This window comes from Dermacentor silvarum, chromosome 9 (assembly GCF_013339745.2).
Source record: "Dermacentor silvarum isolate Dsil-2018 chromosome 9, BIME_Dsil_1.4, whole genome shotgun sequence".
Lineage (NCBI taxonomy): Eukaryota > Metazoa > Arthropoda > Arachnida > Ixodida > Ixodidae > Dermacentor > Dermacentor silvarum.
In genome coordinates this window covers 119,997,628-120,067,885 of record NC_051162.1, presented here as the reverse complement: position 1 = coordinate 120,067,885, position 70,258 = coordinate 119,997,628, and the positions used below count along the sequence as shown (strand labels likewise).

General features: G+C 47.3%; 6 protein-coding genes across 6 annotated transcripts in view; 2 read left to right on the top strand and 4 right to left on the bottom strand.

Moving 5' to 3' along the window:
* The window catches only part of LOC119463857 (uncharacterized), a 16,999-nt gene extending 10,354 nt beyond the window's left edge, over positions 1-6,645 (top strand). Inside the window, exons 6-9 of the mRNA XM_049655416.1 lie at positions 869-943; positions 2,368-2,475; positions 4,875-4,948; positions 6,531-6,645. Of these exons, the coding sequence (XP_049511373.1) occupies positions 869-943; positions 2,368-2,475; positions 4,875-4,948; positions 6,531-6,645 (372 nt within the window). The remainder of the gene's footprint in view (positions 1-868; positions 944-2,367; positions 2,476-4,874; positions 4,949-6,530) is intronic.
* A 3,769-nt stretch (positions 6,646-10,414) lies between these two features.
* Positions 10,415-21,093, bottom strand: LOC119463856 (histone-lysine N-methyltransferase 2D). Its single transcript, XM_049655816.1, has 4 exons — positions 20,970-21,093; positions 16,950-17,264; positions 13,712-13,994; positions 10,415-11,520 (listed from the first exon to the last, which is right to left on the bottom strand). Exons 1-4 carry the CDS (start codon positions 21,000-21,002, stop codon positions 10,985-10,987), a joined length of 1,167 nt encoding a protein of 388 aa, XP_049511773.1. The 5' UTR covers positions 21,003-21,093; the 3' UTR covers positions 10,415-10,984.
* A 3,833-nt stretch (positions 21,094-24,926) lies between these two features.
* Positions 24,927-27,349, bottom strand: LOC125940224 (uncharacterized). The gene is made up of 2 exons (XM_049656051.1): positions 25,974-27,349; positions 24,927-25,120 (listed from the first exon to the last, which is right to left on the bottom strand). Exons 1-2 carry the CDS (start codon positions 27,210-27,212, stop codon positions 25,049-25,051), a joined length of 1,311 nt encoding a protein of 436 aa, XP_049512008.1. The 5' UTR covers positions 27,213-27,349; the 3' UTR covers positions 24,927-25,048.
* A 3,038-nt stretch (positions 27,350-30,387) lies between these two features.
* LOC119464959 (uncharacterized) lies at positions 30,388-37,677 on the bottom strand. The gene is made up of 4 exons (XM_037725818.2): positions 37,186-37,677; positions 35,437-35,711; positions 33,238-33,416; positions 30,388-31,611 (listed from the first exon to the last, which is right to left on the bottom strand). The coding sequence occupies exons 1-4, from the start codon at positions 37,492-37,494 to the stop codon at positions 31,298-31,300; spliced, it is 1,077 nt and encodes a 358-aa protein (XP_037581746.2). The 5' UTR covers positions 37,495-37,677; the 3' UTR covers positions 30,388-31,297.
* Positions 37,678-39,808: 2,131 nt separating this feature from the next.
* LOC119464958 (uncharacterized) lies at positions 39,809-46,165 on the bottom strand. Its single transcript, XM_037725817.2, has 3 exons — positions 45,880-46,165; positions 42,434-42,624; positions 39,809-41,167 (listed from the first exon to the last, which is right to left on the bottom strand). Exons 1-3 carry the CDS (start codon positions 46,158-46,160, stop codon positions 40,917-40,919), a joined length of 723 nt encoding a protein of 240 aa, XP_037581745.1. The 5' UTR covers positions 46,161-46,165; the 3' UTR covers positions 39,809-40,916.
* Positions 46,166-56,910: 10,745 nt separating this feature from the next.
* Positions 56,911-66,727, top strand: LOC119464957 (uncharacterized). Its single transcript, XM_049655849.1, has 4 exons — positions 56,911-57,182; positions 60,264-60,538; positions 64,588-64,788; positions 66,157-66,727. The coding sequence occupies exons 1-4, from the start codon at positions 56,964-56,966 to the stop codon at positions 66,194-66,196; spliced, it is 735 nt and encodes a 244-aa protein (XP_049511806.1). The 5' UTR covers positions 56,911-56,963; the 3' UTR covers positions 66,197-66,727.
* The last annotated feature ends 3,531 nt before the right edge of the window (positions 66,728-70,258 follow it).

The following is a 70,258-nucleotide window of genomic DNA, read 5'->3' as shown; positions in this document are numbered from 1 at the left end:
AGGCATATTCCGTCTTTCCCTCTTCAGTCCCATAGTGAAAACAGTTATTTAATTACTTTGCTTATACACGCGCAAACTCCGCGTTGTCATTTTCATCTCCACTTCACACTTGCCTTACACTGCCACAACACATGCCAATTTAGGCTCTCGACCGACATCAAAGTGAACTAAACGCTAGGCCCCAGAGTACAGTGAATTCAAAAAACTTATAGCGCTTCTTTAAGAATACTACTCACTTTACTGAGTCATATGCGTGATGATCATTTGATTCTTGTGACAAACTACCATAAATGATTTCACGCTAACGAGTCAACAGGCTGCTGTATTGGCGGCACACAAATCAAAGAATTAAGCGCTTCATGCTACTGTACCTATGTACCGAAGGTGTCTTCAGTTATGAGTATGTTATCGCATCCTCGCCTACGAAGTAACACATTTCGGAGGAGAACTGCAGCGCAAAGAATCCCGGTCTTCTCCAAACGTTCACGTTCCGTCAGCAAAGCGACTATCTTAGTGACCGCCATGCTGGGTGTACAGTCCCGCCACCAATAGGCGGCAAAAGTCGCAAATTCAGTGTACTGTGAAGACAGTATGGGGAACGTTTGTTCTTGGCACCTCAGTACTTTTGTCACTTGTAAGATACATTCAAGGAGTTCCCGCACAACATGGAATGAAAAAGAAAACAATTTAATTTCACACGACTTTATTTACGTTAGCATTTTTCGCTATGTCATGTTCAATTCTTTCTCTCTCAGTGTGTCTCTCTCTCTTTTCACTTGTGTGTGGGCAAATTACTATGCCGTTCGTCTTCTAAACACCACTATACCACCTGTCATTGGTGTTTTCGTTTCCCTTCCGTTTGTTTCAGGTTTTGAAATCCAATTTTCCTTGGGTTCTTGCCGAGTTTGTCGGAGCAAGATTGGCCCTCGATCTTTATCTCGAGGTACGTTATCTGTGTGAATATACGCTTCGCTTAACTCCTCCCGTATTTGTGTCTACGTGTGGCGTCTTACCTCTGGCTGTTCCGGGAAATCAAAATATCACAAGATATGCGGAGGTAGCTTGACGTGCGAGTGTCGTGCACGCTAGCGGTGCAGAGAATAATACCAAGTACTCTTGTTTGATAGCAAAATGTGCAATTGAAGTGATCAATAGAATGACGAAAACGGAAACTCTTAGCATAGAGCAATCGCTTCGGCCAGGAAAATTGTCTTCGTCAGAACCGATACCAAGTCTTCCTTATTGTATCAGAAGACCTTCAACTCAATGCTAACTGGTGCGTCTACTTTCAACAAATACCTCGTTTTCTTTTGTTTTTTTTTTTTTTCGTTGAAAAGTAATTCATGTGTTACAGTGAAATCTTCGGACTGGAATACTTTTTGTTATGACGACAAGTCTTCAATATTAACGAAAAGTTTCTCGCTTTAGGCAAGGTTTCTTTCACTGGTAAGAAAAGTAAACGATTAAGGCAGGCCTAACACTTAACAGCGGGTCTTACTGTATAACTCATAAAGTTAACAGGGCGGCTTGTGCTTCATACGAGGTTACCGGTGCGCATAAATATTTGGCAGTGCTTTTTTCGTTCTATTCATTTTTACGTAGAAATTTTGAAAGTACCCTGTCAGGCCAGTTTCTTTGAGCGAGCGCCCCGGTAAGGCGGCGTCGAGTTCTATCCCGGGTACAGGACTAAATTTTTCCTCAGCTGGGAAGCATTCTTCCCGAGAAGGCGATATGGCCTTCCTTGGTATAGCTACGTCCTATACTCTGGTGGAGGACTGTTTTTTTTTTTCATTCACGTACCTATTTGTTCTCCGGTATTCGGGGTCGTATTGCTTATTAATGAATACAAATTCGACCAGTTATTTATCCATCCTGCTGGCTTGAAGAGTCGTTTCCCTAGTTTCGTAGGTCGTTCAGGGTTTCCTTTACCACGCACTGCCTCTTTCAGCACTAGTTAAACACGTTGCAAATACTATTAACCACTCATTTTTGTAAAAGCACTTACCATTAGGGTAGTTGCTATCCTTTTAATTGATCTTCTACTTGTGGTAACTGTTTTATCATCAGCATACCATTGGGATGCGTATGTTTGGCTATTGGATCTACTTTACGCGAGAAAAATCTGGACAATACCATTTGCGCATTCATGTGCGAATACGAAGGGTTCATATGCATAATTCTTCTACGCTGAACAAAGTGGCATTCATTGTTATCTGTGGAATTAAATAGCAGCAGCAAAAGGCTGCTTCACCTGCTTTTTGGAGATGCTAAGACCACCAAAATGGGAAAAAAGAGGCATACGTTTTTAATACCCGTAAATTTATTTCACCAATATGGGACATGTCGCAATTACCTTAATACTCGCAGCTTTACAAGAAGATCACGGCAAAAGCGACCCCGAATGACTCTGGAATTTTTGTACGTGGCTTCAACCCCTTCAGAGCAGACCAGATGGCCTTCATCTTTTACGCTGAGGTACGCGTTTTTGTACGTGGACGTTATTTCTTTCTTTTTTTTTTCTTCCGTTGTAGGAACGCTGTGTTTTTGCCAATCTTTGTACAGCAAAATCGTCTTGCTAAATTTTCAATATAATTGAATCATGGGTGTACTTGAAAACAGCGTCTGAGCACCCATTGAACTTGTATACTTTCTGCGCCGAGGTACACAAGGTGTTACCTTTGAAAGAAGCAACGCAAAACAGGGGACACGGCGAGCGGCGAACAGACACACAGAGCACTGACTTCCGAGTGGTGTTACTGAAACCTGGTGTGCCGTTTTTAAGCATTCGTAACCAATAGTTCAAACCACTACGCAGGCATACAATGCTATCTATTGCTGTAACTCTTTTGTTGTTGACAATTACTCATCAAGGATGATAATTAGGATTGGTGAACAAGTGAACAGATTCAAGAGAAACTCGTACCGTCTTTTTCACTGTTTCGTTCGAAAGTGCTCCCTTACCGCCTAGCTCAGATTCATACCTTAGTGCGAGCAATGTGCGGTAATCAGTCAAACCTGATGAACCCTACATACCATAAAGCTACGTACACATACGTCGACGGGAATATATAGCGCTCTTACAAGTCGCACAGGCAGGCACCTCATGGAAGCGACAGACGGGCTGGCATACGAGCGTTCAACATTGGCCAAATGGCATGACAAATGAAACAGCGTTTGCAAAGGATAGTCGTCAGTCTTGCTCTATACAGTCGAACACCTCTATGACAAAAATTCCCTAGTATACAGAAGGACTAATTAGGTCCCAGCCGGATTCCTATGTATGGATAGTTCCTCTACAACGAATACCACTATACAACGAATTCGTCGGTGCAACGAATGAATTTAGGCGTTCTCGACGGCTGAATTGTTGCTTTACAACGAATAGCGGTGGCCCCACGTCCTCCCGCACGCACCACTGAGTTGCGCTCTACGCTAGCACCGGAGGCAGCGCCAGGATCGCTCTTGAAGAGCTGGCGGATGTCCCGCTGCACGGCTACAAGCAGCAATCAACTCGCCCGCTACTCGTTGTAACACAACAGCGGGTTGCCATGGCTGACGAATACGTCGCAGTTTATGACGACGTGAGAACGTCATCGTAACTGATGACCGACGGCGTCTTCGAAGTCATCTGTAAGATGGGAGGGGATGGGAATGGCGACGGAGGCTACAGTGGTGAAGAGTCTACAAACAAGATAGAATTTTTACTCCGAGGGGGTCGACAGCGGCATTTAACGATCTGCAGTTTTAACTTTGCCTAGATTCCGCGTTTCGCCGTTGAGCGTGCCTTGAACTTCAGCGCAACGAGGTCGGTTGCAGTCGCACACTCCATCAGACGAAGGGTGCACAAAGAATAATTAGTTAGTTATTTCACTGAGTTTCTTGAATACATGTTAAATAAAGATAATATCTTGTTGAACATACTAAGGGGGGGGGGGGGATGTTCTATTGTGAGCGCTGCGGGGCTCGAGCTTTACAACGGCGTCACCTGTATAACGAAGAATTTCGGAGGTCCTAATTAGCACTTTGTTATAAAGGCGTTCGACTGTAATTACCAGCTAAACTTCTCTGTTGACGCCACTCACTTGGTTCCTTAATGCACTGGTGGGCGTTACTGAATCCATGCCAGCTCGAGAAAAACAAAATAAAGCTTTGGGAAGAGCGACGTAATTACGCTATAACATCGCGCTGACGCGTGATGCCACAACTAGGAATGAATTCCTCTACACCCTTTACACCATTCGATATATATGGAAGTTAATTAATAAGCATAACAACGTGTTAAAGCTAGCACTGGTATTAAACGCGACACTAAAGAGAAAAAGAATTTGAAGCGTACTAGCAAGTTAACGTTCTGCAATGGCAAAAGAGCCACTCAAGCCGTGAAAAGACGGTCAATAACCTAGAAAATGTGCGAAAACGAAAAGGCTCTAGGCGACGTCAGCTTGACCTTCCCGAACCATCGCACCGTGACGCCACGTATTTACTTTAAAATGCAAGTTTAACTTTTTTCCCCCTTTTCTGGTAATATCCCTCTCGTCCCAAAATAACCGAAATATTTCTCTGAAATAATACTTGATATGTGTAAACATGTTTAGCATTTCTTTTTGGTGCACATTTAACGATAATATTAAAGCCAATAACACAATTCATAAATTTTATACAAAATATTGAAAAGGTGCGCCTTTGTAAAGTTTACCGCGGTGGCAGCACGTACTTACCTGCTGTAGGGGAGAGAAACCTTCGGACCAGTAGTCGACATATTGAATTATGTGGCGCCACCTATCGACAACACATGTAAACTTCAGTGAGCTGTTCTTTTGTCGTTTTCTAACTGCCATGTTTCCCCCCCTCTCCGCCTCTCCTGCTGCTCGCAGAATACTTGTGAGCCGCTGCCAACTCTGAATGCCACTCACCGCTTCTTGACGCACGGTATTTCGCCCCGCGACAAGTAAGGTTCCTATAATTAGACATTATTGTTTGCCTGTATCGCGGACAATCCCATAGTCATGCGTCAAACAGCGTGTTCTTGTGACAACTGATTTCATCATCATCCTCATCATCATAAGATTATTTTTGTCCACTGCAGGACGAAGGCCTCGTCCCTGCGATGTCCGATTACCCCTGTCTTGCGCTAGCTGATTCCAATTTCCACCTGCAATTTTCCTAATTTCATCATCCCACCCATAGTGTTCTACAATGCTACTACAAATGCGGGAACTGGAGACGAAATAATACATTTTACTGACCGAACCTGATAGCATCCGCTGACATCATAATTATCGCGGCAATCTTCAATGCGTATAATATGGGGCGATTTTCATTATTCAATTTCCTTAACTATTTTAAAGGTCATGATGCGACTGCTGAGTTTGCAGTCAATCACTCAACACTGTGATTTTCAGTATCTCTGAGAAATACTCAATATACATTGTTGCAAATCGATGTATAAATCCACTGTTGTTCACGTTATCAGTTTCCTGCAAAGGAAGGACACTGTGTGAAAAGAGTTAAATGGAACTTTGTGGATTCCACGGCAGATTTTGTGGCTGAGCTTATCGAAACTGGGGACATGCACAGAGGCAGGCATTGTCACTGTTTCTTTGAACGCATTTCTTAAGGATAACGTGGTTTCATATTGCTTTCATCATTTTCTCTCTCTCTCAAAGTGATTAAAATTTGAAATGTACGCCATGGAGTGGCGCACCTTCCGGAACCAATACATTCAATTCGGACGCCTCAGAACTCAAATTTAAGCGCAATAAGCCTGACGCGAAAGGTCAGAAAAAGAATAATGAATAATTTATTATTGTACTTACTATTTCCTTTCACTCAAACACTATTGATTGCTGTTCTTTATTTCTGTGTGTGTGTGTGTGTGTGTGTGTGTGTGTGTGTGTGTGTGTGTGTGTGTGTGTGTGCGCGCGCGCGCGCGCAAGCAAATGTACTCGCTCTCTGTGGTCACAAATACAGGTGAAGAATTATTAATTTTCCTTGCTGTGGAATACTGTTCGGGTTTTCAGGGCTTATTAGCTTATAGTCTAGAGCATATATCTAATAAATGGTGAAGTAACGGTAATCTACAACGCCGTTTTCTAATCCGTCGCGGCAGCATTGGGGCTTTGGCGTTGCGATATCCAGTTCGAGGTTGTGGGTCCGACCCCGGCCTCAGTAGCCCCGCGTTCCGACAAGGACAAAATGGAAAAAATTGTCGTGCACTTAGATTTAGGTGCATTTTAAAGAACCAAAGGTGGTAAAGGTTAAATCGCAGTCCTACACTACGGCTTGCTCCATAATCAAAACGTAGTTTTGACATATAAAATCATAGCAGTATGTTGCAAATTCTGGTTCTATGACACAAAAAAAACACTAAGAGCAGTGACAACAACTGCTTAGATAACGGTACGCAGATTGTTCTCGCAAGCTGCTTAGTCCTCTTGAGTTTTGGTGCCTGCCTTAAAATGAGATCATGGTTTCAGCACGTAAAACCCCACAATTCGATTTCTAACTCAGTTCTCACTCTTATCGTCCAGGACAAGGGTGTCCCTCGCCAGCCTGCAAGACTTCACCGCCAGTTTCCGTTGCCTGGCCGGCATGGCTATGCGATCGGCCGTGCCTGCAACCTGCAGGCCATGGCGTAACGGCTAGGCGTGTCCCCCCCAGTTGCCGCCGTACACAAGCAGTTTCCAGGGCGGCGACAGCATCTGCGCTAGAAAGCACCACGTGACGATGGCCATTTTTTTCATTTTCCCCGTCCGGCCAAGCATATAAACTGTCCAAACGACCTCGGTCGTTCGGCCCGTCTCTTCGCGGTCGTGAATCAACGGCCGATGTTGACAAAGACCGTCTGCGCGTAGTCGTCAACCCGCCCCGCCTGCTGTCAGTCGCCAATACTCCCTTGTGTATGCGCGTTTCGCCGCCATATTGGACGCATTGTTTAATCAGCCTATACCTTTCGTGGCATTGGCGTGGTGTCACCCGTTGCCGGACAGCGAGGGAGCATATCTGAAGAGAGGGCCATTGGCTCGCGTCGGCCATTGGCTTGTTGGTCTCATTTTGCGAGATTGCTTCTCTCGCGACAATTACTGCCTTTGCGCTAATGAATAAAGCTCCTAACTGAACATATCGAAGAGGTGTCGAAGTGGCGAGTCTTTGCGACGCGGAGCTGATTCTTCGGCCAGATACCGCTGCGAACGCTGAATAATTGAAAGCTCCGAAGTAGGTCAAATCTCGAACGCTGCAATGTGGTCGGTAGAGAAGAATAGCGTATAGGAATTTGACGAAGACGGAGAGCCACAGAGAAGAACCCTATGTCAGATTCTTGCACTGTTCCCATTCAACAGTGAACAACCAACAAAAAACGAAACGCGGCATTGCACTCGTTAGTTCTAGATGTTTTTGAGCCACCTTTTAAAATTGCTTTTCGAACCCGAGGCTAGAACTTCGAGTTACTCATACTATCCTTCAATGCCTTGTTACTGGGTACGAATAGCGATCTAGGCGAGTACGTTTAAGTTCACCGCGTGATTTTTGGAGCGCGAAGCGCTGAATTTCGGAAGGAAAATGAAAAAAGAACGAAGGGTTATCGAGAGTAAGATATACATGAGCGCGGTACACAATGTATGCAAAAGGTGATACGGTTATCAAACACTTCATCAAAGACACTAGACCCATCGGTAAGTCAATAAACGAGCAGTATTAACTTGTAAAACTTCATGCATGGCAATTCAATTTTCGAAAGGTTTGTGAAACCTACATGTATATCCTCCTCCTCCTGCTGGCTATAGGTTAGGTTGCATGGAAGGAAGCTTGCTCGCGGGCTTTTGCCTTTTTGCTATTGCTCGCTTACTTGCTCGCTGCAAGTGGCGACAAGGGCCGCCATCATCGTCGCTTTACGAACAGCTTGCTCAAAGCACACCGTCATATAATGAATCGGACTATATGCTTATATTAGCCATCTGTTTTACTACCTTTACAGATTTACCGCTTACCGGCTCCGTTCTCAAAGGAATTTCGGAATGATGTGCCTGCAAGCGCGCAATTCCTCTATTAAAGCGAAGCTTGTTACGCCTCCTCCTCTTGTCTTTGGTGCGTATTCTCGGCAGCGATTTCGCCGAATTAGTTTGGCCGACCATGGAGACAGTCTACTTCACGGGCACGTGGGTCGCGTCGTGCGGTTGAGCGCGAATTATCGACTTGCCTGACAGACACCTGATAGATACGCTACAAAACGCGGTACAGAAGATGAACAGTCTTGTAGCATTTGCGGCTTCATGAAAGCTTGGTTTCACACAGATTCCAGCATATACTTTGTATACACACTTTCTTCTTTTTTTTTTGCCAGAGTAGTATCGATGCCGATAAAAGTGGCAGCTTGACTAAGCTCGCAGATATAAACCTTCCTGTGATGGAAAAATTCGGTACTAGTGACGAGGGGTTTTCTGTTTAGATAATCAGCCTGACAGGTTCCCTTATCACTCTAGGCTGATTTAGCGATTCTGTTCTGTGTCTTTTTGGGGAACTCGCCTCACAGTCTGTATACATGCTCTGCTTATTACCTTAAAAGCTTCATCATATTTTGCTCATGCCCAGCGTACGCGCGATAACGGCAGAGCCTCATTTCTACTATTCAGCGAGTGACTAAGAGACCAATATCTGACGAGATTGCATTAGGTCCTTGGCCTGACGCCAACAGCGCAGCTGTGGTCATCGAAGCGACTATAGCCTTCCTTCAAGCCACTGGACTCGATGCACAACTCTAATATGACCTCAACGTGATGGAGATGCATGTACGCACCTCCTTATCATATCATTCATCGCTTTTTTATCCCCCCCCCTCCCCCAGTGTAGAGTAGCAGGCCAGAGCAAACTAACGCTCAAGCCGACCCTCTCTCTCTCTCTCTCTCCATCACGATTTATTCGCCTGCCTGTTTAGATGGCTTAGATGGTTTATTCACCTGTCTGTTTAGATGCTGTTTAGATGGTTTATATGCACACACACGAAATATAAAACGGAAGATGGATGCCAAAAAAATGTCGATGAAGGCTTAAAAGGTAAGGGTGAAAAAAAATTCGCCAGCCCTGCCACTCCGTCAAGATGCGGACAACTCGACTTCGTGGAAGATGGTTAACCAGCCGAAACGTGCAGCCTTGGTGTTTATCACTGGGTTAATCCCGACGGTTCATCAAAGTTTTTCTCAATTATGAGGTTACACGTCCGGCTGCGACGGAGAGAGCGACGTCACTGACGGTATGCCCGCAGTCCATCGCTGTCGCTTGCGTTCGATGTCTCGAGTTGGCTCGGCGGCGTGGTTAGCAGCATTCGCCCGCCATTGCTGATTGCGATTCTCCGAAATTCTCCGATTCTCCGCTTTAAAATTAAATCTGTCCGTTACGTAAGACAATGAACGGCTCATACTTCCTTAAGCAATGACTCATACCCCCGTAAACGCGGCCTCCTCATTACAACGTCAGAAGAGAAGTGAAATTCTACGCTGTAATGATAAGCGGCAACGCAGCCTGCTGTGGAAGATGATGACGAATGCGGGAGCAGTGGCACGAGCGCAACCCGAGGGGCGCCAATGAGCCAGCTGCGGAAGAAGTCAACGACGCTCGAGCTAATGCTGCTGACGATACTTTTCTGTACACGTGCGATTTCACCTAGCCACATACGATTTCGCCTAGACATATAAAGCTTCACTTCAAAGATCGCCGCCCATGCACCCCATACAGATGGTAAACCAGCGAAGCTGAGATGTGGGGCCCCATGCAGTACTAGCCACACGTCACTTCTTTATCTTTCCTTCTGTCCTTTCCTTCTTGTTCCTGGCTCATACTCGCATATCCAATGCAGGGTATGCGCCACATCTGATTTTATTAAAGCGAAAGCCTTATATGTCACATCGTTCAGTCGCCCTTCAACGTCCTTGAGCGAAAACAGTGTCGAAGCGAAATCGTACACTTATTTATTACTTCACTATTCACTTACTACACCGTCCCCGACATTGTGTCTTACCTATATACAAAGGCTCACACAACAATTCTGGATGGGGCGCAGGTCAAGCAAGCAATGCAAACAAGCAAGCTCCGAGAACAAGCAACGCAAGCAAGCAAGCAGTTTTTTTTTTTTTTTACGATTCAAAACGCCGCCATGCCGACGTTTTCATACGACGCTACACGGTCTGAAATCGGGATCTACTTCCGGTTGTGACCGGACGTGATCTCCTAGAATCTAGCCTATAACAACTTGGCTGTAAAAAAAAAAAACACATTTTCTACTGTTGACCAGACAGATCCTCCATAAACGAGATAAGGTGGCGAAGTTGAGATAGGAGTGCTGAACAAGGAGTGATGATTCCCATTAGTATTTCTGCTTGAAATACCGTAAAACATTGCATAAACCACTGGTCGTCTTTTCTGTATGTCACATCTGAAGCCCACGTCCTAATTAGAGCAAACCTGCTCGTGTAATACTTCCTTCAATGGAGAGCTGACTTTGACGAAAATGTATTTAAGGGAGTGACGGCAATACACGTGCGAGAAGCAAACTTTGTGCGTTTGAAGCGGCCCAGTCGCTCAGTGTTCAAACTCGCTGTCTCGGCGACCTTGCACGAAGCATTTTACCAGTGGGTAAATGTATCCAGTAGAAGGAACGTTCGCATAAGCCACAGTATGGTGCTGCTAAGTAAATTGTCGAGTGGTCAAGGAGTGGCACTATGACAGAGATCGTTCTTATCTCGTCACTCGACAGCTTATCGGTGCAGCAACTTACTGCGACTTACGCGAAGCCATGGTGTGCCCATGGTGTGTCAATTGCCCACGGTGCGTCAAGCTTCAGCAAGCGGCCCCAGGAGTTTCGCTCGTCAGGCGCGGACGACGGGCAGTCAACAGACTGACCAATTTCAGCTGTAAACCGTAACTGTCCGTATGCCACGGCGGGGTTGCGTAGCATTCCACGGAAGCGTAGGGGTATCGGGCGATTTCTTCGTCAGTCCAGCGGCAACTGTTCGTACTCCAGATCCGCTGCGTTCCTTCCGCGACCTTGGCTGGAACCTGTGACGTCATCGCCTTGGCTGCTGCGGTCCTGGCCCGTCGTTTGTTCTTTCTCAGCGTCGGGGTTTTCGTTGGTGGGTGCAGATGCAGCTCGCACGGACACTGACCCCTCCTGGCGGCGCAGGCGTGGGTAGCGGAAGATGCTGCGTTGATGCTGCAGTAGTAACTGCTGCTGCCGCTGTTGATGCTGTTGTTGTTGTTGCTGTTGCTGCTGTTGTTGTTGTTGCAGCTGTCGTGGTAGCTGCTGCTGTTGCTGTCGCTGTCGCCCTACCTGCTGGTCTTCTTGCTGGAGCTGTAGTTGCTGCTGTTGGCGCTCCCGCTGCTGGCGTTGGCGATGTGCGTCGAGCAACTGGAAGCGCTGTGAACGGGCCGGTGGGTTGTCACCTAGGGCCTCCGCGGCTCCTCCAAGGGACAGGAGGGAGGACAAAGCGCTGTAACCTTCGACGAAACTCTCCATGGGCGAGGAAGCACCTGCGCAGAAGCGTAAAAGATGAGAAGTATTTATCAACAGGTAGCACGCCTAACCATAAGAGTTGAGAAGCATGTTGTCCAGAGACGTGTCTATGCCCTTATAGCAAGGCGTCTTAAACAAATGTAATTCATTTTCAAATGTTAAACAATGTAAAGTAACCCACTCTAGGATCGAAGTGGTGTAGTTGCTTGCCCATTGAGTGAACTCTGTTATACTGCCGAAAAGTTTCTCAGCGAGGTCTTCCGCAAACTTTCGGTATCAGAATGCAGCGAGAAGTACGTCACCGTTTGACATAGCGGCATCCAAGCAGCCCAATTAAAGCCAAACGAGTAACCATTCATGACTCGTTTGTCGTCCCCGTGTAGTAACTACCAAAAAGAAAGGTCTTACCGTTATATAAGAAATGCGACATTTTCACTCTCTCTAACCCCTTCACCGACAGTGAATGGTGGTGTAGAATTCCACTATACCTTTCTACCCTCGGCAGCCAACTTAAGCGGTTATTTCAATGGTTTTCAGGTTAGTTCCTGTTGCCGAGAGATGGAGGTCTATAATTTGGTAACTTGCAGGTGGCCAGCTATATCATTGGCTTGGGTTGGCTTGGCTGCAAGCAGCATGCGTCGCCGTTCACTTCGTGACAGCTCACTCCTTCAAGCGGTTCACGTGCTCATTGATGTACACGAAAGCGTGAAGACGCTTAGTTATATTAGACGCAATGGTTCGAAATAAACGAATTCATAAAGACATCTTCATTGTTCGACGCGCTTTCTGCAAAATGGACAGCGTTTGTTGTAGAGTGCCAGAGGCGCTTGTGGTGACCTTGAGTTTTTGTTGATTTTTAGCCGCTGCATATGTTACGAATATGTTGCCAACCACTGCAACCAAAGCTGCAGAACAATTTCAAATCGTTTAAATACGTGTACCTAAACCGGGTGAACAATGCCGACTCATTCGGCTCTCTTTTTGCTCGCGGGATCTTGCGACTTGAAGCTATGTACTTGCTCAGTGAGGTTTACAAACGCATGAATGCGTCAGAATATGGCTACACGTCTTTCTCGACTCCCAAACGAACCCTTGGCGATGGCTATGGCTACGTAAGGGTACGAAGAATCTCACTTTAGATTTCATCATTCCTAAGCCACAAGGTGGCACATGGTTTAGCAGTGTTTCATAATGACCAACAACTAATCTATTGCGAGAAAACATTTAATAAACGGCAAATAGGTGCACGGACAGACCTAGGTAGTACCTGAAAAGGAAACCTCATGCGGAGAGCCTAGGAGACGAGCAAGGAACGCCGTGCAAGCCATATTTTCGGGAGTTCTCGTACGCCCCTATGAAGTACGTGTATTGCGACGAGTTGCAATGTGGGCTTGTTGGTATGACATAGTCAAGGCGTTCTACTGGCGTAAGACAGAAGAAGAGCGGACGCAAAAGGACACAGATAGCACCGCTTGTGTATGCGTTTTTTCTTGGTTGCGCTGTTAAAATGTCTTACCAAGTAGTACGTTCACTCAGAATTGCGCGTTGTTGGGCGACATGGTACACATTTAGACGGTGGAAACGAGCAGAAAAATAACAGGAGCGAGATAGGACGCAAAACAGACACTGTCGTGGGTCCTGCCTTACAGCAGCTGTCCTGTGCCATCTCTCGTCCCCGGCATTTTTATGGCCCTGTGTCGCAGAAAATCCGGCGTCGTTGGCGAAAAATAATCATAATCATACCCAACCACATTCCCGAACCACTCCGACAGGGCAGGCCCTTCGCGTGGCGCATGGCGTTAGTGAACAAAAATTTTATTTCTCAAAGTAAAATCTGTCAGAAAAATCGTAAAGTGCTACTTAACCACCAGCTACAGACGTGATAGCGTCGGATTGTAATTGGAATATACGAGAAGCCTGATAAGCAGCCAGCGATCTTTGAATGCTATCGTGTTCCACTCTTAAAGGCGAAGCTTAAGCGTCGTCCAAATTTTTTATGCTTGGTTCCGCCGTCTAAATAGTACGTGGCCTCCGATTGTGCGAAAGGCGTGGCCTATGAAATGACAACACCTGTGCCCCTGCCGGATCTCTGAGGCTATAAGTACACTGGAGCGCAGTCAGTGTTTTGCCCGATGCGCGGCGCCACTTTCCCTCCAGCGTTTCGATGGGAGGCCAACTCGTTTCCGAGATACGTGGGATCGGACTCACGGTAGGTGAAGTAGTGCTGCAGGTCTTCCTCGAAGTCTTCGAAGTCCAGGATGTCGTTCTCGTTCACGTTCCACGGCATAAGGATCGGAAGGAAAGACGAGGCCTGACGCCCCCCGGGTGCGTTGACGAAGTCGTCCACGTTGAGTGGCGGCGGCGGGTGCGCCGAATGGGCACCGTACTGGGAGTGGGCGACTGGTTGCAGGGACGGCCGTATCTGCGGCCGTGGGGGCGACATACCGCGCGGCCTCTTTCGTTCCCCCATTGCCTTCCAGAGGATCTCCGTCTGTAAGGCCGCATACGGACAGCATGGAAGGATTTTTGGACGCTCCAAATATTCCGCTCGCGGAGGAGCCAGGTGTACTGAGGAAAGTGTGATACAGTCCAGAGCCTCTACGACAAACGCCTCTACTACGAAATAATCCGTGTGACCAAGGAATAATTCTGGCTCTGTTCTATTGTGAGCTGTGTAGTGCGCGATCTTTACAACGAAATGACCAATATAACGAATGATTTTGCACCCCAAGCACTTCGTTATAAAGGCTTTCGACTGTGTACGGCTAGTTGGTAGTTCACGGTAACAAAACAATTTAATAGTGCTAGCGAGGGAAGTGGACAATAAACGACAGGACCAGTGCTAAAGTTCTTCAAACTGCAGAAATTTTTTTCGGATTGACGTTATATATAGCCACAAAAGAAGCGGCGAAAAATTCAAATACGAGGCTTTTCTTCCCCAGTCTGTTCATCAAGAGAGGATATATATATATATATATATATATATATATATATATATATAGTTTCTTGTCAATTGCCGCGCGCAGTATAAAACATTTGCCACATCGCTGTACCATTTGCTATGTCATCAACGGGACAATGTTTGGTTGCCCGACTTTGTGTGAACAAGAGCGCTTATTGTATTTTCTTTTTCTTGTCTTTTTTCTGTGACATCATCTATAATTAGGTCTGAAAAAACAAATGGTGTTGGAAGCCATCGCTATCTTGCTGCCGTTTGCTCTTCTATAATAGTTTGCCGACATTAAGAACCATTGAATCATTTTAAATTGATGAGGTATTCTTTAAAAACACAATTTTGTTGTGTTAATATGCTGGTGATTAGAAGATGAAGTGAAGGTCAAACTTTCATTTTTTTTTAATTTCGTGAGAAAACCTTTAAGCTGGTACGTCAGTTTGACCGTTACGGATTGCAAAGTATTTTCTCGCATTTCGTCTGTTGTGGAACAGATTTTCGCTTCGAACACCCTTTTTTTTTTTCTTCTTTGAAAGCTCACAAAAGTTACTCGAATCACGTCACTACAGATTAATTATGTGTCCAGGTGAACACCATTTACGAAAGAAATGAAAGCAATCAATCCAGTAAATAAACTAATTACAATAATTAACTTCTTGGTCATAAGCCTTACGGCCCATGTTTGCACTCGAAAGTTGAAGGAAATCGTCATAAAAGTCTAGTTCCGTGTCTCTGCATTTCTAACCGGCCATGCAAACCGAAATAACTTGCATCGAATGATTTGTCGACTTAACCCGATATCGCAACACCACTGCGAAGCCCAGCTAAACATCTGCGCAACCGTCTTTTGACCAAACAGGGGCGGCGTAAAATCGAACTGGAGTGCACTAGCACGATAAACCGGTACTTATCGCCCCTGCTACCGAAGAGACTAAGCATCCAATCGGGACTTTCCCACAGCTCCAATCGGAATAAGATCACGGTTAGAGGGAAGCACGACGGCAGCTTCATTTTTACGCCGCCCTGCAACGTCACAGAAGGGCTTCACCGTGAGTCACGCTTCGCAGTTCTGCGTGCGTAATCAGGTAAATTAAATATCTTTACACGGCGGTTTTGAAACATAGAAACACGGAACGAGACTTTTTATGACGACTGCCTTCAACTTGCCAATATAAACATGTAGCTTCAAGTTTTGTAATAAGAAGTTACTTAACGTAATTGGTTTATTTAGTGACCTGATTGCATTGGTTTATCTCGCAACTGATGTATTTCTGGGCATATAATTAATCTGTAGTGAAGTGTTCGAATAACTTTCGTATGATATTTAAGAATAATGTCTTCGAAGTGAAAAAAGAAAACACTATTTCAGTTCATCCTTGAACTATAGGCGCAAGAAGATGCCGGGAAACTCTGTCAAGTCACGGCGAACTGGTACCGGAACTTTAGGTGGCACCGCCCCCTGTCTAAAATTTTTGCAACTTTTCTAGCCTACTATGTTTTTCTGGCGATGAGAGTGGCTTTTCATTTTCTGGAACGGTAACATACTGTTACAGCTAAAATAAGTTTTTCTTTTTATTCCCTTTAATTTGACCACCACGACATAGTCGCATGCATAAGTGGCTCTTCGCACTAAACCATTGCCGCTCGGTAGTGGTCAAATTTCCCCCTGAAATATCATGATGTCGCTTTTTTCAATAGCGTAGCAATCTACGGTTGGTAGAAGGTTTTCAGCGGGTTGCGTATTTCAACGAGTTTTCCCCGGCAGCCGTTACGCCGAGAGTAGCAAATAGGCGAGGCAACGGAAACTTCCCGGAGGAGACGTGCGGACGTGATTGGGTGAAGCGAGTGCTGACGTCACCACCGGAAACAGATAGAAGTGGAAAGGGCACGCAGTATTGTTGAGAGAGGGTGACGGAGTAAACAGGAATAGTAATGCAGGGGAAGGTGGGTAGCGCCGCCGCTATTTCCGCGAGACTTTCAAGCGAGACCTTCAAGCGATCCGGAGCTTGACAAGTGTATTTTACAATAGGTGTTGGAAGTCTTTTTACGATAACGTGAAACAACTCAACATTATGTGTGAACCGCATGCGAAGCTAAGGGCGTGTGGGTAAACTACGGCTCCAGTTCAAATTTCTTTAGTGAAGCGCTCAAAAGCGTAACATGCTGGCTCCGCATTAAAGTGCTTGGTTCAATTACAGACACCTGAAATTCTCAATGCTACGCCTCGGAAGAAAGTTTCACGGGAAATTGGGATGTGATTCCGCAAACTCGCACAAGTTGGCTGTACTTTGCGTGTGCGTGTGCGTGTGTGTGTGTGTGTGTGTGTGTGTGTGTGTGTGTGTGTGTGTGTGTGTGTGTGTGTGTGTGTGTGTGTGTGTGTGTGTGTGCGTGTGTGTGTGTGCGTGTGTGTGTGTGTGTGCGTGCGTGCGTGCGTGCTTGCATGCGTGCGTGCGCGCGTGCGTGTGTGTGTGTGTGTGTGAACAAGAATTGCACCTTTCTACGCTCCCTGTTGAGCGCAAGTTGCAGCTGCGCGTTCTCGTCTTGAAGTGTGAGAATCTCGTTCTTGAGGTTGCGACGTCGGACCTGCAAGTCAGCCACCTGCTGCACTAAGTCGCGCAGTCGAGCCAGCTGGGACACGAAATGGGAGAGTCGCTCGAGGCCATTGCCGGCGTAGCCACGGAGGGCCTGCTGGCGGCACGAAGAAGGCTTAGCCCCGACGTGGACGTCTCCTGCAGGCCGTCGGTTATTCCGCTTGCCCCCAGACCCCGCGGAGTCACCTTTGCCGGACTCGCCATCCCGCGCCGAATTCTGTGAAGGCGATAGCGCGCGTTCAAGAACTATCACAAAAAAAAAATGGTGTAGCTTGCACTAGTGGCGCAAGGCTAAAGACACAGGGGCGCTGATCGGCTCCTAGCTGGTCCTGGCTATACGAAGTGATGCTAAGTTATACGAAGTAATGCCAGGTGAAGCTAAGTTGATATGCTAAGTCGTTTTGCAGCGGCTTCTTCGGCTAACCGTGCTGGGTCAAATCGGCGTCGACGCTGGCAGTCTCGCTTAGCAGCGCGCCGCGATTCTTGGTAAGCGGCTTCATCCTCGGCAGTGCGAACCTTCCTTGGTCTCCCATGTCTACGTCTGTCGCGCCGCCGCCGCGCAGTGGCTTTCATACGGAGTGAAGGAGCGCATGGACAGTTGGCCGTGACGTCACGTCTGACGCATGCGCAGTAGTGCGCAGCTGGTGGCGAAGTCGTAGGGGAAGTGGGGCGAAAGCTATGCAGATTGTACAGGCGGCGAGCGCAGACGCGCCGGGATGATGTCACGGTGCATGCGCACTACCGTGCAGCTGGCGGCAGCTTGGCGGAGCCGTGTCTCTGTCGGGCGAAACGAGCGCGCACCTGCACCGGCGGTTACTAGGCAACGCGAGGTGACGTCATCGCTCCGCGTAGTTTTTTCTGTCTACGCTGTTAAAATCAACAAGAACATTTGTGAAATACAGTGCTAGCTGTTTATAATCCACTGGAATTCTACCGAGTGGCATTTTACTTGAACCACATAAAGAACGAAGCAAGGGCAAGCGCGCTCCAGATCCGTGAGCAGCGTTACGTGATCGCAGTGAAACCACCACACGACCCCATCACGTGACACCGGCGGCCACGGATTAGTGACTCCTGGATCGGTCCAGTTTACTATTACACTATTTCCGTGATCGGTCCAATTTACTCGGCAAAAAACTGACGGACCGGATACGTTGTGTTCCGAAGATGACCGAACATTCATTAGATTAACCCGCAGCGTACAGATGGCACTTTCTGCTCTGGAAGCGGCAGCGTTGAAACCTGAGGGCTTTTAACCCTTTTTGGCCGCTCTGGCGCACGGCAACAGTCAAGTGGTGTTGCACGTGACTGGCGACTTAGAACGCTCCGGTTTAAATTTTAGTGTGCAAAACATCCAAGCTTCCCTTTTCACCATTATTTATTCGTATGGCTAAGAATTTTACACGCTAATTGCAGTGCTTAGTAGCACTTGGGTCAGATTAGGCTTAGGGTACGTGGAGAGGTGGTGATGAATGAGCTACAAAAAAGGCCGCGAACATATCTTCAAACGCAAAAGCTGGGGAGTTGCGTCGTGCAAGTAGCCTCCTCGGCGTATACAAGCACAACGTCTTATGTAACAGACTAACGCAATAAGTTCAACAGCACCTAACGTTGTAAAATGTGAATCTGAGAAGCGTCACGGCGGCAAACCAGTGCTGTCACCTATATATGCTGTTCGTGAATTATCTAACCTCACGAAGGGAACTAGGAGGGCTTGTGGCTCTGTGCTTTGACATCAGGAGGCGTCTGCCAAAGAGCCCAGGCCACGTTGCATGCGGCATGTTTGGTCAAAAGTATCGTCTGTTACTGCACACAACAAGAGTTGGTGTGATAACCGTTTCCTTGAAGCCGAAAGGTCCAACAATTACGAATAGTGACGAAAACGATTGCTGAAGCCGAGTTCCCTGATGCCAACGCCTTCAAACGTGAGCAACAGCACGACCCTCCTAATCGAGCTATTCTTGACGCCGCTCGGTCACCTGCACGCGGCTCACCTTTCATTATTTTTGAAGATTTATTGTATAAGAAGAATTATTGTGCTGAAGGTCCTCCACTTCTGCTCGTGGTTCCCCAGACGTTGAGGCCTATGATACTTCACGCCATGCACGATGACAATATGACTGATTTTTCCTATGTTATCATTACAAAATTACGGCACATTCACGCACATGTTGGAAGAAATGTTAGGCCCCGAAGCTTTCTCTAAACATTTCACTTAGATGCCAAGGAAAGAGACGCACATTACATGAAACGTTATCTTATGTTGAAAGTACGTGCACGGCGCTTTTCACGTGCCTTTCCCATCGCAGAAGGTTTTGTGGCTTGGCTTCACGGTAACACACATGTTCGTCCCACGATTTGCAGACTAGCGATTACTTTACAAAAAAAAAAGTCGCAGTTTTACCCGAAAGGCGGAGCATCGATTTGGATATCAAATTAGTGGACAGCTATGCTAAGTAAGGATAGTAGATTTATCGGCCGCTTAAACTTGCAAACGTAGGCATACTAACTAAATTAACAAGCATGGTATCATGCGCGCACAAGCAAACATGAACGCCTCTCATTCGATAACCGCAGAAACTCGCTGTCAAAACGCTGCAGTGAGTAAGCGCGGCAGCAGCGAGCGAATTGGCCTTCATGCTGCCACGCAGCCGCGAAAACATAGCGCATGGCAGACTCTGTCCCCGGCGCAGATGGCTTTCAAGATACAGCGGCCCGGGCGAGCGCGCGTAGGGTGCCTCGATGCCAGCGCCGGCATCGAGGCACCCTAAGCGCGCGGCGTAGAACGCGCCCCACCCTCCCTGTCCTCCCTCCGGGGCCTTGGGGCCCCGGCTGGCGCGTGCGGCCGCCCGGAGTAGAGCGCGCCTCCTCCCCTTTCCTACCCTCCCTCCGGAGCGTTGCGCGCGACTGGAATACTGCGTGCTTTCGTCCCGCTTCCCTCCCTTGCGTGCGCGAGGTTGAGCCGCGTTCGCCCGCTCACCCTCGCTCTCTTTCACTCTCACATGCAGCATACGGCGCGCGGCGACGATTTTATCGCCCTTGGACTTTATACGGCACCTCACGGCGACGGTGATGGCGGAAGTTCGCCTAGAGTGTCCATATAATTGCTCTCGCAATTACATTAAAATTAAATTATGGGGTCTTATGTGCCAAAACCAAGATCTGCTTATGAGGCACGCCGCAGTGGGTGACTCCCGAATACTTTGGAACACCTGGGTTTCTTTAACGTTCCCCTAAATATAAGTACACGGTTGTTTTCGCATCTCACCCCATCGAAATGCGCCTAACCCCTGGGACGAAAGACATAAAAAGCTTGGCCTAAAAAAAAAAAGACATTCTACGCTTGAAGGCGTACATTTGTTGTAGTCAGGACGTTTATGTACCGCTAGTTGTTTCGTTCTGTAATTCAGAAAAAACAAAACAGCTTTTCAACGGCAAATATATGTAGGCGTAGTACAAATGGGTATAAAGCGGATTCGTTATATGTGCCCTACCCTGTGTGGGAACTGCCCAGAAAGACAGCTTCACTTTAAAAGCCTCGCATGTGGCGCAAGAACATGAACGCAAACGCACAGAGCGTTTGTTTCATTGAGTCGGCTATAATAATAAAGAAAGCACAGATATAACAGTTGCGCTGAAGGTGTCATCCAGACATTCTCCCCGGAAGCAACGTGCTTCGCGCAGATGCGGCCGTCATTTAGTCTTGCTTATACTGTATCGCGGTGCCGTCTTAGTAATATGCCGAAATAACGCTTAGCTTCGACGCAGAGACAGCGAGGATTTCTTCAAAGCCAGTGTCAGTCGTGATCGATGACAATCTCGCCGCCAAATTTACCGCAGTCAAGCTGAGGGATCCAAGCCCCCATCCGACGGCTCGCGTGAGAAGCCGCCAAGCGAGACTGCAAGCCGCTGTCCAGCTTACCTTGGAAGATGTCGTGTTCTTGCGGCGCTCCATTGCGGGGCAGGAAATCAAACCGCCAAAAACTAAAGGGGTTTCACCAAAAACATGACAACCGCGCCTCGCGCGGGAGCCACGCAGCGCGTTCTGATCTCGCGAATTGCGTCATTTTTCTCTTCTTTCGAGGCCCTCCAGCGGCATTTGATAGCACTTCTCTTGCAAGATCGTTACGGTAGCTTGTCGACGGGCTTCGCTTTTTTTTTATTTTTTGCAAGAGCCTACGGCATGGTGGACACTGCCTCGTGCGACTTTTGTCATTGCGACGAGACTATAGTACAAACACTCCCCTACTGCCCCTTCTTTCGAAGATGAAAGAACGACTTTGCGCGCCCCTGTAAGTCGACTGGACGACAGAGTGTTCACGGAAGAAAAGAAATTGGAACCGCGGATTCGACCGGGGCCGCAATCCGCGGAAGGACAGACCGGAGCACTTCTTCAAGCACGGTTGGGCTCTGCGACGGCCTTTCACTGCGCGGTTATTGCTGTAGCGTGTGTGCATGCATCGTTTCTCATCTCTTACATTTCCCTTTCTCTTTCCTTCTTTCTTTTCTTCCCACTTACCGCCGTCCACAGTGTGTGGGGTAGCAAACCAGCTGCAGCCTGTTTAACTGCCCAGCCTTCCTGAGCATGTATATATATATATATATATATATATATATATATATTATATATATATATATATATAGATATATATATATATAGGTTCATTGAAAGAGGTTCATTCAAGATTGGAACATGGCCGTTTGTAGAATGTACTGAATGAACCCAGACGAATTTCTGGTTAACATCCCTGCCTTCTCTCTTTCCCTCCTCCTCCTCCTACTGTACGAAGCTCTATGACGTCAACTTGAGTTAGCGGGTATGTGCCACGGGCCATGTGCCGCTAGTCATAATTATCAACACCAATTCAACACACATGATGACATTGGTTGCTAATAAATTTTAGAAATTGCATAACGTGTACATGTAACAAAAAACGCCGGTTCAGTGTAAAATTAATTTATTTTCATCTCAAAAGTATGCAAAACCAACACCGCGATAGTCGTCGGGGATGAGTCCTGCCGAACTTTGTTATTCCTTCTCTCTCCCTTTCTTCATAGAAAGGGAAAGGTATCACCTATGCATAAACCTATGTATGCTTAATCCATGTATCGTGTACATTATCTCCCGTTCTCATGCTAGGCACGTGATAACGCACACTTCTATGTGGATTGATGGTTTTGCCCTGGCTTAGCAACCGAGGCATAATGGAATCCCATACGGCACCTAATGGAAATTAAGTGAGAGAGAAATAGAAATATTATTGCGCTCAAATGATGGCTCGATGTTTAACTGGGAGAGCGGGAGAGAGAAATAAGTACGCAGCTTACGGTTGGATCAGATGGGGAGTTTTATTGAGCAACTGTATCAGCACATAGACGGCCACCTAATGATGGTAACGTTGTTGATGATGATGATCGTTAGGATTATGATAGTTTTCCTAGTTTCTGGGCGCGTACCCACTAAGGGGAATATGGGAAGAATGAGGCGTCATGAGGTAGCTTAAAAGAATGCTCATTTGAAGAGGAGAAACGCCAATTAAAATGAAAAAAGAAAAGGAAATTACGGAAAAGCTCGAATGGTGTGCGAGTGAGCAGTCCGTTGAACAGAAGGGAAATTAGCAGTTCCAGTGGTGCTGGGATTGACGATGATGAATATCATGAAGATGATTATACTACTTGCTTTACAGAAATGGTTAGACACTACTCATGGCTGATGTTGTACATCAGTTTCAATACGCCCGCGGAGGTATTTGTGGAAAGGCACATAAAACTGCATCTTTCTTCATGAATAAGAGCGGGAAGTCAAGAAATGGCGTAAAAAATAAAACTCCCCATCCCTTCCCTGCGAAAGCAGATGTCGAGCGAAGATGTTGAAAACCACCACTACAACTGCTGAGGGGGGTACGTAATGCTTTATGGGTTTAGAGTAATGGTTTGGATGTATAGGTAATTTTGGCGGCACGGTCGCCGCCCATAGTGGTGCTGCAACAACATTTAAATCAATTGCTAGGCTGGTTCCACTTCGCAAGCTGCCGTCGCTGGGGCAGCTTGTGCAACAGTAATCTTTACCTGGAAACGTATGCAGGACCAACGTGCTCGCATTGGCAGGAGCGCCTCATCATCTTATGGCGTTCGGATGCTTGTTTTTTTCAGCTTGTTCTTTATTGAAACGTATGCTGTTCTGTATGCTGTATGCGTGATTCTAAAGAATGTATGCACTGTTCGCTTCCCTTTGCTGAGTGCTTGTGGCGTTTGCCTTACGGGGGTCTGAGCCATTGCATTTTTAGCTTGCTTACGGGGATGTGAGTGCTTACGAGGATATGAGCCATTGATGATGATAGTTCTCTGTCGATGAACACGAAAAAAATCCCGATGTCCTAGCTGTAAAACGGTATCAAAAGAGATTTACGTTGGAATACTTCTGTTAATTCCCTCTAGCGAGAGCGACTGCCGGCGAATCCTAAAGTTGATTCGATGGCTGCAGGATAGATGATTAAATCTACTTCGTTCGTGAAGACGGTGCACTTTTGTAACAGCAGTATCGTTTACGCTTTATCTCTGTAGCACTGTGTATTTACATCAAATACGAGCAATGACCATGCTTAGCGCTTTACAACAACTCGGGAAATACAGAAACGCCCTCGTTCCCAACAACGCTCACATTGTCACGCCAGGTTTATACCGACTCCACGCGGTGTCATTACTTATACTCTACCCCAGCAAAACTGCAGTCCGCCATTAGAAGTCGCTTCCAGTAGTGCTAGCTGTTCGTCCTCCTGCCGATACCCCAATGACTCCATACTTTCGTTGATGTTTGCGAATAGCGCGTGACGAGAGATGAAAACGGACAAGGAGAAGAGAACGTACGTTTTTGTCTTCAGTAACGGCCTAGTTGGCAAAGTTCACAACCGACTTGCCCAAAGCTACACCTCACTGACATTTGACGATACTTCTTCTGTTGACAAACAACCGCCTGCTCTACGCTCCACCTTCTAGCGAGAAAATTTTGGCGAAGTGAGGGGCACGACACATTTTTTGTAACAGCCAAATGGAGCCATAAGACATCGAAGCCGGGGAAATTGTAGCGAAATTAGGCGGCTTTTTTTCTGTCTATTTATTTTAATGCCAGAATGGGAATGAACCCCTTGTTTGCTCTTTATTGTATCGGCAGCCCTAGCTTTTCGATTCCTTGAGGTAGCAGGCAAGGGTCGATTGATCTCAAGTGGCCTTTATTCTTCGCCACTTCTCCACATACGAAGCAGAAATGGGAGTGCGAAAATGACCGCCAGCGCTCTTGAATTTTCTTACCGCTTAAGCTGTCAAGTGGTGCTGTTCATAGTCGTTGAATGAAGCCTAGTGAGAGAGTGACTGTGGTAGTGTTTCTTGTTGCATGTAATCAATGAGCCATGTTGAGCATTACAGGCGAGTGCAGCAGCGGTGCGCCTCGAGGCAAGAATTAAGTACAACTCCAAAGTTAAGCGCCAAAGTGTGCCTCTTACCCTACGCTAACATATATTGGTGACAGCTTAGAAGTATTGCCGTAGTTTTAAGTATGCTACGCAAGCATTAAAATAGAAACGAAAGCATTGATAGAAACGCAAATGTTAATGTTGGTGTAAACGGACCACGTAAAAGAGAAGCTTTTTTTTTTTTCTAGTTGTCCAATGATGCGGCAGTACTCCATCCATTTGCACGGCTGTATAATTGTCCTTGAAAAAAATGTGCCTTCGTCATCATACGCGCACTATGAACTCCCCCCCCTTTGGGACGATGAAGAGAGCATCATGTAATGCGGAGGCGTGTTATTCGATCTTTAGTTTATTTCCAATTTCAGACACATCGCAAGGACAGCCGTTTGTGCAACTGAAAGGGAAGAATTTTTACGTCGGCTACCAGTCATTTCTGAGATCACCAGTCTGGTAATGGGAATCCGTGAGGTGCCGGTTCCAGCTGACTTCACGTGCTCTTGAGCAGAGGGCGCCCTCATCATGGAACGCTTTCCTACTCTCGCAGTGACGGACTTCGGCCGCGCCTGTACGGTTGCTTCTTCTGAGTGTCCAGGGCACGTTCCAACTGGAACAAAGGCCGTTTCAAACACGTAAAATGAGCACAGGTGCTTACGGATACCCGTTAAAGACAATATATTCCCCAGAGCCATCCCTTTTCCCAGGCAATCGCGTCCACCGGGCAGCGGTGGACGATATTAAACTACATAGGACGATGTACAACTATGTGCAAGGCTATGCAAGCGTATGCAGCGCTAAACACTCACTGCTAAACAAATAACGACACTGAATGAAAAAATTGCGTGATGTGGCCGGCTGAAACACGGGAGCAGGCGTCCGTTCTTTTTTTCTTTTGTTCTCTTCGACTGCCTCTCACAAGCCCTGTGCGACGTGCGAAAGCGAGGGACTGCGCCGAGACATAACGCCCCCTGAATGCAACGATGCGAAACTGCCATCCACAGCTGCAGCTGTCACCGTCCCCTCTCCAAGGTGCTTTGGCCAATACCAGAGTCAGTGCATTACCCGCACGACTCGCATTACTGGGACGGCCCGCATTCCCTAATTCTTTTGTACGGTCTGCTGGTTCTTTCTGTGTGTGCGTGTGCTTCTGTGTGTGTGTGTGTTCTCCATGCGCTATAACAAGCACTAACAAGCTTCCTTCCGCACATCATGCTGCCTTATGAAACAAAATTCCATGTTACACTTCCGAACAGCCTTCCGGTTCCTACGCTGTATTATCCCGACATAGTGAAATAAGAACTGAATGAACCAAAGTAGAGTATTCTTATGCTTAATTACTATAACTGCAATATCAGGTCATTTCATAGCCTGCTGACAACTGTTTTTCCGGGAAGGCTAACGAACTTTTGAGATGTCGTTACGGGACGTCTCCAAGAAAAGCAAGAAGTTTCGAAATGCACCTGTAAGACGGCCGCCTTGAAACGCTCCACTTCCCGTGGCCCCATCCTTTGCCGGAAGTCTTCCCTGGTGTCCATCTGCTCCCTCACTGTGGCCAGTATGCCCTGGGCTTCGTCCAGGGCTTCTCTGGCCATGGCCTGTTCATGAACACTGCCGCGACGGGGGGCCCTTCCACGGCTACGAGCGGAGACGACGCTTCGCCGGGACGTCGGACTACGACTGAGTCCTGCCACGGGCGCAGTTTCGTCGCCCGGCACGGGAGACGGACTACGCTCCCGTGGTGGAGGCGAAGGTGAAACGCACCGACGGCTGCGCGCCGCTGGCGCTCCACGACTCAGCCTGCGTGCGCCCATGGTTCGCCGAGGCACGCCTCTGACGCTGACATTGTACTGCGTGGGAGAGCCGTCGCTTCCTGGCCGCTGTTCCACGCCGGTGTCGACGACGGGTACGGGTGGACCGTCGTAAGGCTGCGTGTAAGGCGTACCACCTGTGACAGGCCTCACAATAACCCGGCCATCAAACTGCCCGTACATGGAGTAGTCGGGCGCGGCGTTTAGCTCTCGCTGGCTTCTCGGAAACCGGCTGTAGCCGTCCGAGCTGCGCCCGGAGCTGCCGTAAGCCTCGGCGTAACCGGCGGGCGAGGAGGAATCGCGTCGGTACTGCGGCGCGACCGCGACAGCACCGTCGTCGCGACAGGACGCGTAGCCGTAGCCACCGCACGTGGAATTGGCGCTGGCGCCGTACTGAGACGTCAGGCCACCGGCAGTCCACGGCGCCGCGGTGCCGTACCGCTGAGCTGGGGCGGCCATGACGTCACGTCCGGATTGTGTGGAGTTCCCGGCAAACCCTGCGTTGTCGTAGCCTGTAGCAGCAGGTGCGTGAGCAGCGATGTCGCATCCTGGTGCAGACGGTCCGCAACAGTTGGCAATCGGAGGCACAGCATTGTCACCGGGCGCTGGCCTCAGGCTCAGGAAAGTGATGGGCACAGTTCCTCCTCCGGATTGGTTTAACAGGCCGCACTGGTGCAGCACGGTCGCGATGTCGGTTCCAGTCAGAGCCAGCACGTCGTTACCGGAGATGGGGGTGGTGGTGTAGCCGACTCCTGGCGTTGGAATGAGGTTGAAAGCGGCCACGGACACCGCTCTCGCGGTACCTGTCGGTGGCGCACAGGAACCTGGCACCATTATGGGCCTCAGTGGCCGAGGCGTTAATTTGGGGGCGCTGGACGAGTAGTAGGTCATGCTTGCTTTCAGCGGGCGTGCATGCCGACCACCGCGGCTGCGTCTCACAGCCGGCGGAGCTTCGGCGTGCAATGGAAGGACCCTCGAATTTGTTGGTTGGCTGATCCCACGTGAAATGGGCAACCCACTACACAGGTTAAGCTATGAAACAAAGTGAAAAAAAGAAGAAGCATGATGCTCTGAATTATGTTTCTGTTAAATTTGAACGATATATTAAAAAGAGATGGTAATATAATAGTTACAAAATAAGGATAAAAATTTAACATTATCGAAAAATTTAGCATAGAAGTCACTTCGTAACAACGGGAAAATCAAGCAGTGCATTACATGCGTTCCTGTTGCACAAACCCGTGCCAGCATCTCTTGGGAGAGAAATGTGGGAAATGTAAGTCGTACCTCAATCTGATCTTTGAAAAATCCCTTGTTTTGAATTGAACATCTCAAGATTTCCTGGAGGTAATTTTGGATAGTTTCATGTTCACTTATTAACAAATGATCTTTGTTGGAAGCCAATGGCGGCCTGGAAATGATGATCGTTGGGGATTGATGTGGCATGAATGGGGTCCCATTCCGGACACTATAAAATTCACGTCATTTTCTGCCATGTTGGCAATTCGAGCCAATCAGAATGGGCATAGTCAAATTGTGAGCCAATCAGAGCTGAAAATATGGCTAATTCAACCGCATGGCGGAAATATGACAGTGTCAAATAATAGAAATGAAAGAATAGCATTCACAGTCACGGCGCGACTGTTACCATGGTACCATGGACTTGCAGATTAGGTAAAAAGGGGGTCAGGCGGCAGTCCTTCGCCAACGGGTGTACGCTATTTCGAATACGAATGGACTAGTCTGTATTATTGGCTTCGCATTAGATTTGGGAATTGACTGTTCGAAATTGACGAATATTCGCTTCTGTTCGAATATTTGAGACTCCGAATTGCGCTCCCGGGTCGGAGTCTAGAGGAAGAGAGTTCTACGCAAGTCATGCCTGGTCCGAATCATCTTATAGAAGGAGAGTCGCAGTTGTTGCGCCGAGTTACCACCTCCTGAGCAAGCGACCAGGGCAGACAACTTCTGCTAATTCACAGTAACTCTGTAAGAATACACGCCTCACTGTTAGGTAGCCCAAATCAAATTTTGTTGTTCTGGTTTAGGCCTAGCAAATCGTGGTTTGGCCAATTTCACCATCTTTGGTGAAGTTTAAAACAATGTGAGGCGCTATAGTATTGGGCTTCTTCGGCTCAACGAACGCAGCAGTTTACGTGCATCTGTTTATGTGCTTTGCATTCGTTTTGTTATTGCCAATTTTAGGTCATTCCAGACAGGTTTCATAGCAGTTGTCTCTCATGTACAAGCTCGTTAATTTGCTCAGTATCTATTTGCGGATGACATTCTTGCATATATATATATATATATATATATATATATATATATATATATAATAAGGTAGCTCTACATTGTCTTTTTTTGTTTTTCAATAAATCGACTGCACGCGAAGTCCACATTTCACGTGTTTAGAAATGAGAAATTATTTTCTATTCAATTTTCTATTTGGCGATCATTTTTTTTTCTCTAGTCTTTGATTCGACTCGGAAATTTCACTATTTGAATGCCACTAATTTTGAGACGAAAGCTTTGTCTTCGCCAAGGAGGCCTCTCTAAAGGGGGGAAGTGGGTTCTAGAAAAAATTTATTCTTCAAGATATGGTGCTCAAATGTTGTACATATATGTAACGATATGTGCTTATTTTGAATATGCAGTCCATTTTTGGTTATCTCCTCTGGTTGTAATTTTATATGAGCTTCCTTTAAATAATTTTTTGCAAAGGTTTGCGAAATATGTGTTCTTTCGAGTTAGCTTAACAGGGTATCAATGGTTTCTGCATCATTCAAGGAATGCCGTAAGACCAACCTTATTGCTCTGCCTTATCAAGAACACGAGTTGCAAGACTTCAAAGTTAGGCAGCAGAAAAACACAGTTTTGAGTTTCAACTTCGAAACCTTGCAACTCACGTTCTAGGTAAGGCAGATCAATAAGGTTGGTCTAACGGCATTCCTTGAACCACACAGAAGCCATTGATACCCTATTTAGCGAAATCGAAAAGGACGCATACTTTGCAAACCTTTGCAGAAGATATTTAAGGGACACTTGCATAAAATTCAAACCAGAGGAGATAAACAAAAATGGACCTCATATTTGAAATATGCACATCAAATTACATTTATGTAGAAGTTTACAGCACCATAGCTCAACGAATAAAGATTTTTTAAATTTTCGCTCAAAGCCCCACATCTCCCCTTAACGTGGCATTTGGGGTCCACTTATGCCGAGCATAGAGAACCCGACAGCATTGTGGATTGCACGTCTTATCGTGGAGAGAGAGAGAGAGAAAACATTCAGATTCGACGTGGGCATACATTCCTGGAAATGGCGCAAGCTGCACAGCCATGGAGTTATACCGGAAGGAGTCATGTACTACTTCGTGCGGTGAAGGTTGTCACTAGCTCGCGCAGTACTTGTAAAAAGATGAGCAACAAATTCCAAACACTGTGGCCTTAGAAAAAGACATTTTTCTTGTAGGGAAGTAAAGCAAGATGTGTTAATGCAATGCGCGATAAAGATCTTCTGGACCCGGTGCCATCGTTGTGATTTCTCATGATAGCAGTTCTTTCCGTATGGTTCCCTCTTTTTCCGAATCTGTCCTTTCCAACTCTCACTCCCTTAAATCCGACCCTGACACCTCCACCTCAAATTGTTCCCTCCTAGCCGTTTCCCTATATTCGTTCCAATGCTTATATCCCGCGATATCTTAATGGTGCTGGAGAAGCACTACCTTGCCCTTCTCTCCCACTTAACGGTATTATAACACCGCATAGCTATAGTCATCTGCTGGTGTCCACTGCTATGCACGCACTCGTACGTCAGCTGCAGAAGTGCCCACAACTACAATATAGTGCGACGACAATACGGAATCAAAGTCGAAACACCTGCGTCTGTCACCTCCGCGCACTTTAACGCCAGAAGCATTTTCATAAAAAATAGTTTTGCTTGCAAATAGCAAGATATGATTACGATGCATACCGTACTGTGGGACACCGGATTAATTCTGACAATTCAGGGTTCGTTAACGTTCCCTCAATGCACGGTGACACTTGCGGCTCTTGCATTTCTCACCCATCGGAATGGAGCCACCGCGGCCGAGATTCGAACCCGCGTCCTCGGGCTCAGCAGCGCAACGTCCAAGCCACTACGCCACGCCAATCGGTAAACGCAATTTTAAACGAACGCACGTGCTTCCTCAGTGAAACAAATTCACGAACAGCGTGGCAAGCAACACGATAACACATTTATCCGCCCTCGATGCTTAGCCCGTAAAGGAACAACGACACGCGCTAGTGTTGCTCACAAAGGGTTAACACCGCGTATTTTTTTTTCTCTGTGGCACGAACCTCATCATTAACATCAGGTTTCGCTGATTGGGAACTGTACGGAACAAAGATTTCGTTTCGCATGGTGAAATAATGAAATTTTATGTTTTCGTCATCCTGCGCCTTATTCCTACACTATTTGCGTGTCCCAGTTTTCAAGGAGCCAACATGCCTTCGACCGGAGAGGGTCTGGCTTTTTCGGAAGACGTCCACGTGACCGCACAGTCATCTGCAGGTATACTAACAGTCCTCCAACCGCCATTCCAGCTTGCGATCCAACAGCTGAAACCCGCAGAACAAATTTTTCTTCATTGGTTGCTCGACTATCAAGGCACGTCAACGCAGGCTAGTGTTGATTTGTAAAAGGGTACCACCACGTATCTTCGTTTCTCGGGCTGGAACCTTAACACGAACGCATTAAGATTAGGATCTCCGCCGAAAAATTTTCTTGGCGCGTTGTGGCATTTTTACGACACCGTCGTTTCGCAGCTCTTGATTTCAACACTTCAGGTATTCCACGTCCTCAAGAAGCAACTTGTCTTCACCAGGAGACGGTCCCGTTGTTTCAGAAAAGGTCCAGCTGACCGCATAGGTGTGACAATAGTCGTGCGGTTGGTATTAGTTACCCTTCCCCTTCCCGCGACAGACTTCTCCTCAGTTGAGGTACGGGCACGAGTCGAAGATCGAGAACAACTTCTTGCCGGCGAGCTTGTTGTTGCGGTTGTTGAGCCTGTTGTTCAGATCGTTGATGTCGTTCTGGCCCACAGGGGACCTCGGTTCCGGCGAGAGTGATAACGGTGACATCGCCAGTGGCGGTCCCGCGAGCAGCGCGAACCCAGGCGAGGTGGGCGCGGGGGAGCTCGAACTGGCGTTGCTGTCGTTGCCGGTCAACGTCCTCAGGGAGGGTCTCGGTCTTGACCTCATCGCCGAACCGCGGCCTCTCTTCGAGCTTGCAGACCTTTTGGCGCCTGCGCCAGAAGTAGACGTGAATATAGAAGTCGGTGCTGAAGTGCTCATTTCTACCGTTATGCAAGCAATGTTGAAGTCTAGGCACTGAGCGAGCGTAGTTAATGATTTGAACATGTGCTAGGCTTGAACGAATGCGGTCGGTGAACCCCAGGGGCTAAACTTTCGGTAACACAAGCATGAGGTCGGTAGATAATGAAGGCACGAAATTCATAGATAAATGAACAGTTCTTTAACTGAAACTTCCATTGTAGTTGTAAAACTTGCTATTCTCAAAATGAAACCGTAAATGGAGGTGGCAAGAAAAGAAAACTTGGCACTGGTAAGAACTGAGCCCAAACGACTACATGACACGTGCGATGTGCCAATAATTGAGCTGGCGGTGGCGCTTGCCTCCCCCCCCCCCTCCCACCTTTAGATTTGATGTGTATTTGTGGTAGTGGGTACGGCTCCTTCAAAGGGCAATTCGTTTTTTTGTTCCACTTCTATTTCGTCTGTTACCTTTTTAAATGTATCAAGTGCATCGCACAATGAGCGTTGAGCCATAGTTTTGCATTTCTATTTAAATATAGCCGTTAGCTTCCCCCATGCTTTCCCTTGCTTTACGGTGTGTTGGTCATAAAGTTCTAGACTTATCACCCAATATGTGCGGCTGCCATCGCTTATTTCGAGTTGCTGGCATTGTCCTCAATCTTGTAAACTAGCAAAGAGCGCGTTCGCAGTTCCTGTGTCTAAGCAGAGTCACAGTCCTAGGAGAATTACGAAAACCCAAACATGTAGAATTAAATGCGAAATGGGTGGTTAATTATTCCTCAAAAAGAGCTACCATCACTTGTTCAAGTGTCTCAAATTCAGGTGAATATTATTTTGGGTAGCTTAGTAATAGCTCAGTTACTGCCCCTCACAATATTAGTACAATGACATTTTTTTTACATCTGATTGGGCATGCGAGCGCGATTAAAAGACCTACCGTCATGCTGAAAAAAAAACATTTTTGGCTGTTTACGTGCCAAAATGACAATATCATTATGAGGCACGCCATAGTGGAGTCTCCGGATTAACTTTGGCCGCATGGGGTTCTTTACCGTTACATAATTCTAAGTACGGTCAATGCATTTTCGCATTTCGCGTAATGTGCTACCCATAATCAATGGAACCTACCGTATAGACTTCTGTAAGGGCCGCAGCCACAAATTGGCAGCCCAAAATTTGGAAAAAGAAGTTTCCAATGAAGAAGCAATCGCGTTCGGTGCCCCAGTGGCGCGCGCGCGCGCATTGGCGAATTTTCGCGCTTCGTGTACTTCCGGTGTAGTGCGCGTTTAAGAACCTCAGGTGGTCAAAATTTATCCGGAGCCCTCCACTACGGCGTGCCTCATAATCAGAACTGGTTTTGTCAGCGTAAAACCCCCGAAAGAAGAAGTATTTTCGCGTGCCGCTACTAGATGGCGAGAGCGGGGTGTGCACAAGATCCGCTGTGGGCACAAGTCGCTGGCTGCGCCGGCACCATTTTGACCAAAAGGTGCGGTCCCGTGTAAGGGCCGCACCTCATAATAATTGCGAAAAAGAACTACTGCCCTTACGCGAGTTTATACAGGTATGTGGAACCTATATACTGTATATATGTATACCTGCGACGTGGCTAGCACTGCGGCCGCCTCGAGAAAGTCCGCGGCCCCTACGCGATGTTCCCGAAGGTCCAGGACTGCCGCCCGTGCTGGGAATGACCCTGGACGTCGATGCGCTGCTACCGGTGGCCTCAAAAGTGAAATCTATCACACAGGAATCGGTGTCGCTGAACGGCTGGTACCTGCAACGCATGCCAAAAAAAATGTTGCGTTGGCTTTGTAGAGATAAAATATGTGCGACGTACAAATCATGCACACATATACATTCGTCCCTTCATTCACGAATTCTGATTTAGTATTTCCTGTGCTTTCAAATACGGATGAAATATAGCAGAAACGGATTTGAGGCCTATAGCTTGACTATTTCAGGCAGTTCAGGCTAATATTCATAATTGCGAAAATTAATTGACAACCAATATAGACCAGCTATAACTGACCCGCTATACCATGAAAAGAACTCAAACATGTTTCAAGAAGACGCGCCGGTTATTATTGACTACCGTGCCTTCTGATGCAAGAAAAGAAAACAGAAATGATAGAGTGAAACGCGTCGTACTCGTCAAACGTGGTAGGGAACAGCTTAAATTATCTTTGTTTTGCATTTCCCACCGAACTAAAGTGACATAAGAGATTGTTATTGGTTAGCGGAAGGTTACGCTTACATTCAGCGCTATGCTCTATATATTTATTGTGATTAGTATTCTTTCGTTGCTTCAAGCACGTTCCTGGGTAAATATCTACCTGTCTAAATATGTACCCAGGTAAATATCTACCTGGGTACATATCTACCTGTCTACGTCTGTAATCATTTGCCTGCCAACCTGAGGCACTGTGTGGAATGGTTAGAGCATTGGGCTGCTATGCTGAGGAAACAGGTTCGGAAACAACAGCTGGACCACTTAGAGGCCAACATGAGCCATTGGGTACGGGCCGCATTTCAATGGACTTATATGATGCTAAGTTGGGTCACTAGCATATGTGCTGTTCTCCAATGAGTCTCTTTGAGGCTAATTTGGGTTACTGGTTATGTGCCACCTGGTATGCGCGACTCTTCATAGACAAAAGATACTTTAAGATTTATCCGGTGCAGGGTGAAATCAAATCCACGTCATAGATATGCATACAGTCTATTCAGACACGCGCCACGTTCGGACTGCGCCACATGGCGTGGCGTGCCTGGACGGTTGCGCGAGATGGGAACCCGGCTGTATGCATGCTTCATATAGAACGAGTTTCGGCAGTGGCAATAGGGGGGCTCCTAATGTCAACTAGAATATCGGCTATACCCATTTGCTCTCTGATCCACACCGCTCTCATCCTGTCTCTTAACATTACGCCTAACAGTGTTCGTTCCATCGCTCCTTGCGCGGTCCTTAACTTTTTCTCGAGCTTCTTTGTTAACATCCTAGTTGACGCCCAATATATTATCACCGGTTTAATGCAATCATTATACCCTTTTTTAATATTAATAATATTAATACGCATATTATTATGCATAAATATCTGATAACAATGAGCTGGGCTGACGGTTGCTTTTGAGCCCGCTTACCTCAGCACAGCAGCCTGATCCGCTCTGCTCAATAGGTCATGGACTACCCAGTGATCTAATTTGGCCTGAAAAGGGTTAGACGAAGACAAGGCGGCATGCAGACATACAGAAAAGCATACCGCAAACTGGTTGAAGTTTCCGAAGAACGTTTATCGGAATAAAAGAAGTTCATCGAACCTGACCCGAAAGTGTGATGCCGTTAAAAGTAACAGCATAGTTTAGGCAAATTGGTGACAGCTTTAGGTCACCATTACCGTTCTACCCTTACCGGTACCGCCTGGCATCGAAAGGGCATGCACAGTTGAAGCGAAGCGATAACGCTAAGTATAGCAGTAAGGCGGCGACGCTATGCTAAAATTAATACTCTATTGCTGACATAGACGCTTTCACAGTAGATAAACACATAGACTTAGCGCAACACATATGGAACATATACATACAGCTCAGCCGGAAGTACAGCCTCGGCGCGTGTTACCTTCTATTCTTACACATTGTGTTGCCGCCATACCGCTGCCGTTGTCGACACCGTTTTGCTATAAGTGCGTACGCTCAGTCGATGGCAGGCGATGTGTGTAACGGTAGATCTTCGTCTCCATGCTTGCCTTCTGCAATGCAAGAAGCTTATATGCCTACAGATCGCCAAGTTCGTTTACCTCGGAGGTGACGGTGGGAACATGAACGGTCGCATCGAGTTGAAGATGAAGCTACTGTCACGTCTTGGCAGGATCGGCGGCGGTATCCTGCGTCCCCCTCGGTTGGTGACTGAACCCCTGCGGTCCCTGCCGTGCGCCTTGCGTCTTTCGCGGACCAGTGCGCCGTGCAGATGGACGTTCTCGTCCTGCAGCGTGCGCAGCTCGTTCTTGAGGCTGAGCCGCCTCTCCGCGAGTGTGTCGGCCAGCGACTCCATCTGGGAGATCATCTTGCTCACCTGCGGAGGAAACCGCCCCACAAAAGGCGCTCGAGACTACCGGACTTCTATGCACGAGATGTGTTAACACCCTGGGGCCCATAGTCAGTGTCAGAATCATCAGTCTATTTAGGCCCGCTGCAACACTGAGACCTATCTGAGTGGTCACGGCAGTTACCTATGTAATTTGGCAGTCGACTTTATGCTTGTATATCTTTGACTATCCACACTGCGTCTGATTCGTGCAACTCTCAAATGAGCCGCTCCCATTGGTCCTCATTCCTTTAAGAGTTACCTTTTCTATAATTTTATGATGCGAAAGCATCAAATGGCCCATTCAACGAAAAAGTAGGCGTCTGGAGCAGCGAAAGGGCACCTACATGTCTATTGGCTACGACTCAACGCCACGAGCATGCCACGGAATGAGCGCGCCTCGACGGAACAGAGCGGACGCAACGGGACAGCTGCTGATATGATAGCGCGCCAGGTGTTGCGTGAGGGGAGAGGGCATCGCCGCGACGCCACGTCACCAGCGCGCCGTATCTCTCTCTCTCTCTGACCCCCACCGGTCTTAGCTACGGCGCGCGCCTGCCAGTATTGGTGCACGCTGCTGCTTCCTCGGTCTGTCGTCCCGCAGGACGTCGGTTGCATACGGCGTAGGCACCACAGGCTGCTGCTGCCTGCTGGATCGGGCAGCACGTAGCGCTATGGTACATTACTCGCAGCGAAAAATTCGAAGGACCGCTCAGCGTGGTTCAATTCGGCATTAATGGTTTCGCATTCACAACTCACCAGAAGTGCTCAGGTGTCCTCGAACTTTTTTCCTTTTTCCTTTTCCGAGCGCCTTTTCCTGCTAATCTAAACGAAAATATTCCCTACGGACGTTTCCTATATAAGAGACAATGTCGTCTTCCTGTGTTGTAATGTTATTGATGAAGCAGCCCACTTAAAACAGACGAGTGCGCAGCTTCATCAATATCATGTCTCACCAACTAGCCCATCAGTATGTATTAAATAAATTCTAATGTTAAGCCTATCAATGTCTGTGGTTTCATTGCTCATCGTGTGGTCCTTGGCTTCTCTTCGACACGCTGCGTTATGCTCCAACGTTCGAAGTCATACATCAGCAGCAACCAGTGCTTGAGTGCCGAGTTGGCGTTCTCTTTCATGATAGCACCATGACAGCACAGCCTGCGATCCGCGGACCAGATACCCCGGCAGCGTATGTTTCCAGCAAACGTAGTGTCCCAAGGACACTGGACGACGTGGCCGATAACGAAAGGCCGACACGAAGAACTGCGCGACACTGGTACGTCCGACATCGTAGACAAGAGGCGTATCAGCAGGCGTCCGAAGAGCTAAGCGCTACCTCTAGTGCCTCCGCCAACTTTTATAGAGCTCGCTGACTTCATAGAGTTTGCGGAAACGATGACAACTAGGAAGTGTGTAACATACGCTAGAAAGCCGAGTCGCATAGTGCAAAGAAAGCACTTGCCTCCAGCAGCGCCTTCTTGAGCTGCGGATAGTCTTCGGGCGGCACGGTGTCCAGGGAGTCCTCGACGGCGACCAGGTGGTCTCTCAGCACAGCCGCGTGCTCCTGGTAGGCAGTCAACGCGCTGCTCGGCCCCCCACCGATCATCCGGTGTGGGAAACCCGTGCTGGGGCCGGCCTTCGTGTCGCTTCCTACGGTGCACAGCGGTAGCGCCCGCAGCAAGAACGGCGGCGACGGCGGTGGCGGTGGCGACGGTACGAGCGCACCTGCCGTCGAGTCGGCCGCCCTTGGCGGGAGCTCGATGACGCTCATGGTTCCTGGAGATCAGGTCATCCCGGGCAAATTTAGTCGTTGTTGTTGTTGCCTCGCCGGCGCCGCGATGTGGCCTCGCTTCGTCTTCCTCTTGGTTAATCTAGAGCCTTTGAGTTAGTGGCGCTACGTCCCCTTGGGGACTGGGCCGGAATCGGGTAATTCGAAGAAGTGAAAGAAATGAAACAGCAGTTTTGAATATGTATGTTAGGATCTTAAGATATTGAAGGGAATTAATTTTTGAAAGGCACGGAAATGAAAAACAAGGCAAATAAACTGAATTCGACGGGAAGTAAAGTTAATTTATCCTGGAGGGTACAACACCAAGACATGATGACAATGACAATCATCATCATTAAGCTTTTTTTCTTTAAGGGCATTCGTTATTTCGTTCTAAAGATAGAGGTAATCATAAAGTTTCATATTACTATATTATTTAGAAACTCTATGGAGTTAATATAACCTACTCTAGAGGAAAAGCTCCCAATAGTGCCCATGTATTGAAATCGGGAACCGCAAGGGCGCAGCCATGATGCTACTCTGTGCAGGCGCGCAGGCGCAGACGACGAGATGCGATTCAGACGAGGCGCACAATCAACGCGATCCCAAGCCTCCGTCGGTATGGTAGCGCCATCTAGTTAAGGCGCCTGCAAACGCAGCCTTTCAGACACCGTAAATTTTACATCAAAATTTTGTAAATAGCCATCAAATCTTTCTGAAAAAAAATACGGAAAATTACTTCAAACGTTGTCCGTGCCTACGTGCTGCACGTAAGTGCTTGCTTTTACATAATATTTTGAATATTTTTATGTTACAAAAATGAGTCGGAGCATAATGGCGGCGTCTATGGGGTTCCCACTTTTTTCGCCCAGCTTTTGCTTTAGAGTCAATATACTAACTCTATGGTTCCAACACAATGATCTCTACAATAGGGGGCAGAGTGAGACCAGTGTTCGACCATCTTACGCTTTGGCATATAAGGGTACTTAAATGAAAGCGTGAAGGGTTCTGAAATAAATCAAAGCCTGCAAGGTCCTCCTTATGTAGGAATTGAAGTAGTGGCTTATAGAGCTTACTGTCCATGAGCCAATGCATATGAGCCATGAGCTAACTATCTGATCCATACGTTTCTTGGTAGCTCTGAGAATTCTCTTTCGGGTAGCCCTCGCAACTGGGCCGAGTCACAACAAGTGGCGAACGTCCGCTGTAGATGACGGAGCGGAAACCTCCGGACAGCTCTCGGGTTCTTGGTAGGAATTACTGCTTCACACAGTCCATCCCGATACTATAATCTAAAAAATCAATTTGGTGGTTTTTGTATTCCAGAACCACGATATTATTATGACACACGACGTATTAGGGAACTCGGGGCTAATTTCGACCACCTCGGGTTCTTATCGGGCGCCCAATGTACGGTACACGGGCGTTTCTTGCATTTTGCCCCCATGAACATTCTGTCGCCGGGATTTGATCCCGTGACCCTCAGGGCTTGACAGCGCAATGATATAGCCACTATATGTAACCAAGGCGGGTGCGTTTCACGATTCTCCGCTTCACGTGTCAGCCGAGTAATACTATCGAACCTGTCTGATCGTTTATCCGCAATTCAAGATTTCCTACCACGCCCTATTTTCACTAACGTCATCTCACTAGTCACGTGAGTGCAGCAAGTATCTTCTTATTTCGGTCACATTTGCGGACACAGCATGGTTTCGTATGTTTAACTTTTTGTCAGCGATATACCGGAGTAGTATTCGTGCACACTCGTTATCGATGTACATTTCTCGTATTCAAGCAACATCTACTGTATACAGGCTGCTGTCCCAACTATCATTCACCAAGATTTAAAAATATCCAAATGCCACGTAGCTGGACAAAACCTAGGTATTGTTGTTTGCCGTCGCTTGGAGATACTCAGATTATGTTTTACATACCCGCAAAGTGCCTCGAGCGGGCAGCCGCCGGAAATTTCGCGTGTATTCACGAGCTTCTTTCCGCGCTCGGAAAAACTTTTATGTAGCACGTATTGAGCAACAGAAAGCTGCATCGGGAGTTTTTCATGTTGCTCTACAGTTTTCTCATTGACAACTTTCATCTAATTACAATATTTGAGGAGTTGATTAATAAATTAGGACTATTATGCAATTAGGTGGAACGCAAAACATAATCTTAGTACCTCCAGCGACGACAAACAACATTACCTTGGTTCTGTCCAGCTATGTGGCATTTGCATATTTTTAAATCTTGATGCATGATAGTTGGGACATCCTGTACATGTCTGCACATTTATAGCACCCGCCACACCTACTGTGGTGAGTACATTTTTTGTTGCAAGCGTTCTGCAGCAGAATCCGCGTGCGACATTTGGTGCCATCGATAGACACGAATGTGGCGATATGGAGGCTACAGATATATTAAAGTGAATAAATTAATAAAATATTTCGCACTCGATATATATTGTTCCTTACAGAGAGAAATAATATCAGCAACTCATGGCGTACAGTTGGTCTAGTCGGCAACATTACCAAAAGCCGGTAAGATTGCGAAATTGCCAAATCTTTCCACTCATTCAGCCAAAGAGTGCATGTGTCATTTCCAATTAGCAACGCGCTAACATTCCAATTACGCCCCAATAAAACAAAAGTCACAAGCTTTTGTTAATTTTTTGCTAAGTTAATAGGTTAATAGGCACGCCCGAAACAGTCTGAATGGGTGGGCAGTTGTATTGTCCAGCGCCGTGTGTATCACGCACTTTCGATGGAGCAAATTTTCATATCGCACCTGTCGCTAACCTTCAGATGTTTCGCAGCCTAAAGCGAACGCACTAGGACACGCCAAGATGCCTTGTAGGTCAAGAAAAGAGTGCTGAGTGTAAGTGATCTCAAGGCTGATTCGTTTCTTCACCCAGGTACGCCTTGCATTTTTTTCATTACACAACGATGGATCGCGTGCATATCTACTATTTCTATACATTCGTTTTCGAATTGTCGCTATAATTTTCTGGTGACGCTGTGAAGTGAATCATCCACGCAGCCTGACGCGTTGCACCGATGTCCATGACGCAGTTCCAAGCATGAACACTTCCTGTGAACACCACTTACCAAAACGGTAACGTTCACTGGGACACATGGCGACTTGATATACGTATTTCAGCTTGGTTCATATCATGGGCACCACACCGGCGAGCTGTGCCGCATTGTCGAATTCGCCACGCCAGCTGCCTGTTCTGATAGACAAATAGAGCATGCTATTTATACGCTATCCCTTATGGGCTCAGAAAGAAAAAGAATGCGTGACTGAATTCGACAATACGGCTGCATTCGGTGGCGTCCGGAACGCACTTCAGCCTACGGGCGAGTCGATCGGCACGAATGATGTCGGTCTTTTTTTTTCGCGAATTTCTCGTTCCGCTTCGGAGGAATGCGCTAGTTGTTCTGATTTGGGTCGTCCCGTTCCTGGAACGGTTGTCCTGGCTCCTCCGGCGTGGGTGTAGGCGGTGACGCCGAGTCCTGGGTGCTTATCGTAAGTGCGCCGCCCGACGTAGCTACGATGACTGGTAAGCTCGAGCCGGCATTGTTTTCGCAGAAGTTCGATGACGTTCTCGGTGGCCGCCGCGCCCTCGACCTGTTGGCGGAGCCGCGGCTTCTCTTCAAGCAGCCGCCGGACCGCCTCAAGCCTGCGAAAGGGTATACTTTCGGATTGATAGATGAACCGAGCCGACTATATACTATTGTGCAAATCATGTACCGGCTAACAGGAAGTTTACAAAAAGGAGAGAAATGTGCAGTCTTGGACGACAGAAGTGGCGTGATAAGGCAGAAAAATCAGCAATCATAGGATGGCGTCGGCTGGAATAGGATGGATGTTGTTTGATAATGGTTGGAGGATGGGGAGGGAGACGACTTCTTCCTGCAGTGGACCTAATGCAGGTTATTGCTAACTAAATTATACCGGTATCACACGTACACTTCTGATCGCGATCGGGGCCGAACCGTATCGAGGAATTTACACGGTCATTACAAACGCGATCTTTTGGGATCCGGATCCGGACGATCGCGATCCGACAATCGCGACCAGCCCCTTGATCGCGAACGCATGCTGACATAGCGCCCTCTAGCGCAGTATTCTGAAAACGTTAAAAACAAGAGTTGATGGTAGCTCAATAAAAAATGTTTGAAAATATTTTAATCAGCAACAGTAAGCTGTAAAATTGAAATAGTGTCCAATTTAACCGTATTTTGAAAATAAGAATTTGTCGCCAAGATATTACGAAGTTCTGAAAGTTGCCGACGATCAACAGACGATAATAACTCGATCCGGATCGTTGGACCGTGTAGCATCAAGTTGATAGCGATCAAGAAATCTGATCCGGATCCGCCCCGATCGCGATCAGATGTGTACGAGTGACACCGGTATTAAATGTAATTCTGGGCTTTTACGTGCGACCGATCTGATTTGATTTTACCACCTGATTATCAGAGCGTCATTGTGCGGGACTCTGGATTAATTTTGACCACCTGGTGTTCGATAACGTGCATCCCACGCACGGTACAGGAGCGCTTTTGTTTTTTATTTCAGCCGCATCAGAAAGCAGCCGGCACGGTCGGAATCGAACCCGTAACCTCAGCTCGTAGCGCAACGCCGTGACCTCTGAGGCTACTGCAGCGAACGTAGGTTGCCGTCGTTGTTGTGGATGATGATGACGATCTTCGCTCTGCATAAGGTAGATCAAATCAGAACCCCAGATTGAAATATACACAGTAAAACCTGATTATTAGTTCACGCAGCTACAGATGCCTACTTCTCTCCGACGCTGTGCACAGAAGAAGCTCTTAACATTCACCATAATATTAAGTAGAGGTGGAATACTGAGTGAAGCAATTAACCCTGTATATATGAGAGTAGTCTTCTAAGTCGTATGAGAGGAGTGTTTGATTCGCACCTGTCATGGTGCCGATTGTGTTGCTTCCGCCCCGCCAAGCTCGGGAAACCCCACGCCCCCTTCTGGCGGTTGCAGAGGGACCGGGACCGCTGCCCACACTGGCAACCACTCGGCTGGAGGAGGCGCTGCTCGCCATGCCGTCATTCGTCAAGTCGATCACGGACGACTCACTATCGCTTAGTGGTCGGTACCTGCAAACCGCGAGAAAAAAAATGGATGCGGGTTGAAAATCACGCAACAAGCGCTATCCTACAGCTGGGAATGCGGTGAACACTTGGCAAAACGTGGCATGCTCAAGTTCTCACGTGGTTAGCCAGTCTGTAAGTGCAAGTGCTGTAGGTCCACGAGCTAGCCGCTGAGTACTCGCTGCCTTATATTAGAAGTATAGGCTCATATTGGCACGCAAAATGAACGAGAAAAAAAACTGGGCAGAGAAGAGACGCCTAATGTAGGAAGGGCGAGGACCAGAAGGCCACTTGTGCAGAGAAACACAGCAGAATTCGTAGCCACTTGGCTGTAAAGGCAGATTTGAGTCCTTGCTTTCGCTCCGGAATTTCTAGCATTACCTTCTTGCATGGGCCCAAGGTGGGCCTCCACAACCGAAAAGTGCCTGAACTTGCAGAGGTGCCAGTAGCGCGGAGGCAGGTCCGTCTTTACACCGACTCTCTACCAGTTGTGGTCTGTTGTTATTTCCTCTTCACAGGATGCGTCTGGTCTTCGCTCGTCCGGTTTGCTTCGTTCGTATTTCTTTCACGTAGCTCTGGCCACATAGCTTTATAATTTATTTCAAGACATCAGTTTGAGCATGCATCCCCTCATCCTAAATTGATCCAAGGGAGTATTTTTTTTTTGCTTCTGAAAGAAGTATACTAATTTAACGTGACTGGGCAGGACTCATTATCGCTAAGCGGTTGGCAACTGCAACACGCGGGCACACAAGAGGCACTAAATTGTGATGCACTGTACACTTTAAAAAACAAGTATCGTTGGAAATTCTACGTCTTTACTCGGTCCGGAAATGCTGTACCTCTAATCCTTAACCACTAAGCGCATCGTACCTTCAAAATACCACCGTATGATCACTTGGTCAAGAAAACACAAGCTTTTTGCTTTCAAAAGAAATATCCTAAGTTCAATCGAACAGCATAGAAAGAGCAGCTAAAATCTGCTGATTTTAGGCACCATTGCACTGTAGCTCAAATTAGAGGAACAAGAAAGCCTGGAAGGCATGTTGTCCCTTCGAGCACTGCCTATTTCACGGATTCAGCAAGATGGCTGATTGGCTATTAATAGCTTGAGAAATTCTTTGGTTTCCTGACTCAAAGATACTCCGACCGTGGCCACATCCGTCGATGTCCCAAAAGGTTAGCCGTGCACTGGTGCAGTTCTTGAAGTGCACCGGCCTTAGTGACCATTTATACTCCTCTAGTGCATCCTCCTGCAAGCCCACAGTGTCGTCTCACTCGATCTTTTCCTCCCGCTTTCCCTTACCCCCAGTGTAGGGTACGTAGCAACCCGGACGCTCGTCGGGCTGACTTCTTTGGCTTTCCTCTCCTTGCTTTCTCTCTCCCTCGCTCTTTCTTGCGTTTTAAACGCCAAAGCTACAATCTAATTATCAGCCGCGCCGCAGCGAGGCGCTTCGTAATAATGTTTACCCTATGACGTAAAACATACACCTAAATCTAAGCACACAAGCGTTTTTAATGCGATTAGCATTCTTCGTGTACTTGATGCACGTTCCGAGCTCGGATGGGCGGACGGATGGACGAAAGGACTGACTGACTCACTGACTGTCTGTCTGTGTCTCTAGCCCTTTTCCCGCCAAATTGGGTCACTAGGTGGTCTACTCCCTAATGGGTAGGGCGGGTATCGAGCTGCTGTGCTGAGGGAACGGCGTTGAAAACCAACCGTCGGCTCAGCCTGGGTCACTGGGTATCAGCCGCTGCGTATGTGTCACTCTTCAATGCCAAAAAATATCCTTTAAAATTTCTCCGGTGGGCGGCGGAATCGAATCCGCGCCACGGCTGGGCTTTGGGGCGGCGCCTCTAGATGTCGCAACGTGTGCAGTGGGAAGCACAAGTGAGGAGCACAGCCATAGCACAGCTGCATATACGTTTCGACGTTGTTCCGCTACATTTCCTCAATGCTAATCGCACTAACGCCGACGTTCATCGTGAGATGGATTCTGCCGGAATTTCTCTCGTTCCACCCCAAACGAAATGCGGCCGCTGCTGCAGGGATCGAACCTGTGACCACGAACTCAGCTGCGCAACGCATTTGCCACTGGTCTACCGCGGCAGGTGCTTGTTGGGCTAGTTCATGATTTGCCACTCGTAAGTGAAAAGCGCAAAGGCAAACACGAACATAAACTACGAACAAAGTGACAGCGCTCGTATTCGTCCCGTTTCAGTCATTATCCGCCTTTGGGCAGTCCATGTACGACGAAAGAGAAATTAGACGAACTCTTGCCGCTAGATGTTGCATTTTCGTTACATCCAAAGGCTAGCGGTAGGTAGCGCACCTGCGACGTATACCTACTGAAACATTTTCGTATGACGCCAAAAGACGAAATGTCTTTACATGTGTTAATTTACTGCACCATTCTTATGGCATTGTTAAAGATTCCTTTTGGGGTCCAGGTCGTTTGCGATAGAAAACGGAAAACGTACAAGTTTAACAAACGAACATTTCATTAGGGATTGGAAACGAGCCTTTGGCGAGGTGGTGGTTGCGGTGAATTCCATGAAGTCTCGGCACAAGTAATAAGGCTACGGTGGTAGGAACCTTCAGATTTATTGTTCACGCGCAGTTTTTGTATTCTCTGTCTGTTCTTTTTTTTTTGTCACTATACAAAGGTATTGACACTTAAAGAAATGTAGTAAGTTATTAGGACGCTTTATTATTTGATGATTTCTTGACGCGAACCACTGATTTAAGTAGTCGAAAATAGACGCAACAGATCGGTACATAGAAGGAGCATGGTGGCACCCGCTACTAGCACAAAATTTCAAAATGAGTGTTATTGAAACTCATCCCTCCATTCATCGTTTTTCCGCCTGGATAGCTTCCCTAATAAGAGGGGCAACAGCTTTAAGGTTTCAAGCCCTGGATATAAGTACAATACTACATTCGTAGACGACTCGTAAGGTTCATCATGACCGCGGTGCTGCAGTGGCTATGGCTTTCTGCTCCTGGGCACGATCGAGGTTCCCTGGTGCGGCGGCCGCATTTTGAATGTGCCGAAATGAAAGAAAAAAAAACGCGTGACACTAAGACTCAGGTACACATTAAAGAAACCCAGTACACAAAAACTAATTCTGAGAAAAACTCAACTGCGCATCTCCCAAATCCCCATTGTTATTTGGGCCGTTAAACCCCTTGAATCAATCGATCGATAGATCAATCAATCACGTTGGCCACGAAAGCACTTATGCATCTTGCGTTACCTGGTCAGCATCGGCGAGCATAAGAGCCCACGCATCGGGCTGTAGAGGGCGACACTATCACGCCTCGGAGGGAGAGGAGGAGGCAGCGGAGGCGGAAGCGGTAAGCCTCTCCCCCCGTGCAAGACGGGACCGCCGCGGTTCCGCGCCTGGAACTTGCGCCGCTCGTGCGCCAGCGCCCCCTGGAGGTGGACGTTCTCGTCTTGCAGCGTGCGCAGCTCGTTCCTCAGGTTGAACCGCCTCTCGCTCAGCGCGTCGGACACCGCCTCCATCTGAGATATCATGCTGCTCACCTGCGCGATTGTTTAGACCAGCAATATTGCATCTTTACTCAATACCACTAGCCCTAATAGAACACGCCATGCAGACTAGGACGACGGAGCGAGATCTTGGAGACTCTGGGAGTCGGAAGAAATAGGAAAGGTGCGTTCGCGCTCTTAGATTCGTGCTCACGCGACCCAAGATGTAACGTGGTGGAACTGTGATGTAGAACTGGATATGGATAATTATATGCCGTATCACCACTTTTTTCATCGCTCACAAGTGTACTCCTTTGTCAAGATTTTGTTTGGTCTTGCTTAGATATCTTAGTCTGAGCATTTACTCATCCGCTCTTGACCACAGCCCATTCGAGGTCAACTTTTCAATGATCGGTTACTATAAACAGTTTGTAGTTCGTTGCTTGTCTGTTGTGTCACTCCGTCGTCAGTATATAGTACGTCAGCGAGCTCAAACCTACTCAATTTATCACGTAATATATATAGATGAGGAATTCTTGCCAACATATTACCCAAAACCTGCCTCTTATTTTAACCAGATATGAAGAAGGCGCTTGTCTTGGTCACCGAGAATACCGGTGAAACCCATGAACCTCATCGGAGGCATGAAAATAAGGGGGAAAAAACGGAGGTTCCCTGATTATTTTCAAAGCATTTATATTTAATCCAGAAACACTAAAGAGATCTCCAGACATTACTCATACGATTTGCCCCATTTCCAGGTACAGTATTTTCGTGAAACTGGAAAACATATAGGTAATACGGCTGTGTAAAGCTTCCGAGTACTTGCTAAATGCATTTTATAGAATATATGTAATTGATCTACACGCGTTTAATTTTGCACGCTGATTTGTCATGGCGTTTCTCTCAATATTTGTCAAATTGGATCTCTGATTCTTTTGTACGTCTTTATGCCAAGGCAGTGGGCTAGATTTAGCGCCGCTCTTTGAACTCACTCATAGCGCACCGGATGGCGTGCATACATCATTGACAAGGCCACAAGTAACCCACACTCTTTGAATATTACTTACACGTTACTACCGACAAGGTGTTCCTTATTTTGACCGAAAATATAAACTTGGTGTAATACAGAATTTACTCGCCACATTGGGAGTCATGTCGGGTAACGGCCGCATGACACTGTCGAACGCATCCTTAAGGATATATATATATATATATATATATATATATATATATATATTACACAGGCATGAACTTGATCTACGCATGTTCAACTTCGCACGTGGTTTTACCAGAGCTTTCCTCCGAATTATTGCTATGTTTGTTCTTGGTAGGATTTCAAGTTAATGACAGGGCAGGGGGCTAAATTTTGCGCCGCTATAGTAAAACGCACCCATAACACTCCGGATCACTTTAATACATCATATATTGCAAAGGACTCACTTAACCCACACACTTTGACCTTTGCCTACGCATCCCTTATCAACGCGGTGTTTAGTTTAGTTCACCGACGACACCGGGGAAACCAGCTGCAAACCTCGTATAATTAGGCGTGAAAATAGATGTAAACACGATGGTTCTTTAATATTTTTAGCACTTCTAATCAAGTAAGAAACGTTACACTTTAGCCGCACATTACACCTAGACCCCCCCCCCCCTTCTATTTTTCTACACATACACATTTTTCTTTATAGAGATAATGTATTTCAAACAAGGACATGTTTTAGAACTATGTGAAACATTGCAGTGATTGCACCTAACAGCAGTGTGGCACTGAAACGCTTGAATAAGTAAATTTCTCCAATCTTCTCCAATCAGCCTACACACATGAAACATTTGAAGTGCGTCACCCTCTAGATGATTCCTTCTTTGACGAAGTATAAACAACACGCATCACACAGTTCACGGAGGAGACCGAGAAAACGAACAGCATGCAATAAACATTGGGACAAAACGACCATTTCATAATTATTTTCAAAGCACACAATTAACATACACACTTGAAACTTTCGGTACCTATTGCCCGCAGTATAGCTCAAGTTTACTCTAAGTATGAAGTTGGCACCGTGTGGGTGCTATCCGGGAACTGAAAAAACTTGGTCATTGTTCCATATATAACGCTTCTAAACAGGCTGGAGACGAAGGTTTAGCAATTTTCATTTCAGCCCTCAACACTCTAAAAATTGGCATTCGTGTTCCGCGTTCCGTCAAAATACTGGCTTCATTGGTAGTCAAGTTTTGTCATAGAACCGCGAAAGCGGGCTTGTAGCGTTTCTAAGCGCTCCTAGCCAAACGAACAGCCTTGCTGTAAAACACTAGCGCAAATGCAGTGGGCTAGGCGAAGTTTCACTGGCAACCGTACTTTCACAGCAACGACTGGTACCGCGTAGTTTGTGCCAGTTGTGAACACAGAGTGGATGGATCGAGTTCTTTTCTTTCTTTCATTTTTCAAGTATTTCCCTGCCAGATACAAAGAGTATAGCTACAATTCATCATGACAGAGTAGGGGTGGATTGCCCAGTGCAAGACTGGCTTGTAATATTAGGATCATTCTCAAATACATCATCAGAGACACCCGTATGCTCGCTAATTGACGTTAACTGACGCTAATTGACGTTCATCTAAATCGATGCTTTTAAAGAGAACGTCCCTTAGCACCATTTCCCTTATTTGTTGTCCCTTTCTTCTAACCCCGACCGACTACGTGTACACACTGACGTCATGTAGTCTTGATGGCTTATGTAGTGGCAAACTCGGGCCACTTATTCTGCACCCTTTCCGCCCCGTTAACTGCAGTCAATGTGCATCAGCCCCGGTTGAATGGAGCGTTTGGCTGCGCGCTACATGTGTTTCTACGTCACTCACCTGATTTATGACGCACGCGCATAGTCGCAAACGATTTAAAGGCGCCGACCCGGTGAGCACCTAGTGCACCGGCAGCAAAAATAGTTACGTTTATAAACTGACTGGAACAAGGTACTCTAAACTACTAATCAATCAGAAAGATGCCCCCGGTTTACGTCAACAAAGGATACTACACAACGATCCTTTCTCTATGTTGCCAATGGCGACCCCTTGGAAGATGAGACAGCAGCTGCGGCACGAGAAGAAATGAAACGACCCGAAACCATGCAGACGTCGTAATCTGTACATTAATAAGACCGGACTGGTACACACCATGTGTTGTGTTTTAATGCACTTTTCTCAAAAACTAATAAAGCTCTGCTTACATGGACAGGCATGAGCGGTGCGTTCCGCCTATCTTTACTGCATCTATTTCTGAATTGCTGCCCTTCCGCAACATGTACTCGCCTGGAGCAGCGCTTGCTTGAGCTGCCGGTAGTCTTCGGGCGACACGGTGTCCAGGGAGTCTTCTGCGGCCGCGAGACCCTCCCTCAGTAAGGACAGATGTTCCTGTAACTCCGCCAGCGAAGTGCTCGATTTCGCCGGTGTTGCCAGGGCCCTCTGGCTGCCGCTGCCGGGCACTGTCGTGGGGGGGTCCACAGCGGAGCTTGCTGCCGAAGTTTCAGGGGGTAGTGCCACCGCTGCGGGCAGCTGCGTAGGCTCCGGCGACGTCTCCGCTGCTGGCGTTGGCGCTGGTGCGCTATCCAGCTGCTCGCGGCTGCTCATGGTTCCCGGAAAGTCGATTTTGTCAGGCTGTCGTGTCAAATTTTGGCCAGGATGCCTCGCTGCCTTCTTCTTCTTGTTCCCTTCAATATCACTTACCCACTATAAGAGATTCGTTGGGGGGTTGATGATTTTTTGCGAAAGCGGCACAAACCCACTCGGCCAAGAATCGGGAGGACTTTACGAGAACAAAAATATAAATGAAAATAAATATGCAGGTTCAGAAGATATGCTAGAATGTATGTGAATGAATGTATTGGTTATTCAAATACAATACAACTAATTGCGATGCTTACAATTGTCTTTAATTTAACCTATGCAGAGTACAATATCATACAATGTTTTTGCTTATACAAAAGGAGGATGTTGTAGTTTAGGCGGATCTAGCCTTGCAAGACATGCTGGCAATTGCTCCACCCGAGTGGCTCCTTGCAGGAAAGTCACGTCACCATTGCACTACACTGTTTACCGTTTACAAGCTATATCAAAATGCAAACTAATATACGCATGTACCCTGTGAAACGCAGAAGCAGCGATGTCATGAGAACGAAGGCGACGTTTGATATTTGTCCAGAGGAAAATGGCTACGACAGGGATAAGCATGAAGATAGTAAAGTGAGACATTTGATTAACGCATTTAAAACATCTATACCCCTTTGCCACATCTTGACATACTGATTCTGGGAAACGGACAAAGAATAGGCATACATCCTGTGGCCCGTATACCAGTGACCAGAGAACGCGGCAGGCGAAATATATAAAATGTGCGGAATTCGAAGAAGCCATAGAATATCATGGGCGGTCCCATGAAGACGTCTCTGCTTTAGAGATACCTATGACCCGACATTATATGCACAAGTGTCGTTCCCTATCTGTTGTTTGATTGCGCAGAAGATAGGTGAACTCAGAGGCTCTGCTTTGCTTGTCAAAATTCCATCACCATTCTCTAGAACCTTCAAGTATGACGCTCTGCGCAAGCTTTGGACCTTCGTTGCAATAGTAGATAAGCGTTAGTGCTCACTTAGGTGGACTATATCAACACATTTATTCATTACATTTTAGTGAGACTGGTAATTGCCATCATTGCTTTCCGTTTCACAATTTCCAGTTTTTTAGTTTTAAAGCTTTCCGTTTTTAGGTCATTTCACCGTGTTGATATGCACCAATATTTAGAAGCAAGACCAAGAAGTAGGTCGAAAGAGGTTTATAATGATGAAAAAGGTTGAAGTGAAGGCTGGCGTTTAAGTTTTAACCAGCTGCTATACTTTTTTTGATATGCCAAAACTACAATATGCATGCATGATTTGGGCCGCTTGTGCTAATGGTAACGTTTATAGTCTTGAACGAATTCAAAGTAGGGCTGTAAGTTTTATATTTACCAAGTTGGATGCGTTAGACTCATTCTCTAAATTATGGAAGTTTATGGCATACAGTTATCCTAAGTACGAATGCAAAAATTTACACGATGGCTCCGTCGGCATAGAAGGGCGTTGATAATTCTCCAGGAGCAAGCTATGCACCACAGGACCGCTGTCTAAAGTAAGTAAAGCGGATGATCTGGAACTCTGGCAGCGAAGCGCATACGGACTCGAAGAAACTCCTGCTGCAGAAGCACTGGAACCAATAGGCGTCTGCATTCTGCAAGGGTTCCTACATTCATTTTCCTACAAGTGTTTACTTTTTCCTACAAATGATTACAAGTGTAATCTGTTGCATCCGATATGTCGATGATTATCTTCTATGCGCTGAGCATAGTAACCTGCTTGATGTTAGTGTCAAACCTATAGTATATGTTGAACATATGCGAGGAGGCACGCAGTGGCCTCGCTTTCACGCGTGGACGACCGGAAGCGTCGAGTCTACAATTCCTGGACCTAAAAATAAGCCTATAGGACATGGCCACACATGTTGGTCATATAAACCTAGAGGAGAAAAACAAATCTTACGCTATGACTCGAGCCATTCTATGGTTATAAATAGAGAAAACGCAAAATCTCTTATCGAACAGGCAATTAAGAACTGCTATCACGCAGTAGCACAAAACCTGCACACCTAGATTGAGAGACCAAAGAAAAGTGGATATCCTGATAACATGATTGTGCAAATCGGTGAGCAAATGATACCGCAAGTCACAGAACCGAGAAAGTTTGACAAGAAGAATAAGGTTAAGCATTGTGCCTTACTTTCACAACATATCACACCGTCTAAAAAAGATGGCAGAAAGGAACGACGTACCAGTGTTCTGTTCTGTGCCGATGAAGCTAAGAGGCCTGTGCAAGGAAGTGAATTCAGATAAACAGCGTGCGCAGAGAACATGTCGCGTAAAACATGCGCAAACGTACTTGGCTTGTGAAGGTAATGTGGTCTACAAGATTCCACTTAGATGCGGCAGGGTACACGCGGGCCAAACAGGACTATGTCTCGACGACAGGCTTAGAGAACACCGATACACATTCCAGCAAACAGCCGTATCCAGCAATCTGTTCATGCATTGTCGAACGTGCCAATACACACCTTACTTTGAGAAGAAGACAGTTGTCGCTAAAGAAAAGAATAAAAAAAAGACCAGGGAAATCCGAGAGGCCTTAGAAATGGAAGAAGAAGAAGACTCCGTGAGCACACCTTCAGTAATTTGACCTTCTTAGCGCCAACATTGAAATTGTTAGTGCCCTTGTTCTTATAGAACTAATTTAACAACCCGTTTCATGACCAATCCCCCACTGTGGGTACCCGATACAACCACTCAGGACAAGAACAACATGCCTACTAATACTGAAATTACTTGCGCGAAGGACCCATGCACACGCAGAATAAACTAATAGAAAAACAGTGATCAGAATCATGAGAATGCGACCTCAGAGGATCTGTTATAACCATAGGTCACGCTGTGTTCTTTTAAAACTGTGCTTTGACCTGACAATAAATAAGCTGGTAGTTTGCACTCCCCGTGTCACTTCGTGTTCTCTTGACAACCAGTGTTCGTTTCTTCCCTGTTGGTGTTTTCCAGTACATAGCGCAAGGAAAATGAATACACGACAACTAACCCAATGCATCGCTATTCTAAAGGGTTCCTACACTAGATGTCTTTTTTCGGTAGGCCGAGGCACACCCTCAAAACGTTTGCTTGCGTAACAGTTAGTGCGTTTATGTTGGTTTGGAAAATGTACTTCGTGGTCAATGGTCGCTTTCGTGCCTGGATTCAAGAGCCAGAGAAATGATCCCGGTTCAGCGCTGACATTTTGCTCTAGAGCATATAACACCAGCTACAGGGCTCACTTCATATGTACACTGATGGCTCCATTACGCCTACACTATTTGCCATTCGTGTGTGGATTCCGTCTGCGAGTTGTTACCATCTCTGCCACTCTCAGTCACCGCACTTCAGCTACAACCACTGAAATAGCTGTTCTACGGGCACCTTTTATTTACACCACGGACCAGACAGCTGAGTCTTCGGACATCTTCACTGACTCAAGAGCGGCTCTGCAGTCCCTGAAGTCGCCGCGCACGCAGAAACAATTAAGTCGTCATAGATATCAGACGCCTGCGCAGTAAAAACCGGAACTGCATCACAGCGGTGTGCTACAGTGGTTACCAGCCCACTGCGGAATACAAGGCAACGCCCAGGGTGACCATGCGGGCAAAGCTGGACACGACACCTCGAGAGAAATGGCCCAGATACCTTTCTCGAGAAAATACAGGGTGTCACTGGTATCCAGGAATCCCTCTAGACAGATGTAAGTCAGCATTACGGACCTCTATAGAAAATTTATCCACCGTGTGACTTTCACTGGCCGCGAGGCCTCAAGTGACAAGACTAAACATACCTACACCGCTTCATACTCAACGTGGCTTACACTAACTACTTCAAGTGAAAGATTCAGCTGACGGACTCGCCAATGTGCTTTGAATGTAACGCCGCTGAAGACCTGCAGCATAATCGGTGCGACTGCCGCCGCTACACGTCAGAAAGACAGTCTTTGAAGGCGGCGCTATACCTGCAACGGGAGTCGAGCTTGGAACTCCGGCACATTCTCGGCCCGTGGCAAAGTAGCACTTGCGCGTTACTCGTCACGAAAGCTGTTAAACTTCTTGCGAGCCACGAGCCTTAACAAAACTTCGTAAATATCTCTATAGTATATATGGGTATGTGTATAACTATATATGTGTTGTTAAGTGTTTATCACTGTGAATGAATGAATATATTGTACGAAGAGTGGTTGGTGTGGTTATTCTCGGGTGGAGCCCTCTTGCAGAGCCCCACTGGCCGCGGCGGCTCGCCGGGCCTGGTCCAGGGTCGCCAGTTGGCTTCCCAGTGCCATCTCGGAAAGCCGTGCCTCCCAAGACCACGTTGTGAGTGTCTGTGATGAGCTCACCAGCCTGGATACTGCCTCGGCTGGGCGTTCCGTACGCTGCTTTGTAATGTGTGTCAGTGTGGCTGTGTGGTCGTTGCACCAGGGGCATACACTGGTTGTGTATACCTCTGGAAACATTGCGTGCAACCTTGATATGTGCGGGTAAGTGTTGGTTTGAAGGCGGCGCCAGTCCCTGGCTTGTTGGCTGCTTAACTTGGGATGTGGAGGAGCGTACTTCCGTCTGGTGAGGCATTGGTCCTCCAAAATCTGCCTGCTCGTGATGGGATCTTCATAGTGGTTTGTGAGGGGCCTCGAAGAGTCTTCTGTGGCTCGGCCAACAAGTCTGCGAGCTACACCGTCGGCCTCCTCGTTGCCTTCGAGGCCTGTGTGCCCTGGGCACCAGACGACCCCATGGTCCTCAGTCAGCGTGGGGCCCAGGATATCGGTGACGCACCTGGGAAGTGTGCCTCTAAGAAATAACCGACAGGCGGCCTGTGAATCCGTCAGGATATATGCGGAGCGACCTCTTCGTTCTACTTCTTTGATTGCGAGGGCTATGGCTGCTGCCTCTGCGGTGGCGCTTGATCTGGTGCGTATAGATGCGCAGGCCACCACTTTCTTTTGGTTAGTTACTGCCGTTGCGTATGCCGTTTTTCTCGGGCCTTGTGGTGTTGTGGAGTAAATGCTAGTGTCGGTGTAGTAAGTCTCAGGATCGTTCCTTCTCTGGAGGAGTTTTCGTGCTCGCGCTTGCCGGCGCTTTCGGTTGTATAGCGGATGCATGTTCCCGGGGATCAGTTCCACGATGATGCGAGCCCGTAGGTGCATCGGTACGATGACGGTGTCGTCTCCGCAGTATTGGGGGGTGAGCGGATATCTCAGTCTTTGCAGTAGTTTTCTGCCCTGGTGTGTGGTGTTGAGTCACTCTCTTTGTGCGATTAGCGTTGCGGCTGCCAGTTCTTCATATGTGTTATTTATGCCGATCGACATGAGCCTGTCTGTGCTCTTGCAATTCGGAAGTTGGAGTGCAGCTTTGTATGCACTGTATATACCATCACGTAGCACATGTAGTAACATGTCAGGCAAACATTCAAGCTAACATCTCCAGCATATCATTAAAGCTTTTATCTCTCTCTCTCTATGCAAAACTTTAGCCAGGAATTTCTCTGCCAACTTTAAAATAACAAGCTGGCTCTAGATTCATTATCGTATCTATCACCTTTAACTAAGGTCCACCCGACACCAACGCCATAAAGGCACTAACGCCTAGTTTACACGCACTGATGATGATGATGATATCCCTAATATATGGCTCGCACCCACCCTGGGAGATGGGCCAAGAATGGGGCATCTGAACGTTTCCATAATATTTCAAGAAACTGCAATTAATGTGCAATTTAGTAACAAAAACAGACAGACTGATATTTTCCTAAATAGAACAATTATAACAGTATTACGGGGAGAATCTATAAATCTATAAATAATGGATATATTTACAAGGCAACGCGCACAACGCTGGAGCAATGGTAGGGCTAGCGCGTGCACACCAGATAGCCACACCGTCATCGTCGTCATCGTCCAAGCACCGACCACAGGATCGCCACCCGTGGCATCATTATCTTGATTGATGCTATGATTGAACACTCAAATATTACTAAGAGAGTTGTAAAAGTAGGAATTCAAAATGCTATTGGTTTTGTTGACTGAATGAAACCACAAACGGGCGCGCTGATCTGCTGAAGTCTCCTTTTTGGCCAAGGACTAACCTGAATGGAATTGTCTCACTGAAACAGATGATCAAACTGTGAGATAACATTATTGTGTGTAAATTGCTGTTGCCCATTTTGTTGCTTATTGCTGTTTTATTTTCACTTGTATTGACACGTATAGATAGTATTCATGTGATGTCACGCAGACATATCTCACCGCGCTGGTACCCTAAGATGGCGACTACGATGACGTAAGTACAACGTATTATCACGCGCAAGCTGTTTTGTTTTTTCACGGCGATGGTTTTTCACTGGTTTATTATTGTTATCGCTCTGACGTTCAACGCAAGACGCGCTTTTTGTTGCTGTTTCACCGGTTTATCATTGTTATCGCTCTGACGTTCGACCAAAGACGCGCTTTTTGCTGCTGTCATGCTGTCATGTTCCTTGCTTACGCCCCTTCTCGACCTGCTGGTACCCCAATATGGCGTCCGCGATGACGTCCGTGCAACCTATATTATCTTTCACCGATGGCCGCTATCCACCGGCTAACAAATGTTAAACGTTATCGCTCGGCGCAGGACGTGCCTGCATTGGAAGCTTCTCGAACGTTATCGATGCTTCTATCCGTCGTCTGTGGTCACCGACGCTCATGTAATCTGATTGTGTGAGCGACGCGAATTGTCTAGAACTTTCTGGAAGACACGCAGGCACCAGGGATTAATCTGGAAGCTTCGATGACTCCGGAATAAAAGCCGACGCGTTTCGCCGCTGATCAGATTTTCGACGATCGCCGACGGTGTTCGCCGCTATCGTTGTGCTTTGAGTGTAGCTAGCGTTTGCGGGCACAGGTTCGCCGAATAAACAACCAGTATCGCCATGCACAGTTTTACGACTGTTTTCTTCGCTGTCACTACTACGCGACTGTATGGTCGACCCTGGCTCGGACCTTGAGTCCGCAGTATGTAATAAATAAATAATTCTATTTCATTTTACAAACTACTTTTTCATCTTGGCCAATACCTCGTAGTGGGTTGCGCCAATCACTGTAGGGCAAACCAACCAGCCAATCTGGGCTCGCGCGAGCCACATTCAGTGGCGCGCTGATGGGATCGTCACCGCTTCCGTTGCAGTCGCTGGCCCGTCTTCGCACCGCAGCGATGAGCACGGGGGAGACCACTCCAGCGGTGGACCAGCCCTGCGCCAGCCATGGCGAGCCACCGTTGCACGTGAGGGCCACGACAAGGGCGCCGCCGACAGCACTGGCGGCGTTCCAGGAACACGTGCAAGTGCTGAGGCAACACCTGGTGGGCGCCGAGCAGACGCTGGACACCGCCGATCCCGAGGACGTGCAGCTGCTCAAGAAGGCGTTGATACAAGTGAGTGCGAATCCGTCGGAATCCGAACGGCATTGCAGGTTACTGCTACGAACGGTGGGGAATTGCTGGTACGCGAAGGCTTTCTCAGACATAGTTGGCAACGCTACGATGACTAGAGAGACTTTTCGCGCTGTTCGCGTTCGCATACGGCGTTATGGAGTCAGGCAGGCAAGGAAGATTTAGCTACTCGTTGGTTGTGTCGTCGATGCGTGCGGCTGAGACACTGCCTGGGAACAAATAATGTGCGCGCGTAGCGCGGCACAAGTACCAACATGGGCGCAGGCACAACGCCGAGAGGTGATCTTTATTAGCTGTACTGCATAGGGTAGTGCCTTATGACATCACATGCACTCAAAGAACCACCACTGAAGTCACGCTACAGAAAAAACATTTTTAAACCGGAAATATTCCCCTACACTGTAACATCGACTTTGTAGCATACTTTTATGTGTGGAAAATGTGACGTTCTTAAGCCGCGTACACACTAAATGAAAAAAAAATGGAGGGCGCTTCAACTTCCCCTTTAAGATTTGAACGCCATAGCGTTATCGGGCCCCGTTCGGATCGCATTTTTCTTTGAGTAGTAGGCTTCACTGCAACACAGCACGTGGGAAAGCCTGCTTACAAACCAAGCTTACACCGATCCCCTTAAGGCTGGCTTCACTTTTAAACAGAAATACATTGCTGGGAAGACGTTTTTCCAGGGACAATATAAGTCGTCCTACATTAAAAAGTGAAGGCCCTAGGACCTTTTTCTTATTTTAATAATTGTTTGCTATTGCCCCGACGCGCGCGCTAGTCCAAAACGCATTAGGCAGGCTAAGTCCCAATTTGACCTGCGGCGCTGGGCATCGAGGCACCCTAACCTGCCGAGCATGCGAGCACCATCTGGATGTGATTTTCGCAAGTTGCCTAGCCGAGCACGCCGCTGTTGGTATGGTAGAAATGCTCGAAAAGGGGTTTGTGTTTGAGTTTCCTTGTAACAGAATTATGTTTTCTCGTACATTCAAATTACAATCCGACGCTGCCATGTCTGTAGCTTGTGGTTAAGCCGTACTTTGCCATTTTTCTGACGGATTTCACTGTGAGAAATTGAATTTTTGTTCACTGACACCTTGTGCCACGCGGAGGGTCTGCGCGGTCGGGGTGGTTCGGGATGATTTTCTCCGCCACGGACGCCAACACCGAGGCCGATGCCGGATTTTCTGCGACACGGGGCCCTTAACCCTATCGCGTTATAATCAGAGAGGCTCCCTAGTTATAATGCGCGTCGCGCGCCGCCGGCGATAAAACGCAGCTGCGGCAGTCACGTGACAGCATAGACTCCTCCCCTTCTCGATCTCTCCTTTAGCTCCCGTCCGGGAACTAACGCGAGCAGACGATAGTGCGAAACGAGTCTCCGGCTGACACCGGACGCGAATACCAATCAAGCGGTCAGGCGGGTCCGCATAAAACCAGTTTTGCACGCACGTCACGGAAACGGCCGCTTTCATTGGTCTCCTCCATCCGCGCCACGCGGCAAACCGCAAAAAATCAATCCAGGACCAATCTAAGAAAAGCCTGTTTCGCGGCTGCTTGCGCGGCGTGCGTCTTGCCGCTAGTGTATATGCGTCTTTACATATAAGCCGTCGGAGATGTGAATTTCTTTAGCACCGATCGAGTGGGAGGTACACGTTTGTGCGACCAACGACACACAGCGCATCGCTTATGTTCTTGACCAAACCATAGTACGACACATACTTAAAGCACAAAGATGCAGACATTATTCCTGATTTGATGTAACGTCACGTCTAAAGGATGCAGTCACAGTGCTGTAGAAAGCAGTTGCTACCCCGTGGATGACGTGTCCCCTTGTTCTAAAGGTTGGCTTCACTGACATTCCTCGTTCTACCACTGTTAATGAATACATGAAGTAGTTATTACGTGTGGAAGACGTCATAGGTGAAAAGAACGGCACCATGAAACGCGCGGAGTGACATTTCTATAGCCGAACTACTTGCGTAGTTTCTGTAGCGTGGCACTTGCCAGCTGCGGGTGAAACGGCGTACACTATTGACCGATTCCTCGGGAAGCACGGATTAGCCTTTTCTAGTCCAATTTCTGTACTATAGTCGTAATGAAACCCTGGAGGGCAGGCGCTTTTTCAAGTTGGGGCACCGCTAACGAGCGAAAACAGCGTACGTGATACACACGGGGCTGAAAGTACACAACAGGACACAGAGGTCCAAGTCTTGCTAATTTACAAGGAGCATGAGACATGGAGAGAAAAGAAACGCAGCATGTGATACTGTATGTTTTAGGTTTATAATTATTTTAGAAGTTATCCACTTTCATCAAAGTGTTGTTTCTTTGTCCCCAATGACTCAGTATTTATGTCCTTCGTATTCAGTAAAGGTCCCCCTGACAGCTTTGAAACTCCACACGACTTCTTCCTGTGCTAACACTTAATTATTACCGAATAAGAAATTACCATCAGCCTAAGTTATGCAAAACAACGGCCTCTCTCAGCGATCTCTAATTAAGGCTGTTTGCGTAAACTAAGTTCATATTATGCGTGCAAATATTGTGAAAATACTGAATCTCATGCCACACTCCACCAGGCATCCCTTGTATTGGCATGAAGACCAGCGGCTAAGTAATGTATCATACAAATCCCTGCCACTACCCGTTTCGTCACGGGATTAACAGTGGTATGCAAACGAAGCCTAAGCCTGGAACTATAGTTTCGACACAGGAACTTCTCTTTCTCCTGACAAAACAAAGTCTAACTAGCTCAGCTTTCTGTCGTTCCGAAAAGGAAAGGTCCCCTTCTCGAAACGTTGCCTCCATGCTCAGGATTCTCATTTACGCCCGCTGTCGTCCACTTAAGCTGTCTGCCTTCTGTCAAGCCCTCTTGTTCCGATGCCCTCAAGAGCTTCATAAGCGGATGTCACTAAACACAAATGCCGTACCTGCTGGAAGCAGAGAGAACGGCAGCATTCCTGGCTCTCTTGCGTTGTGTCGATGTCGCTTCGCTTCGCTCGCGTTTCGGAGCAAATGAAACGCTTGACCCCTCGGGGCAACCCGTTGACGTCCTCGCAGGTGAGCAAGATGATCTCGCAGATGGAGTCCGTCGCGAATACGCTCGGGCAGAGGCGGCGCAACTTGAGGAACGAGCTGCGCACCTTGGAAGACGAGAACTCTCAGCTCAAGAAGGCGCTGTTCCGCGAGCGCAGCAAGGCACTCAACAAGAATGCGAACGATTCGCCGCTGCGTGAACAGCGGAAAATATCGCCTCCACCGTCCTTTTACCGGGGTGACAGCAGCGTCGACTACGACTCGCTGCGTCAGTTCCTGTTCGCCCCGGCGATTCTCAGGTAATGCCAAGTTTAATAGAAAATGCATGATGCCACACACCCGAACGCTCGCAAACCATGCGACCATGGTTTTTAAAGTAAAATGGGCAGCGGGTGGTCACAAGAAAGCAGAATATTTTCTCAAGCCAGCTCGTCGTTCAAGTCGAATGTGAACGAGTGGAACGACTAGGACAGGAACGCAAAGGGGCACGGTGTACGCCAGGACGCACGCAACGAAATCACAAGGATTGATGCAACGAGAAATGAGAAGCATAACAGTAACAGAGGAAAGCAGTAGCATTTATGTATATTTTTTTCAATTCACAGCACTTCCGCTAGCGTGAAGATAGAACCTAGCGAAGCTCCGACTATGGTGGGTCTGCTATAGTGAATTTACACATATCATTATTCACTATATTGAGCGTCTTCGGCATGTTCGTCAAAGAGCAAGGACACTGGCGTTTTGTAGTCTCGCGGCGCGAGGGCCAAGTAATGCGTTTGCTGCGCCAAGTCCGCCCCATCGTCATAGACTAGCGTATGAGCTACAGCGTTCATTGCCGCGGCACACTACACCGCATCGTCAAGATCCTGACGTCAGAATCCTGGAAGATGTGATTAAACGAGCGTCCGTCCCATAGCGAGTTCAAAGGGCAACTGCTGATAACAGCGCTAGCGCAATCTCTGCGTCACGAGACAAAGGGCGCAACAATTGGTGGAACGTGCCGCCGCTGAGTATCGCGACACTTGTGGAAGAGGCATCGGTGGTGGCGAGGGGTATAACAACGGGCCTACCATCACCAGTTTTGACACCTGTGCTAAGGCACAGCTGGGGGTAAACTGCCGCGCAAATGGAGCGAAACCACCACGCACATGGAGCCGAAATTGTTGATCTACTTCCGCTGTGTTGCCGGACGCGATCACCTTGAACCTCGCTTATAACAGCTTCACTGTAAAATGACATTTGTTATTGTGAGGTTTAGAAAAAGAAAATAAAATATTTACCCCTGCCTGCACTGTAAAATGACAGTTTCACCTGAAGGGCGAAGCAGTGACACCGACAGCAAAGGTTCAGCGTTGCGCTGGGACTCCACGGGCAGTGTTCAAACGGTACGCGGGTAGTAGTAGTAGTAGTAGTAGTAGTAGTAGTAGTAGTAGTAGTAGTAGTAGTAGTAGTAGTAGTAGTAGTAGTAGAGGTTGCAAGAGAAAAGATGCATGTTTCTGCAGCCCTTATAGGGAGCACGGCTCAGCATCTGAGGGACGGGGAAAGGGCGACAGAAAGTAGGAAAAGTGGAAGAAGGGGAGGGAGAGGGTAGTCATCGTCTCGGGCAGGGTGTCTTACAGCCTGTCAGCCAGCATCGAATCGGCAAAGTAGCAGAGTACGACCTTGAATACCCTGCTGGAACTGCGGGCTGGGAAGAGCAGGTCCGTGCTGGAGGCTGAAGGCAGGCCCATGCGGCGTAGTTGAGTCACCGCATGGGCCTGCGTTCAGCACGCGGGTGGGACATGCTGGCGTGACGCAGCACGCAAGGCAACCGCTGCTCGGTAGAGGAAACAGCGCCCTGGCAACAACTAGGCGTCTCACAACGTTGGCGCGGTGAGGAGCGTCGCCAGTGGCGTCGCAGGCGCCGCACAACGATAGCTCATGAAATGAGGGTGACTACATGGAAACCGTCAGCGATAGTGATCGCCCAGTAAGACATTAGACAACGTCATGCTGACGTTTACTGCCCATTCTGCTCTGATCAGTGTATACACACAGCAGCTTAGAAGGAACGATATAGTGTGCTGAAACGGGCGTGCGCATAACGCGCATGCCAGCAGTGGCAGGCAGAACGCCGACCTGGCTTTGCCACTGAGGCGATCGAGCGACACTCTGATGAAACATCGGCTTCGCTTCGTCATTGCTGCAGCCCGACGCACTCCGCGTCTGTAGAGGCACTCTAAACAACCGCGGGTGAGACGCGCATCCGCAGTCACGTGGGACAGCATGACAACAGCGGGGGCGACACCAGTGAGGTTATTGTCCCTCGAACGTGCGTGTAATTGCTATCGCAAGCACAACGGTGCAGATGATTTTATTCTAGGCAAGAAATTGAGTCGGTATAGGTCATTATTGAGTTGGGCAGGACAGAACTGGAAGGCGGGAGGGGGGGGGGGGGGCGTTTTGTAAGAGTCCACCAAGTGGACTGTCCATTGCGGCAGCTGCTGGTTGGCTGTAGCTGCACGAGCGAGGAGAATACTGGCTGAGGGCACCTGTCTCCTCCTCACTCGCACTGCTGCAGCCAATCAGCAGTGACCGAATTCGACAGTCCACTAGGTGGACTCTTACAGAATAGTCCCCCTGATGTCGGCGCAACGTCTTGTGTTTGTCGATTCCCACCGTGTGCCCATAAAATTTCCCATTATAGTATATTTCCACGTACCACCTGCCAGCTGTCTACTGAGTTTGCGATCTCTTGGCACTTATCATCAGAGGGAACTATAATGCTTTCGCGCTCCCACACGTAAGCAGTATTAAGTGTCCGCCGAATTTTATGCTCCTCTCATACAATATCACTCATCCGTTCTACAGTATAAATTGCCCGTTCAACACGCACCTTCCTTCGCGTAACCTTAATTTCTTCCCCGAGGAGAAAGAAAAGTGACTTTATTTGCACCCGTCAAATATATGACGGGTTAGAGGCTTCAGCATGAACCCACACTCATCCTCATGCACGCATGAACCCACACAACCGTTGGCCGGGATCCCTTGGGACACGGCGGCGCTCAGGGCGAGACCGATGACTTGAGCATTTTCTTCTTCGTTGGAATCTCGCGCGATAATTAACTCAGTTGTTATTTCAAACTATGCGTCGTTTTCCACATGTCAGTGTCAATTTGCTCACAAATCCCATGATACGCCCCTTGATTTCTGGCTTTGCGTTGAGAGCAGCAAGTTTCGACGCGGACCAGCTTACAATAGAGAAAAAAAGGTTCCACTACATGGGGCTCCACTACATGGGGCTCCACTACATGGCGCTTCGTCCTTTTCTGCATTTAACTCTGCCTTGCAACATTGGATAGATAGGGTATTCAACTGGTTCTTAGTACATTTTATTCACGAAGTCAACCTTTTCGTATAAGTTTGACACCCCTTCTTGTATTTATGCTGTAACTTGTATTGTGCCTAAAGGCACAATGCAACTTACAACATAAATACCTACCGCGTCAAAAAAAATTATTCGCAACCTTACACATTGCAGGAGCGAAGGGTGATTTTGCTGCCGCGTATAACGTGATAAGGTGTCAGTTTCGTGTTCGCTGTTGCTGAGGGGAGGTGGCTTATGGCGTTGTAAGGTAGACTAGCGACCACCGGCTTAGAACAACGATAAGAAATACGATTTCTTCCTTAACCTGGCGCTTTGTCACATTTACGCAGTCGCCTTCATCCATTTAGCAAATTTCTTTGAAAACATCTTCGAGAGCGCTGCTATCGCGAAATCAAGTAGTTCAGGAACTTTTTGACCAGCTTGACTGGTTACTTCCGGCTAATTGGTCAATTAAAGATAACGAAAAATTACGCCAGTATGTTAACACCGTTGGTCCCATCCTCGTATCTCATAGCCTTTTCTTTAATAGTTTGGCCCATGTTCGCTGGGGCAGTCTGTAGAACACGGCATTGGTGCATTGAAAATGTGATGACGATGATGACGATTTTTATTGGCTTACCCTTTGAGACGGGGCGGTTTCAAATACTCATCTAGTCTGCTTGCTGTAATCTGATTTTACTGTGTCTTTTGCAGTCTAGCATTCTTGCCTATCTCTCCTTAATCGCTGACGGTTGAACATTACAGGCACAAGTAGCTCTATAAGGCAACAGTATAACTTACCTGCGGGCAGAAGAAAAAGAAGGTCCAGCTACCGCAGGAATAAAGCCAAGCGACGTCGCTTTACTTCCAAGGCAAGCGTGGATTGCTCATGCCATTTCTGAAACTTAGATGTTCCTTCCTACTAAGGCTTAGATGTTCTCTCTGCTTAAGATACTAGGGCCACGACACATCGACATATAGATTTTCTTTTACGCCCTCCAGGTTCCCACCAGCGGACGAAAACGAGTCAATGGTAGACTTCCTGTTTGATGGCCCTGATAGCAGCGCCTCAACGTCCAAGGTCAGCAGCGCCTCAACGTCCAAGGTCAGCAGCTGTCTTCGGCGCCAGTCCAGGACCTTCTGGAAAGGCCAAGCGAGGGCGCGGAGGTTCGCCGACAGGACGGAGTGCCGGCAACGTAACGGGTAAGGCAGGACAGTCTATTTAAAGGGACACTTAAGGCACATATTAGGCCAAGCTACCTTGATATAATAATGCTTGGCAACGTCTAAAGCATCAATATTATCTCGAACAGAGCTTTACTGATCGAGAAATTCAGGTAAATGCAGGACACGATTTCAAGACTCTCACGGGACAGTCAAGTAATAGCCCGAAGACGAAGGCCCTCCTTATTTTAATTTTGTCACGAGTACTCCACCACTCCCAATGTTAGATGTTAGATTGCATTATACGACGGAAGAAAATGCTACTTGTCTAGCACTACTCTATTTTTTTAAAAGATTTATTGACGCTACTCTTGACAACGACGTGTGCGGTCGAAAGGTTTCGTTTTCGCTCTACTCGGCGCTGCCCACGCTTTCTTGTTTCTGTAGTTATTGCGTAGTGCGGATCTGGTTTTGCTGGCCCGCGATACACACACATACTGCAAGTAGCTGAGAATGCGGTCCATGTGATGTCGCGGGATGGCCGAACATTCCACGCTTGATCAAGTGCAGCTGCAGCGGCGATTCCAACGCTCTGCATTGGGTGGGTTTCTCCATGGTCGCGTGTTTGCGTTTTCCGCAAAAAAACTGTAACGCTGTCCGTGGGGCGCCCTTTTACTCGCCGATGGCAGTAACGGGCGGTGATGGCATATGCAACGTCACCACTCCCCCGCTCAGGGGCGGGCGATTTGAAGTGCGCTAAAGATATGCGGACCCTTTAAACGTGATGTTTTTTTAAACTAAGTCTTTTCTTTGCACTAACCAAGCGCCGTGAGGTTTCTGGAATGGTATTTGATCAGTTCACGTCGACTTCATGTTTGCCTTTAGTGTCCATTTAAACGGCGTGTTCGCTCCTAAATAAAATATGCTGTCGCCCTTACAACGGCTACTGCTAACATTTCTCAGTAACACATCACACGGCACCTGCTCTGTCTCCAATCACACACTTAAGAACACACACGCACACACGTACACGGCATATATATATATATATATATATATATATATATATATATATTATTTGAAACTGTTTTGTTGGTCCGGTATGCACGTAGTTCGGAAAGGAGCTAGCTTACGAAAAAGGCTGCTGCTGCTGATATATATATATATATATATATATATATATATATATAGGGCTGTCAGTAACTGTCACAATTATTTTCCAGTGTGCCACGTGTAGACTCTATAGGAAGAAATGCGGGGTAGTCAGTTTTAAGCGTCTAATAACCCTTATCACCACTCATGCATGACTTAATGAATCTGCCTGCACATTTCTCAGTGTGAAAATAATTATAACGATACCGATTGATTGATTGATTGATTGATTGTGTTATTTTCGGACGGGTGCAGGCGGGAAGCGTTCAGGCAGCGTCAAGCGAGGTCGCGGTAGCGCAGGGGCGCGGGCCAAGCCCATACCTTTCTTGCGTACCGTGACCGGAGTCGAGAGGGGTGGCGCTAGCTCGAGTTCGGCGCCCGTATCCGCATTGAATGACGCCATGCTCCTGGGAGGCTCAGCGCCCGCCATGACGCCCATCGCGCTGACGCCACCGCCCCTGCCTACCTTGGAACAAAACGAGATCGACGACTTGGCCCAGAGGCTCCGCAACCGCAACAACAAGTTCGCGGGCAAGAAAGAAGAGACGTTCACCATCATAGAATGGAACGCTTCTATCGACTGAGCAGCCAGGCGTTGAAGGAAATATTGAAAACTATTAAAATTCACGATTGGAAAGAGACACCGGTGCTAAGTACAGGGTATCCTTGGAATACAATATACCATACATGGAACACAAAGGACACCAAAGTGAGAAGAATCGGGAAATCCTATAGGCACAATTTTTTAAATTAGCTTCCATATGAAGCTGCTGACAGTGAGGCAAGGGAAAGCTGACAAGGCAAGCTTTTTTTATTTAAATGGAGTAATTATGAATGAGAGTTAACTTGCGATAAACTTTACAATATTCTTCATAAAGGAAAAGGCCCATGGAAGTGGAAGAAAAGAACTTGCACCAATGGGAGTCGAACCCGGAACCTTCGTACGACGTTTGGGATCATCTACCTGTTGACATGCGTCGTAGGTCGCTAACTACGCCCACTTGGTTGACTATTTGTGGACGTATACCGAGGGTCTGACCTCTCGCGGTCATGGCGGCCATGAAATAATACTATTTCAACTGCATGCATCACGCAGTGCATTCAACTTTGGAGCAGGCAACGAGCCATTAAAATCGTCGTAGTACGTACTTTGGGAGAAAGAAGATTCTTACGATTGAGAAGGTTGAGAAATAGATACTTTTTGGGGGCCGCGATCCCCTATAGTGGGTAGGAGCCAGATACTTGATAGCAAACAACAAACGTTTTGGGAGGGATCGTCTTGAGTGATCTTGATTCGCATATACTTGTACAGGCCGGTAATCCGAGTACCAACTCTCCTGCCTATATAGAGCAGAAATATTCACTGCTTTTGTGGGAACGCCTGCCCTGAAGCCAATAGAGTTTCCGACATGTGTGAGCCTCCTCCCCACCAGGTGTGTTGTCTATTACGATGCTACTTTCAAGGCACCCAAAAAGCAGACACATCTGTCAGCGCAGGAACAAAATAAAGACACGACAACGCAAGCTCAGAGCACAGAAATAGTGGGTTGAAAGGATTGAGGTCACCTTGAAAAGGTGCGACTGAATGTATAAGTAAGCGGCAGAATAAGCACAAAATAAGAACGCTTCCCGTGAATCTGGCGTGCAGTTCCTCTCGCACACGAACCAACCAGACATCTTGCCATAACCGCTATACTTCCTCTTCACAACATTGCAGCCTTTTTGCACACAGCTTTTTCGCTTTTGTACTTTTTTTTCCCTCACCGAATCAGATAATGGATGACAAAGAGAGGAAAGTGGCACCTGAGAACGTGTTCGTTTAGATTATCGAACGCTTACCGCCATTAGGAATCACATGCCAGTGATGTCATTTTTCGTTTCAGAACTTCGTCTTCCTTTTCTAATATTGGTTTCAAGTTCAAGCATCTTGCGATATATACATATACGAAATGTATTGGGCCGCAAATAGAGAACAAGATAAACGTAAGTATCCTTTCATGATCTTTGTTTAGTTCGGCTTTTCTTTTTCCCAACGAAATCAGATAAAGGGTGGCGGTAGAGCAGGAAGAGCGGCCCTTGGGAAAGCTTTTTTTATTTACTTATGGTGTGTTAAAAGGACCTTAGAGGGCAGCACTGCATCACTGTGCTTTCATAAAGTTGTTACTAAATAATTAAATTTTCATTAACTTCGCGCGAAAACTATTGCTTATTGCTGGAGACAGGGAAAGCTACACTTTGCTTTCCTGAAATTGCTCTCGAAGCCTCAGTGCCGGTAGGTCGCTGTGACGTCACATATTTCCAAGCGCTTCATTCGTACCTGTGGCCAGTTTTGCGCACGACACGTTCAAGATATTCGGTGAACTGGGTAAGAATGTGATGCAATGTTTTAATGATGTTACCGACTAATCGCTAAGCTCGAGTTTCCTTGACGCTGCCAATATCTACGACGTCAGGGAGTACTATTGCGGGAACTGTAGCACGGAATCGCCAGCCTACTGTGTTTTATGGGCCTTTTAAGATTTATCCTAAAGGAAGCAGAGCCGCTTAGTACAGAAGCGTAATTTGCTTGCTCATCTCGACTTAAACATTTACAGTTGAGTGTTGCCTACAGTAAACAGAACAAAACAAAATCGTTCTTAAGCAACACGGTAGTTTTTTTTACAGACGATCATATCTTCACACACTTTTATAACTCCCACACCTTAAGTAATCGTGATTTGTGTGGTATAACCTCGGGCCTTAAGTCAGTATCATTCTTAGCAATATGTACAGGAACAAATAACATGCAACGGCAATGCCATGCCTTATGTTACAGCGTCCATTACAAACTGTTCAGAAGTGCACTGACCTCAAAATACCGGAGGAAATACCATTTGTTAGCAATTGTTGTGCACTGACCGTGAAGCCGGCATGTAGAAAGTAGTAGTTGTTAAGACGGCAAATCGGTCTAAGCTAAGGCTATAGAAAAGCTATAAAGAATGTGTGGTTTCACGCGCCAAATAAACTGTGTGATTACGAGGCACGCTGTAGTTGGGCGTTCAGTCTTTCGTGCCTCGACGACCTCCTCGCCCGCCGCTCCGTACGAAGCGGCGGGCGAGGAGGACATAGAGGTACCCTACTTTTTACCACCCGGGGTTCTTTAACTTGCACCCGCTGTAGAGTACAGGGACCTTTTCGCATTTTGCCCCCATGGGAATGCAGCCACCGCGGCCGGCATTGAACCTGTGACCTCGACCTCAGCAGCACAGTGCTGTAGCCCCCGGGCTACCGGTGTGGATCGACCTACAAAGAATCTAAATATGTATTCCTTCGGGTTGTTTCCTCAGATGCTGCGGTGGCTGCTTGGACAACTCTGGCGGGGCACAATATGTGCGAAACATTATTCTCGGGGGGCCTAGGAGAAATGTGTAGTCTGTCTATAGACTGTGTAGCGTAATTTGATAAGTTTGGTCGCTTAGGAAGCAGGCAAACCTGTCGGTCTGTCTACTGAGAAGGCAACATAGACTAGAAACGCGAGACAGTGTCTCTACACAAAGAATAATTTCTGGCACTGTAGGAGATATTCGTTGACTGTCTATAGACTAAATAAATTCATTTGGGCTTTGTCTCCTAAGCCGCAACGCTGATCGCTCAGCAAACAACTCTCAGAAAAAGACTGCGGGACAGAGTCTCTACAGAAAAGCTATTTGGGTGATCTACAAGAAATGTGTAAAGTATGTATCAATTGTAGAAATTCATTTGTATAATACTTATATCCTAAAATGCGATTACGAGGGCTGTGAAAACAAAACTGAGAGCTGTGACACAGCCTCTACAGGAAAAGGTTAAGTTTAGGAATGCGTTATCTATGGTGATCTACAAAAAATAGTGCATTACTATGTGCAGACTGTAATTCATTGAAAAAGGTTTCTCTCCAACGAAGCAATGCTGCCTATTCGGGAGGCAACTCTAAACGGGAACTGTGCGATAGTCTCTACAGGAAACATCAGTTCTGGTGGCCTAGAAAAATATATAGGCTACCTAGACAATAGAAATTAATTTCTTGTGTGTTTCCTTTATAGTGTGTGGCGGCGATAAATCAGAAGACAACTCTTGTGAAAACGGCGGGACCCAGTCCCTACAAGAAAAGTTTTTTGAAGGTCTACATGAAATGTATAAACTACCTATAGTCTGTAAAAAAAATTCGGTATGATGCCTATCTCCTACGGAGCTACGGCGTTTACTCGGAAGACAACTCTGTGAAGAACTGGGAGACAGTCCTTACAGTACGTTACGGAGTTAGGCGCTTATGCCATTACTCGCTTGAAAATCAGCCCATCACTCTGTCACAATAACTTTGCTTGTCTACAAGGAATGC

Excerpts from the sequence above, each read along its gene's own strand:
- LOC119463856 (XM_049655816.1), bottom strand. The coding sequence starts at position 21,002 with ATGGAGCGCCGCAAGAACACGACATCTTCCAAG. Across the intron at positions 17,265-20,969 it reads AGAACACGACATCTTCCAAG|AATTCGGCGCGGGATGGCGA; the intron begins GTAAGCTGGACA and ends TCGCCTTCACAG. Across the intron at positions 13,995-16,949 it reads TCAACAGGGAGCGTAGAAAG|ACGGAGATCCTCTGGAAGGC; the intron begins GTGCAATTCTTG and ends GCGGCCTTACAG.
- LOC125940224 (XM_049656051.1), bottom strand. The coding sequence starts at position 27,212 with ATGACCTACTACTCGTCCAGCGCCCCCAAATTAACGCCTCGGCCACTG. Across the intron at positions 25,121-25,973 it reads TCAAGGCGGCCGTCTTACAG|TTGGAACGTGCCCTGGACAC; the intron begins GTGCATTTCGAA and ends CCTTTGTTCCAG.
- LOC119464959 (XM_037725818.2), bottom strand. The coding sequence starts at position 37,494 with ATGAGCGTCATCGAGCTCCCGCCAAGGGCGGCCGACTCGACGGCAGGT. Across the intron at positions 35,712-37,185 it reads TCAAGAAGGCGCTGCTGGAG|GTGAGCAAGATGATCTCCCA; the intron begins GCAAGTGCTTTC and ends TTTCCTCCGCAG. Across the intron at positions 31,612-33,237 it reads CAGTGCTAGCCACGTCGCAG|GCGCCAAAAGGTCTGCAAGC; the intron begins GTATACATATAT and ends CTTCTGGCGCAG.
- LOC119464958 (XM_037725817.2), bottom strand. The coding sequence starts at position 46,160 with ATGATATCTCAGATGGAGGCGGTGTCCGACGCGCTGAGCGAGAGGCGG. Across the intron at positions 42,625-45,879 it reads TGCTCGCCGATGCTGACCAG|GTACCGACCACTAAGCGATA; the intron begins GTAACGCAAGAT and ends CGCGGTTTGCAG. Across the intron at positions 41,168-42,433 it reads CACAATCGGCACCATGACAG|GCTTGAGGCGGTCCGGCGGC; the intron begins GTGCGAATCAAA and ends ACCCTTTCGCAG.
- LOC119464957 (XM_049655849.1), top strand. The coding sequence starts at position 56,964 with ATGAGCACGGGGGAGACCACTCCAGCGGTGGACCAGCCCTGCGCCAGC. Across the intron at positions 60,539-64,587 it reads TTCGCCCCGGCGATTCTCAG|GTTCCCACCAGCGGACGAAA; the intron begins GTAATGCCAAGT and ends TACGCCCTCCAG. Across the intron at positions 64,789-66,156 it reads GAGTGCCGGCAACGTAACGG|GCGGGAAGCGTTCAGGCAGC; the intron begins GTAAGGCAGGAC and ends GGACGGGTGCAG.